We start from the raw sequence: 72,089 nt of genomic DNA on the forward strand, positions 1-72,089 counted from the left end.
GCAAAGGAAATATCTCAAGGCATGCTATCAGTGCAAGATACAAATAGTAGTTTTCAAAAAAAAAAAAAAAAAAAAGCAACAACCGTCTCTTTTCTCCTTGGCTTATCACTACTAAATATGAGTACTGATTATATTTCTCATCTGGAAGAAAAAATAAATAAATAAATTAAGATTTATATTCCTAATCTGAGTGTCTGAGTACACAGTTGAGATCCACAACTTAAATGACTTTCTGAGCTTTTAGAAACAACTTCTGCTAGACCTTACACTAATTTTAGCAACTATAATTTCATCCTACTTCAAATTATGGAAATATTTACGTCTGATGAAAACAAGTTTACATCCTCACTTTCAAAATTCATTTTCCAAGTATATTTGTGTTTGAGTGTGTAATGGGTTTTAGAGGTTTTGACCATATAAAATGTGGTAAACACATATGTATGCAATTCAGGTCTTTTTTTGGTAAAGGTCATAAATAAATGGCCCATTTTTACAGCAAAAACCTTGTGCTTCCTGAACTATCTTTCTCTCCACAAACTGATACAGGTACAATGTACTGTGCACTATGTAATATATATTGGACTACTATGGACCATGTGCTGAACAGGATTATATCCTAAAATAAGGCCCCATACATCCAGCATTCAGTGTCTCTGAGTCACCGAAGCTGCAGTGTTAACCAGGAGATGTGATTTTGTTCAGTATAGTAAGCCTGACTAACTGCAGTGAAGTGTCTCACCACTGTTTTTACAAACTGGATCAACCACGACAGCAGGGTGGGATGAGTCTCAGTTTTGGACTCCTCTCTCTTCAGTGAGAGACATGGCAGCACTTGGGTCTGTGATGGGTTATGCAGGCAGAAGAGGTGTGTCTTCAGACCTTTTATGCACCTCTCCTGTGACACCTGCAACTCTCAGCTCATTGCCAAGCCAAGAGATTTGGCTTTTAGGGTTAACATCTGCTTTCCAAGTACCTGTTACAATTTCATCCAGAAAACTAACAGCCCATCCTGTGGATGGACTGCAGCCTTGGAGTCATCTAGTGGGTCCCACTGAAAAATATCAGTCACCATTCATTGTCTCTGATGCCCAGCAAAAATTCTGTATTTTTCACAAATTAAGCAGTAGTGGCATTCTCCCCCTATCCTATCTCTCTTATTATGGGTTGAGTGCACAGAGGTGAAAGAACAGCATACAGATTTATGGGGCAAAGGAAGAAAATTGATACTTCTGTCAGAAGAAATTTTGAATCCAGCCTATGAGTACTGTGATCAGATGGACAATGATCTGTGTGAGAAGGAGGAAGGGAAGGAAAAAGTAAAATAAAAATAAAAATCTTACAGCATTCATGATCTCTGTAATGTTTATTACAAACAGTTACTCGTGAACAGTCTTGCATGGATAACATATGAGAGAGACAAGGGAAAAATCCAATAGTTCATGAAGGAATAAAAACACATTGCTATTTGAATCAGATATAGGTTTGTCTGTAGTTATTTTGAAAGCCACTCAACTCCATAGAACTGTCTACTGGGTCAGCTTCTCTTAAAACTGCTCTATCTCCTCTCCTGCAGTTCTCTGTATATACACAGGATTTATTTTCACACCAAGGATTATTTTAAAAGCTGCTTTGCAATGCTGGAATCACAGTCTGATTACCAGTATAATTCCTACTTCCCTAAGCTGATCTCACAGACACTCTATCAGCTCTTGTGCTGTTCTTCATATCTGTGTCAGGCAGCAAAAATCACATGTAATGTAATGTAATGCTTTGCACAGCCATACCTGGTGGGTTGTTTCAACTGGAGCAATTGAATTATAGGAGCAACTCCCAGCATGACTGGAATGAACTGATCTGATACTATTTTCATTTTCCCATCTGACCTATACTGAGCCCAATTCTTTTCTGCTTTGTGTTTGTGTTGTGGATGCATTCCCTCTGGAAAGGTGAGACATACATACAAGGCTGTAGCCAAGTATGATATATGCTCCTCTATATTGTCACAAGGAGCTCTTTCTATTTACATGTCAGTAAGTAGCGAGCATATTAACTGACCCATGACAAGACTGTCTTTCTACTCTTTTTTTTTTTTTTTTTGTAATCTAATATGTATATTAGAAGTTTGAGGACACAGTCAGCATGTACTGATCTAACCAGACTTTATACACATCCTTTATAAGGATGAGTGCTTCAGATTAAGTTCCCTAATTGAAACCCCATGGTTGTTTGGACAGAGAAAATGACATTTCTGCGGCTGGTGCCTGGCAAACTTTGTTCTGATGTATTTTGCAGTCTCAGAAAAAAGGATGGGAAAAGAAACAGAATGGAACTCAGGCAAGCATAAATAGCCTTTGCTTAAAGGTTTATTTCTTAACTTCAACTTGTTGTTGTTTGAAAAAATACCAGCAAACAACAAGCTAGCTAAACATCATGTGTTAAGTCCAAATGGTCTTACGGTAGACATAGGGTTGTCACAAAATTGAATTTTGACATATACTCATGCAATACACAAAAGAAACCTCTGAAAAAAATAGCTCAGTCCAGTAAGTACCCTTCAAGCTCTGGTGGTGAGGCCAGAAAACACTCAAGTAGCCATATTGCACAATAGTCCCCTATTTCCTGTTTTACAATATTTGCAAAGATTATGTTTGTTCTTGTTGTTGTTGTTGTTTGTTTGTTTGTTTGTTTTAATATTTTTTGCCCGTATTTGGAGTGCTGCCGACTGCTGACCATGTGAGGAGACACATCCAACTGTTCTCTTACCTAGCTGCTGAATGTGTATTGCTCTGAGTGCAGCACATTTGTGCTACCTCCATAGCACACTGTTAAAATACCTAAAAATACTTCAGCTGGCAAAAAGATGTACTCTTGTCCCCTTTTCAACTGGTTGTTTGTGACATTATTTAGAAACTTAAACTCGGAAGTTTATGCTTTTTGCATTTAATTTTTTTCCATGTTAGCTGTGTTGTTGCAGGACTGGTATCTCCTGCAGAACACTTAGGAGTCCTTTTCTTGCTCTTTTTCTGTATTTCTTCAACCTGATTTTGTTCCTGACTCTATCTGGAACAGAGCTTGCTTTCAGAAATTCCTCAGGAGACTTTGTTGCAGTAGTCTTTTCTTGCTCATACAGATTGTCTGCAGATGTTTTGACTGTCACTTCATAGTTACTGACTTGCCAGCAGACACATCCAGCCTATTGCTGATATTTCTTTGACAGGCAGGAGTAAAATTCTAAAAATAAAAGCAGCTTTTTTTTTTTTTTCCCTGTCTGTAGCAATTCTTTTTCGTTTAAAAACTGACTTTTGTTTTAGTTTTTCCTAAAAAAAAACACATCATCAATGGCATCACCAAAATGAAGAAAGAAGAGAAAGCCACCTAACTAATACTGAGGTTACAAGTGCTGACTGATTTTGTTTGTTTGTTTTTCTCTAGCAAATACATTTGCAATACATACAAGCTATGATACGTTTAGCTTGCTGGAAATATCCATCCACGCTTTGCTTGGCTGAACCAACCTATTTCCAGGACTTTCTGTCCTCAGGTACTCCTAGTATTCATCTCCTCGGAGTTCCATACTTAAATAAATTGTTCCATGTAACATAATGTACACATTCTTTTCTATGGTCACTTGTTTGATAAATAGAAAAGCAAACTTTCAATACATCCTTGAAAATTTCTCTGTGCCCCATTTATCTTCTTCTGCAGCTTCTAGATTTTGGGTTATATTCTAACTTGAGTTCCTAAGTCCAACACATACATTTTTGGATGCATTTCTTTAGATACATTTGAGAAAAGATTATAGTCTTTCCACAGAATCTTAAAGGCCTTATATATACATTCAGTTTGTATTTAGAGGTATTGATAAATTCAGTTTAAGTTAGACTCCTCTGAAATCCCAAGTCTTTGCAATCTTTCAAGAATAGAATATTAAAGGCAATTCATAAAATAGCCATCTGTGAAAATATAGTCATATATATATATTAATAAAAATAATATTTCATTTTATACTTGTAAAATAATGTTACACAGACATACATGCATTTCGTTTTGTTTGTCTGGAGTATTAGTAGGGAAAGGAAAAGAAAGACCCATTCGTGGTGAAAAAGTTTTTCTGGCTGCAGGGAACTGGAATAAAGAATATTATTTTGCCTAAAGACTGACATAGTTCTTGCTGTGTTGTGGTAGTTCTCAGAGTGGGTAAAATACTTTAATATAGATTTAAACTCTCTGTGCATGCCCATTTGCAGATGATCTGCTGTGTCCCAGATAGGTGCTGCACAGAATCACACCATGATGTCCAAGCGTCTGCGCTTAATCCGGTGGCAGTTGTGTGGAATCAGATAAAGAACAATCAGAAAAGCAAGTTGAACCTTAGCAGTCATTCAACTATCTATTCCCACAGCACATTGTGGTCTTTTCCTAACACCATGAAGTCCTGAAAGTACAGCAGTATTTTTAAGTATGTGTTTATGATCATTGCAAAGGAACAATATATATATATATATGTAAAAAAAAAAAAAAACAAAAGAGTGTAGATGAGAAGGCTTGTAACAAAAGAGGCTTCTTTCATCTAATAAGTAGCCACAGCTGGGCGAAAGGATGTTGTATGTGCTAAAATTGCATGAAGGTTCAGAAGGTGACTCAAACAAACAAATTCAAACAAGACAGCCAAGACCAAACCAAACCAACCAACCAACCAAACAAACAAACAAAAAACAGGCAGTGGGGGGAGAAAGGACTATTAAACCACCAAGATGTCACATAGGATTCAGGCAGTCTCAGCCACAAATCACCGGAGACAAGCAAAGCATACTGGGGAAATATCACTAGATGTTTACCCTGTTTCTCTTTCTTCCATGGGGTCCTTATTCTTGAAAAGCGTCATAAACAAAGTTGGCTAGGTGCACCTCTTCTCTAACCTACTAAGTTTTTAGAGAATTAAGGAAAAATAAGTATATGCCACAAATGGCAATTTGGACGGCAAACTGAGATTATTGTTTAATGAATAAAATCAAGAATGAGTTAATGAATGGAATTAGGGATGTGTAGTCACACTTTCTCTAACTGACGAAGTGCAGGTCTCAACCTTGTCTAATTCAGTCTGGTTCCCGGTTTCCAGGCAAAGCTTTGGTGTAAATGCTGCCATTTAGCTTTGAAACTGCAATCCATAATATAAACCTCTCTCTCTCTCTCTCTCTCTCTCTTTTTTTTTTTTTGGTTTGTTTACATCTTCAAAGAGGAGAAAGGAAGGACCACATTGCTTTAAGGTATCTTACATACCATAGTACAGGAAGAATAAAACACAGTTGCATTTTGATGGCAGACATATTTGGCAATAAGTATATCAGGTTCTTTTCAAAGAGAAGTCAGCATGTTTTGTAATTTTATTTCATTTTCTAAAGTTGAATACGTCAGCATTTTTTCCTCTGATATTTGTAAAACTTCTGTTTGCCTTGAATCAATGTAATACCTACCATAAGACAGAATTTGTAGACACCATCATGCAGTGCATAGTATTTTTCCAAATAGTTTTACGTTCACTCAAAGACATTGCTTAGTAGTTTAGAAACATTTTCCTCTTTGAAATACTGGTTTTTCTAACCGAAGCGACTCATTACAAGAGCAAATGTGGATTTAGCACTTCAGAAAACCTGAAGTAACGAACTAGATACTTACACCCCACAGTAATGCTTCTAAGAATCAGGATGATGGCATTTCCATCAGATGTGAGTGCAGCCATCTCCTCATTAGTGTCGCCCCCTGCCGCCTGCATATTCCATTCACACAATGCAGTAACAATCATACAGTTTCCCCAATCACATAGGACAATATAGGGAATCTGAAATTACATTAATAGTGCAGACTGTCCTTCTGATTTGGTACAGCTGCTAATTGAGTGCATAGCTATTGCCTGGAGGTAGTATTCTTGGAACTTAAAATAGTTCCAAGAATACAAATATCATATTTGAAGATATTCTAATATCTTCACAGGTTACAGTTGGGCATCCAGCCAAAACGTTTGTAATGAAAGGAGCAGATCCAATACCCTTAAGAACCTCATTCCTGAGGTAGGAGGATTAGACAAAGATCTACCAATATGTCCTTTATTTGCTCTTGCTATGAAAAATTTAGTGGAGTAGCTCTCAGGGCCAGAACTTGACTTTCCATCTTAGGAAGAATATATGCATAAAAGAACTGTTTTAATTTTTTTTTTATTTATTTATATATATTTTTTTAAGAGAGTAGGGTGATCTTAGCAGATAGTGAGTAGCTTTCTTCTGTCTACATTTGCACCTCTGCCTTCTGTTTATCAGGTGTCTCAGGTGATAAATAAAGTCATATAGAAATTATAAAAACTGAAAGCTCTGTCATGAGCTAACGTAGGTCTGATGGTTGTATTTGTTTGTTGTTTGTTGTTTTTTTTATCCCAAATTTTCCTCATAAGCAAACTTTCCTCTTTCATAATCTTGTCAACATTTTTTAGATCAGAAGAAATAACTCCTGCGCAGAAGGGTTAGTGCATGGGAGGTGAGCTGTGAGGGAAATGAAGGAGATGACCAAGATGCAGAGATACAATGGAAAAAGAGTAGTATGAAAAGATCCAGTGAGCATGGGAGATAGTGAATTAAATGTTGTTTTTGTTTGTTTGTTTGTTTTATCAAATGGGAGAAAATGAAAAGCAGGCTAGTGAAGAACCTCTCTTTAAACATGCTTTTTGTAACCAAAACTTACTTATTTACCTATACCTCACAATATATTTGGGCTTATTTCACTGATCAGTCATCAACATATGCACATTTATTTTCCTTTTCCATAAAAGCATCAATATGGACAAAAGGACTTTTCAAATAGCTAAAGCAACAGTGTAAAATTTCATAGGTATTTAACAAATCAGACTCATTGTAACCTCCAGCACATTAAAGGGAAAACAGCATTTTTTTTTCCCCCTATTCCGCCGCTAAGAAAAGAAAAAATACATTCATATATGCCAAGAACAAACAATTGTTTTCTACTGTCTTTTTTTGCTCTAGTTTGACATTTAATGCCAAAGCTGCCCAGGTCTACTGCGGAACCCCCGCCTGTATCTACTCATTCCTCTTATGATCTTATGTCTTCCACTTCTTGCTTGTATGGTCATGCAGTGAGTGGTACTGGGGAAAAAAAAAAAAAAAAAAAAACTATACTACCAGCAAAATAACTTCTATTTGCAGTAATATTTTTCAACTGTATGAATTACCTGAAATGTTCCATCATGTATGTAGTTGTCCTGACACAGGGAAGGAGTTGTTTGAACTAGCACTATAGAAGCATACATGGAACAAAAGTTTTAAGACCCTAATTGTTTCCTATTTATAGATCTAGTATGACTTTATGCAGTCAAAACACCTTTCCTTGTGCAGTCAATAATAGGGTCGCTGCAGACAACTTATATTAATAATGAAGCTGCCTGCTTCTGTTAGGTCTTGTTGGGTTATTTTCTTCCTTTTAGATCATATTTTATTTCTTATACGCTTATTCAGGTCACATTTCATTGCACTGCACTTTTAAATTTCATTTTGGATTGTAACTGGTATTTCTCTAAAATATTCTTTTTTACCCCATGAGAAACCTGTTTGCTTTAAAAATAATAATAATAATAATTCTATCATGGTTTTGCAAAGAATTAAATAGATATGTTTATTTATAAGGAATTTATTAATGTAGAAGAAAAATCCCTTGGAAACCAAAATTGCACGGAAAACACTGATTCAGAACTGAGCAACTCAAAGATTTGGGATAATATTTATTATAATAGGCAAACCACTAGATGGATAAAATTGCAATAAAAGAAAAAATTATGAAGTACAATTTATTCTTAATGATTATAGAACTTGTTTTACAACTGTGCAAACAATAGTTCATAGCTCAGTTACCCAAACATAGTGCCAGTGAAGATACGCGTGGGTATTTTATGGCCTCCAACAAACAACCTGTGCTCCACAAGAACATGGATCTCCTTGCTGGATCTTTCAGAGCCCCAGAGGATTTCTTAGATATCTATGAGTGGCAAAAAATGGCACTAGATGTCAGTGCTTGGGCAAGAGAATTGCTACCAATTGTTTTCATTAAGTATATCACAGATATGCTTTTCAAGCAGATGATAGCATCTAATCCTATTGACTGGATTTTCATTCTTCAGAAGAAGCAATGTACATGACAGCTGTGTATACAGCAAATAAATCCCTCATCACATCTGCCTTAAATATGCTACACATGCTCAGAAACTTCCCACATTTCAACACAGGGCTTATTTTTCAGAGTCTGACTATGGGCTCCTTGGGAAGCTCTACAGCACCAGCTGCAGAAGGAATGGGCAGGAGCATGGCACTATCAGTTGGCTGATCCTTTTCTGTCTGTGTCCTGCATTCCTGTCCTCACAGAAGTCAGCACCAGTAGTCACAAAGAGGTTTAAGAGGGAATATTATAACCAATTGGAGCAATGAATTGTGTAGATTTGGGGGGGGGGGGAGGGAGTAGCAAGTATCTGATGAGGCAAAATGAGAGAAGGCACCTGAAACAGAAGGACTTAATGGAGTTAGGAGCGTTAATGGGTTTTTAGTAAGGGAAAATCTAAGACAAATAAGGGAAAATCTGAGAAAAGAAAAAGGATTTAAGGTGCTAGTGATTTAGGGGCAAGTAGGATCACTTGAGAGTCAGAGGAGCTTAGTGTGAGATGTACTGGGGAGATATTCAAAGCAACTATATTAATGCCTAGCATAGTAACATGATACTCCTATCTACCTACTGTGTGTATTCATGAATAAATAATTACTCTATGCTTTAAATTGTTGTACATCCTGCTGGTTGAACCTCTTTCACACTATAAAAGACACCAGAACAAAAGTGACCCAGTGAGGGAGGGTTATTCTCCCTCTGTTTCCAGCATTAATATGACTTTCTTACAGGTTCCCATGCAGGCCAGCAGCCTTTTGGAGACTTTCCAGTTTGCACAGATCATTCTGTGTAAAGTTCTACCTCCTCCATATAGTTCCACCTGACAATCTGTGCAGACACCAGGACGGCACAAAGAATTCTTTTTAACAGAACAAAAGCCAGTATATGCCATAAACTACAAAGCTAGCAAGCAAATGTTTTCCATGATATTTGTTAAGGATTGGATGAATTTTTAGCTTTCTGTCATGGCAACTCTAACCTGAAGTGATTTCTTTCCACACCTGTGTGTATGCTTATATGCGTCCATGTTTATGCTATTGATCCAATAAAGCCTATTGCAAAAAGCTTGTGTAAAGTTCTCTGCACCATTAAGCTTTGTATATTGAGGGAAGGTTAATGGCTAAAGGCATCAAAAATGAATATTTACTTCCATAAAGAACTGTTGGTACCTTATTAATTTTTTTTCCTTTAGAGACCATTATTTTTGGAAACAGCTGTTCATTCAATATGATATTCTCTGTATGAGACATCGTCCCTGTTCATTGCTAAGTATGTGTGCATAAAAAGAGTTTATTTTTCTTGTGTTCATTTGCTTCTACTGCCTCATAATCATAACAATGCATAATCATAATAGAGGAAATACAATATATAAACAGCATAGTTAGTAGGTAAAATACATTTTAAAATCTCCCATATGGTTTCAGTTGCTTCTTGGTGTAAAGTGATGAATTTGGTAGGTGAAATACAGATGAAGATGCTTTTATTGATTGTAGAATAAGTATAGGAATGTTCATACTCACTTTGGTGTGCAGCTGCTGGTGATCTGCTTTTCTAAATTCAATCTCACACCACATGGCCCAACTCACCTAGCGGATTAATTTTCCACAGCAGACAAAGCAGTGACATGCGTGAGACCCCTCCTTAGTGTCTTGTCAGCTGTGCTTTCCCTGCCTCCCTGTTCTCCGTCCATTTTATAACATTCCTCATAGACTTTCAAGCTTTCCAAAACAAAAAAAGAGGTTGCCTCTTTCTGAGGCACAAAAAAAAGAGTAGCACAGAATCAGATCCAGGTATGCTGAGATGTTTTTTAGCAGATGTTGTTAGCTCACTGTTGCTGGATCTGATGGAATCATACTGCTGCTTCAAATGTGAGCAGATGAACAACACGTCTAGGGCAGCTCATCAAATATTTTTCCAGTCTACAGATCTGGACCAAGTTTTTTTTTTTTTTTTTTGTTTTTTTTTTCCCTGGAAGAGAGCCATGGTATCACTGGCAATCTGTAACCCCATCTGGGTCTCAAAGACAGCCTGCTTGTGAACCACAAAAGGTAGGGTCTTTAAGTCAAAACTCCGGTTTCTGGGCTGGCTTCGTCATTAGGACTCATGGACAAAAATGGGTTGAAATGGCCCTTTTGCAATATTGCTACATTGCTACTGAGTAATTTTCCAAAGCCAATTATCTCTTGCTAATACCATGCAAATACTTGCTTCCAGATAGAGGGCAGCTCTGTCAATGAATTACAGTGGTAATTACAGTTTTCCAAGCCTGGGAGCTGGAGTAAAAAATGAGGGTGGAGATATGGTCTATGGTGTGTGGACATATTGGGTGCTGTTCCAGCCTAAGACAAGCACCACAAGTAATTTTGGGAACCATTACAAAACATTTTGTCTTTTAGTAAGTATGAGTAAGGATTACCCACAGTTTTAATTTTATTCTAGCACTGAAATGGTAGTCTGGTCAATGGTTAAAATCCTGTTTCCAGTTCTTACAAAGTTTTAATTCTGACATTAATTACATAGTCTAGAAGAGAACTGGAGATTTACCTTATACCATGAGTATAAATAAGAAGATCTGAGAGTTGTGCATTTCTGTACCTGACTACTGCAACACCGGTTGGAGTAACCAAGCACTAAATCTGCAGCTGCTGGTATAGCTTATCACAAGCACACAGTCTATTCCCGAGCGTGCAGTAACTATCTACAAAGTGAGTTTTTGCCCATCTGAAAGCAAGAGTTTGGGCGTCTCATTAAGTGTAGGAAGAGTTCAATTCCCCTTTCCATTTAACTCTTTGCTCCATCCTTTCCATAAAAATATACCAGCAGCTGTATAAATTGTCCAATCTTCCTTAAAAAAGTAAGTACTTCTCAGGGAGTCTACCTTAAATATTAACTGCATGTCATCCACCATGCTTTTGCTTTTTGCAATAAACCTTTCATTGGCATTAGTTGCAGACTCAGTAGTTACACAGATACAACACTGGAGACTGAAAAGTTCACAACATTTTCCTCAAGTGATTTATGCTTGCTGATCATTTCAGTTTGCAAAGGTTGTTCATCTTGAAAGTGATAGGGAAGGAAAATGTCAGTCATTTTAATCAAGCAAACTGCCGAAAAGTGAAAAGAAAATTAACCTCTGTTTTTCTTGTCTGATCACGTGATAATCATAGACCATCACATTTCAAGTTATCCTATCACATTATTATTATCTTCTTGCATCAGATTGTTTGGGGACCCTTCTGAGTAACAGAAGTCAGTGGTTGCACTGTAATTTAACATGTTTTTCATTCAGGGGGTAGCTTGTGCTTGACTTGATTAAATCAAGCCCATTGTTTTTCAGCCTATATAAAATACAATAAACCACATGCCATTCGTGAAAATAAATAAATAAATAAATAAATCAAAGATTGTCTGCTAAAAGGATCAGTAAAGACTTTCATTGCAGATTGGATTAGATCAATCTAAAAATTTATTTTTATTTGTATATATTTTTCATGTTTGAAGTTGGGAAGGAGGACTTTTATTTGTGGTTGTTCTTTAGTTTTGTGGTTATTTGTTTTGTTTTTTTTTGGTAGTGGTGGTTTTGTTTTTCTTGAGGTAGCTCTATCAATGTCTTTAGACTGATTTAGAGACCTTTACAAGATGATAAACTGTAAGATAAGAAATTCTGTTGTAACAAGACAGCCTGGGGAAGAGAGGGCAAAATGCTGCCCTCCGCAAAGAGCAAAATTTCATACTGCATCCCAGGTAGGACCCCACACCAAAGCAGGTGGGTATTTGCTGAAGGACTGCAGCTTCTGGGAAGGACCCACAATGAAGAAGAGGAAAAGGGTGAAGAAGGAGCAACTGAAAGGAGCTGTTGTGGACTGACCCCAACACCCATCCCCCATCCACTGCGCTGCTCAGGGTGGGAACAGGAGGTAGCAGAGTCTGGAATGATGTTGAGCCTGGGAAGAAGGGAATGTTGAAGGGGTAGGTTTTTTTGTTTGTTTGTTTTGTTTTTGTTTGTTTGTTTGTTTGCTTCCCAACATTTCTATTTTTAATTGGCAATATTTTTTTTAATTATTTTTTTTTTCCCAGGTTGAGTCTTTTTCCATGATGGTAGTTAGTAAGTGATCTCCCTCTCTTTATCTCAAGCCATGAGATTTGCCATGTTATTTTCACACACACACATACACACACACACACACACACACACCCCTTCCTGTTGAGTAAGGAGCATGAAAGAGCATCTGAGTGGGCATCTTTCAGTCAACGAAGGTCAACCCGCTACCACGGATGAAGCATGCAGACCTCAAGAAAATGTTTAATAGAAAGTCATTGATCAAGTTTAGAAATAACGTATTTGATATGTGCTGGTTATTACAGGGGAAGATTGCTTTTTCCGTGGTTGGGATGTTAAAGGATTTTTCCTTGAAATGTATTACCAATTTCTACTAGAAAATTTTTATGGAAGCTCCTGTCACATTCATCTATTCATTGGTTGGTGCTTTTTTTCTCATCTCATATGATTTAGTAAGTTTTTTATGCTTAAAGTTTTGCTGCTTATATAGATCTAAGTAGGCCACTTAATGGCGGAAAGGTCTGTATTTAGGTGATAAAATCATAGGAGTTCTTTCTGTTAATCACAAGAGGTCAGCAAGTTAGCAAATACTGAGTTTATATCTTCTTTATTGTATTATTTTATTTCCTAATTAATAAAACATTTTAGAATAACTAGGCAATGTTTAAAGCCCCTCCTTCTATCCTGAATATTAAGATAGTAAGGTGAGAAGTTCATTCAATTCTGCCCAAAATGCAGGTGGTCTGTCATAGGGTAGTGAAAATCAGAAGCTGTTCACTGTGCAAAGCTGTAACATTTGGGCTGCAGCCTTGTGTATCTCTCCTGGGCTTACTGCTTGTGGCTGACTGTATAGCTAAAGCAAGACCACAGGGCTTCATTTCTCTTTGGAGGAGAACACCAGAGGAGACTGCTATGTATGCTGTTTGTCTCATTTAATAATCCTTCAAAGTAAAGCAGTGGTAATAGACTAGTTGGGCATTTAAATTGTCCTCATTAAGTAGCTGAATTAATCCACTGCTTTCTTGAAGCAAATTGCTTATACTGCTGTTCAGGTGTATTGCAGATTGCTGCATACTCTTTTTCAATGGCTTTCTTTGTAAATGTAAGAGCTCATGATGCTCTGTCCTTTTTTTGAGGAAACTCACAATGCGAATCGCAAGAGTACTTGTGAGAAAGAAGCTGGTACGTAAGCACCATATGATACTGAATTGTGCTTCTGTTCCAAAATTCTTTGCTTTACGTTAACAGCTGAATTTTTGTTTTAGTATTTTGATTAGTTTTGTGTATTCCTGAGAATTAAGTTGTTATATATCTTGCTTGCTAGTAAATTATTCTGACAGAAGAAATGCAAAGCATAAAGGAAGGCTAAGATTTAGTCAATTCCTATCAGTGTAACTTTTCCTGGGATTTTAAAAATTAAATGTGATGGCCATATTGAACATTTCATACACACAGGCTATGGTTAAACATATTCTATCCTTATCTATGTTCAAGAATATCTAAGTATTTGCATGTTTACTTTTCAGTTATCTGAATATATTTATTACCATAACATTTCTTATTTCTAAGCCCACCTAAGAATAGGTTTTGAAAAAAAAAAAAAAAAAGTGCGTTTTTTTTTTTTTAAATTTCCTACACCCTGTTTGCCTTTTTGTGCTTTCTAGGTGTTTGTTCTCAGGATTCTCCTGTAGGAGATAAATTTTAACAGTTGAATGTCTAAATAAAACATTTATATCTATATTTCAGTGAACAAAGTCCTATTTAATTAGCCATCTTTAGATTTAGCAAATCTAATTTACCTGAGGAAGTACAAAAAGTTATTTTGGTAACTCCTCCCCTAATTAGAAAAGCATGTTCCCCACTGAAACTTTCCTGATAATACATTTATCACTTTTTTATATTATCTTTTTTTTTTAATCACTTTTAAATTGCATGCAAATAATTATTTTTTGTTTTTGGAGAGTACATTTTGTATGTTCATTTTGCTGAGAAATCCTTTTAGAGCAGTGGAAATGGCAGTATGCTACAAAATTTTCATCTGATTGCGTTATATTCAGGTATGTAAAAGACTTTTTTGGTTTTAGAAGAAAATACAAAGCTTGATCAAAAATTAATTTCAGCAATTTTAGGTGTCTAACTTTGAAGGGTACAGTTTTGGCAGCATATCCAACTTTATGCTGAAAATTTGTGCACTTTGCTGAAGGTTTAATGTACATATGCAAACATTACTTTTCATCAGTGAAAACTGCAAGTAGGATTAGAAAAATGCTGATCAAACAGGAGTGCAACTGCAGGGAAAAAAAAAAAAGATTAAGAAATAAAGAGCAATATGCATATGTCATTATGTCTTCCAAGATCAGCTTTGGTGTTCCAAGATCAGATTCAATATAAGCTGTGGTGTTCCAAGATCAGATTCAGTTCTAGTAAGAACAATGCTTTTTTTTGTCTTTGTTCACAGAAAATCTCCATTATTTTAGTAACAGTTTCCCTTTATAAAATAAGAGTCAAAAACAATTATAGCACAAATAAGAATTGGTTTATTTGACCTGTTGTGAACTTAATGATGATCCTTACTGGGATTTGTGGTAACATTTACTAATTGCTTGTAATTTGCAGTTCATTTATTCACACAAACTCTGCTGTGGCATTGCAAATAGTGTCTCCTGCCCATATCAAAACGGTGAAAATGGAATTGACTCTATGGAAAAAAGTATCTCAGCGAGGTTTCCCTTGAAAAAACACCTCAACAATTTGTCAAAAAGAGACACAGAAGTAGATTATTTTTTCACTGTAGAGTAAATATGCCAACTTAAATTTGAAACCATGAGCTTATGTTCACACCATTCAAAATGTTGAGAAGATAAGATCTACTTAAAGACCACTTTTCATAGAACTATAGAATCATTTAGGTTGGAATAAAACTTGTTAATGCTTCTGAATTTCTGAACCTGTTTAACAACATGGAACTATATCTGAAGATCTCTAGTAAAATAATAATGTTAATACTAAGGAAAAATAATCATAGTATATATTGCCAGAGGTTTTATTACTGTTTATGAAAAACGAAGGGCAGAATTCTGTATTGAAGGGGTTATATTTTTTTTTATGAAATAGAATGCAGCAGGTTTTTTGTGTGTTTGTGGTTGCAAATGAGAAGTCCTCTGAAGAAAAAGCATTTTATGAACCTATAAATAATTAGAAAAAGAAAACAATCACATTTTAGTGACAGCCAGTGTAAACCAGTTTTCCCAAAATTTAGTTCACATATGCAAGTTTGCAACCAAGTTGCATTTCAACACCAGAGACAGAAAACCTTAAGAAAGGATTTTCAATGGTGACACCAGCCATATTTCTACTCTCTGCTGCATTCACATGATCAATATTTAAAGCTACAATTACTTTGAAAACTAAATAAAGCTGAATCACTGCTTGTAAATGTGCCAAAATTCCAACCCATACTCTCACATCTAAAGAGCGGTATCCTTCCGGAGCCAATGAACAGGACAGACCAGGGGGAGCAAGCTTGTGGCTCTTGCTCTACTTGCATTTCTTGAGTTTTGAGAGTGTCTGTTTTAACAGAGCATGTGCCAGAAACCTAAGGCTTTACTGTATTTTGTTATCCAAATCCTCAGCATGGCAAAAAAAGGAAATGAATGCTACTGTGAAGTATTGGAATCAGGCTGCTGCAATAAGTGCTGTAGCCCTTGAGTGTCTATCCCTTGTCTTTAATCTTCTCCCAGAGACATATTTTTTCTGGGTCCTTCTCCAGGACATAGTTTATGTTTTTCTTCAATTATCTGTTCTGTTTTGCTTGCACTAAATGGCTAAATAATGTTTCAATATATGATCTGTAGGCTGGCAACCTACAGAACGGAAGAAAACTTCTAGGAAGGGACATTTTAGGAAGTGAAATACCTTATTTAAGATTCTGAAGAAACTCAAAAGCAAAGAGAAAAATCTACACAGAACAAAATGGAAGTGCTGTTTGACTTTAAGCTCATCTAAACCCAATCTTTTCTTTACAGACACCAGTTCAGACTCTGCTTCACTGAACTTCTGACAAAGCAGCACAGTATAGGAAGGAGGCTGTTGTGAAGAGGCTGGTTACAGTTCCCCAGTTTTCAGGATGGATTTCCTGCTCCCTGAACCCTGGTAAAAAATAAGGCTGATGAAGGTGAAATATGTAGTTTATCTTAGCAGACTCAATATGATCAATAGAAGTAATGTCATAATAATGACAGCAATAATCAAGAAAAACACAGATAGCTTAAAAAACCCTACCACGTTAGTACAGAAGAGTAAAACCAAGTCTTCTATGAAATCTGATGTGTGTAGGATTTAAAACATTTAAACTCACGTATTTGAGGTGCTCAGCTAGTTAGTTTCACTACTTTAAAAAAAAAATCAGAACTTTTTCCTACTGTTATATTGATGTACTATTGCAATTTAGATTACCTAAATTACTCAGAAAAAATAAGAAATACGGCATATCAGAAACAGAATGTTTTGGAATTCACCTTTAAAAACAAGCTTTTCTCTCAACTGAAGTGGTTTCTGAACTACCTCTTGTTGTGGCTTAATGCCTTCCTGTGTAATAACTGACGAGTAGATGGTGATTAAAGGTGACTGAGAAATTTTTCAGTTCATTGTTTCCTCAGTGAAAGGTTATCAGAGATAACAGGTTCAGTCCCATGCTGACAGTCATGCCCAAGATGAAACAGATGATCATATCTAAAAATCAATAAAAGAAGAAATGTGGGCATTGACTAGAGAAATATTGCAGGCTTGGCTTGCATTTCCTTAGGTATTTCCAGTCGAATTATTACCAGGTAATGACACAGTATTCTCTGCAGTTTTCCTGAGCAATTTGGCCAAATCTCATAAATCAACCTGTCAATGCATTTTTAGATATTCTACATAGTTTTCATATTCTTGCCCTTCATAATATAATTGCTATAACATTCATTGTCTTCAATTAAAGTCTAAGGATGTCATTAGGATCACTTTTGAAATCCTTCAAGATATTTGCTTTCAGATAATGAGTATTAAATGCCAGCAGACATTCAACACATTAAAAAATAATAAAAAAATAAATAAAAAAAAATCTGGGCTGTGAAGAGAATGCAGATATGATAATAGATTTTAGAGAATGATTCCTCTGAGTACCATTCATTTTGTTAGATTCTAACGGAAGAACACAGAGATAGATGAAACTGTTTTCTGGGGATTTACATAGTTTGATTAAAGTCATATTGAAAAATATATTGATTATGTTTGAGTCAAAATAGTGGTTCTCTTTGAAACACTCACAGTAGGAAATCATATATTCCTTTTTTTTTTTTTTTTTTTTTTTTCTGAGCAAGTATGTATAATTAAAGTTTGAGCTAACTTTTGATTACATGCTCTATTTGTTTATGTCTTTTTTGAGGGGATGGTTGTATTAGTTTTGGCAATGTGCCAGACAAAGGTAATGACTTCTTGGCTGCAACTGATTCACTTTCAAACAAGCAGAAAGCTCATACCCACTGTTAACCAGTCTGCATAGCTGAGTCAATACTTCCAAGAAATAAGCTTTATATAAAACATCCTTTTCACAAATTAGGAAGTCTGGCCTGCAGCCCCAATGTTGTCACAGTGGAGTAGACACACTTCCACTTCTGCTCACACAAGTGTGGAAGCCATGGTTTCTTTTCAGAAATAGGTTCACAGTAATGCTGAGAAACACACAGCAAAATCATTTTTTTTTCATAAACATATATTTCAGCTTTAAAAGGCCCAGGAAGTCGAAGATTAAAAAACAAACAAACCAAAAAAAAAAAAAAAAAACCACAACTAAGAAAGTAGGAACATTCTATCCTGAAATTGATCTTATATTATTTTATGAGCCCTGGGATCTGTTTTCATTGGAATTAAATTCATCTCTATCTTCTGATTCTGGAAGTAAAATGCAAGCTGCAACTGCAGCTTTTTTTGCTTAAAATAATTTTTTAATTATTCATGCCTAGACACTATACAGTTTTTTGTTGTTGTTTGTTTTTGTTTTGTTTTGTTTTTGTTTTTGTTTTTAGATTTAAGCTTACCACTCTTCTTGTGTAACAGTTTTGAAAAAGACCCACTCAGGCAGCCCAGAGTACAAACTAACCCAGAGAGATGTTTTTCCTACTTAATAAATAGGTCATTCTGAGAGATGACCAAATCCCTGAAAGCAAAGCACATTTTTTTAGGGGAGATTGTCCTTACTAGGAACTGTCTGGCTACTATAATTCTTGAAGATTTCAAATAAGGAAATTGAAGCTGCAGTGTGAAAAGAACAGTCAAATCTAAATGTCACCAGCAATTCAGATTACAATTTAACAGGAGCTTCAAGGAAGATTACTGGGTGAACTAAGTAACCAAGTATATGTCTTACATCAAAAGAAGGACCCAGCTGAATACATTCCTAATGTGAGTCTTGGTATATCTAAGTGGCTTAGTGTGTATCAAAAAAAGTAGAGTGGAGTGGAATGGCCTCAGAGCATGTAACTGGATGAAACTATGGTGAATACTGCTGCACAGTGACATAACATGCTTGTGGTGTAACACAGTGACAATAGCATGCTTGTAGTGCCAATGGGCATTCGGTCCACAAAAAAGAAAGTCCAGTCTGAAGTACAACTTTGCAGAATATGCACAATGTGGACTCTGGACACATAGCACCATCTGCCTCACTCTAAAAAAACACAAACTTTCCTATGGCGCTATATGGTTTAAAATAGATACATTATTTATGCTCATGGAAATGCCTATTGATTGTTGATTACTTAACAGTAATCAGCACCATTTGTAAGAAAGAGTTCACTTTATTAATTCTACTTTCTACTTCTCAGGTATGTAGGATATATTGCTTATCTGAAGAGTAGAATGATTTTACAGAATTGCTCACGACATGGAGAATTAATGCTGAGATGCCTACTATTGCTGTCATGACAGTGACCATTTGGGTGTTTCAATTTTATCTTTGTTGGCTTCTGACATCTGGCCTAATCTAGTCTTTTTGAATTACTGAAATATGGCTTTCCTTGCTAAATAAAGACTCAGTGATTAAAAGGCTCTGGCATCTTACTGAAAAGTGAGATTAAATCAGTTTTCATTTCATCTTGAAATGTTTTTCTTTTATCGTAACCTTAAACACTCTGTATTTTAGAGGAGCTGCACGTTTTATGCAGTACCTAGGTGCATCTCACTGATAATTACCATTCTCTTTTTACTGAGACTATCTTTCCATTGAGAGAGAAGGACATGTTATAAAATTACATGAAACTTTACTGTCTTCAATAATGGCAACAGTCTGGCATGGCTTTGCCAGACTTTGAGCTGACAATTTTTTTCTTGGACACTGAAAACTACAAAGACTGTAGAATTACACTGAATATAAATTTATTTAAATATTCCTGCGTACTCAAGTACTGTCTTTATTAGATCTTTTATGTTCTGTTTGACTCAACAGAACTCGTTCATTGGTTGATCTAAAGTATATGGGTATGTGTTTTTCTGGATGGGGTCATTACATTGGTAGCAAAAGTACATACTACTTATGCCTTTTTCCAAAGAAAGTTACATGGTCAATATGCTGTTAAAGTTACAGTTGATGGGGGAAAATGGAAGAATATTCCATTGATGCAAAGTAGCATTTGTTTTCTACTTCAGAGGGAAAAACGCAGTATAAGAAGATCCTTTCATTATACCACATTCTCAAAAAAAAAAAAAACAAAAAACAAAACAAAAAAAAAAAAACAAAAAAAAACACTTTCTGAAGGATTAATTTAAAAATTACTGCAAAAAACAATGAACATAATGAAATCTCTGTGAAAGCACAGTGAATTTATGTGTTGCTAGAAGCTGAAGCTTGGCAACTGATTTTCTTAAAAAAGCAGGAAAATGTTTAATTCTGTCAGTTTTGTTTTGAAATTATTAATTATTTATTTTTCTAAGCAGAGTAAATCCAATTATACATGTATACCATAATCTCTTGATCTTTAGGGAAAATTTAGGTAACATATTAAAGAACGATGTTCCAAAATTTAGGATTTAAATGCTCCCTGTCCCAGAAAAGCCTGTATAATAAATGGAAACTTCAGTACCTTGCACAGTTGTATAAGCAAGCAAGTCAGTTTAATATTCAAGTGTTTTCACAAAATAAAATTAAAATACCAAACAGTTCAGTTCTCTGTTTATCAGATATAGTAAAGCAACAGATGGATTTTTCAGAGATGTTTTAATAAGTGCTACCTTTATCTCTTGGACTGGAGGTTGATATGGGAGTCTGTTACTGAGCAGAACTAGCTGACTCAAATGGAAATAATGGGTCTTCAGTACTTTTGAAAAACAGATCATGTCAAGAGAGTATATCTAAATAAGAGATATCAACACTTTGCAGATTTTCACAGCTTTTCCCTTCAAGTTCATATACATGAATTCTTATTATTTATGTAACAAATACAATATAATTTATTTGTACACAAAACTATTTGTACACACAACTATTACAAGATCAGCTCAAAACATAAATATTAAAAGTCATGGAGAAGTACAACCATCAGTAACGGGTTTAATTTAGCAAGCTAATTGCCTGTTAAATTCCTCTTCCAGGTTCTGAATGACAGAAAGGCCAGTATTGAATTTTAGGGGTTCATATGGTGACCTTATACACTACACAGGAATCTGAAAAATTTGATCTAAATCTTCTGGTGCTCAGTGAATTTATTTTCCACTCTCACATACACAAATCAGTTAGTTTAATGAACAGTATTTCATTAGAGGGAGAAAATCAGCAACATAGACTAACTGAGCAATACCCAATATCTACTGTTTTTTGTTTGTTTGTTTGTTTGTTTTCGCAAGTTTTACTGTTTACAGCCCTTTTCTGTGAGCTTTTTGGTGAAAAAACTGCTACACCAGTTAGTTGCTTCTGATTTCCTGTAACAACAGCCTCCATTTGGGGGATTCTGACCTACTGAGCCAACACTGAAGGTGATTCAATCTCTGTTTAGACAGAAAATACTATAAGATATACAGTCACTTTTATTTCTCAGAATCAAGGAACTAGAAAGGTCCTGAAGCAAGTTTTCTTGTAGAGTGAAACAGATCTCTTAGTTTCACTGTTATTTAATTATTTTTATATACATACCAATATTTTACTATTTAAAAAAAAAAAGCATAGGAAAAATGCATATGGAAAAAAAATGCATATGGAAAATGCATAGGTTTCTAAATTATATGTAAAATAAAACCTTAGTGGAAGGCCCAGCACAGTCTGTGAGCATAGACAACTATATCCAACAACTTTCTCAAGGTTAAAAACACTCACATTTACCACTGTGTTTTGTGAATCCCCAATCTATTTTTTGTGAACATCATATTAGTCCCCACTACAATTAATAAATGTAATATTTAATATCCTGTAATTTCAATTTTAGAACAAACTGCCTAAAAGATTTAGAAAGCTATAAAAACACCAAGGTTCCCTAATAAAAGCTGTGTTTATGTGCCTTGAAAGGTGCCAAAATTTGGCAAATTATTTAGACTCTGGATCTGTGTTTTAAAGACCATTGTAATTATTAGTTTATAGAATATTCTGTCTATCACTAAATTTTTAAAACAAATAGCTACCTGGGTACATGTAGGTTTACAGGACACATTGAAGATACAAACAATAGGTATCTCTTTCTGCAACCAGCCATCAACTCAGAGTAAAATCTGAGTTATGAGCATGTGTGTCTTCAGGAATCAGCATAATGGTAAGCACTGAAAACATTGATAGTGACAGTCATCACACATCAGGAAACTAAATAGCTCATTAAAGCAACGCAGCAGAGGAGTGACATCAGCAAGGAATGACGTGAGAGGAAAGAACTGCTGTGCTATGAAGAGTGCTAAACAAAATGCAACATGGTCCAGACACAGAAATGAGAACAGCTATTTTAAAGCAAGCAAAGGAGAAATCAGGAGTATCTGCCAAGCTTTCAAGTGATTATTGACAGGGGCAGGGAAAAATGGGATGCCAAAGATTCGCTGATGAGTGTATGAACATATACCTGTCAAGAGCCAGGAAACTGACAAGTCTTTTAAAGAACTAGTAGAAAAGATGTCAGGACTGAAAGCTGTCAGAACTCAAGGAAGCATTCAAAAGGCTATTCATTCTTCAGAGATCCTGTCTTTCTAAAGATAATCTCACTGCACAAGTAAATAAATAAATAAATAAATGAAATAAAAAAATGTGAAAGAGGCTTCTCTTTCCAAAGAACTTATTTGTCTCTTACAACACAGTGAGCCGAGATAGGAATTATTCACTATATTTGTATAAGACATTAGTATGTTTGGTTATAGGATTTCAGCTAATACAGAGCTGTCTCTTTTAAATCACTCTCTAGTTCCTTTTCAACTTGCCTGTAAGAGGAAAAACAAAAACAAAACAAAACAAATGTAGAATTTCTAATATAAGGTATTTGTAAAAATAGCAAACTTATTTTGAGACACAGCACAGAACAATATGTAGTTCACAGGTGATGTCAATATAGTGGGTCTATATGTTCTCAAATGTTTAGTGAGCAGGAGGGCTCTGTCTTGATCCTGCTATATTTGGTCTTATGTTATTCTTCCCCTCTGCTCTCGCTAAACTACACCTGGAGTACAGCATTCAGTTCTGAGTCTTCCAATGTAAGAAGAACGTGGACCTATTAGAGCAAGTCCAGAGTGTGGTGGTTTCACTTAACTGGGCAGCTGTGCTCCACCACAACCGCTCTCTCACTCCCCCTCCTCAAAGCAGAAGGGGGAGAAAATATGATGAAAAGGGCTCAAGGGTTGAGATAAAGACAGGGACATCACTCAACAATTGGCATCATGGGCAAAACAGACTCAGCACAGGGAGATACATGTAATTTGTTACTTGTTACTATCAAGTTAGAGCAGCAAGAAACTCAAAACAAACTAAAGGCACCTTCCCCCCATCTACTCTCTTCTACGTCCTCCCCCCAAGTGGTGCAGGGGAACGGCGAATGGGGGCTGCGGTCAGTCCCTGATACTTTGTCTCCGCTGCTCCTTCACGGTCACTCCCTGCCCCTGCTCCACGTGGGGTCCCTCCCACGGGATGCCGTCCTTCCTGAACTGATCCTGCAGGGGCTACCAAAAAGGCAGCAGCTCCTCAAGAACTGCTCCAATACTGGTATGTACTGCAAGGTGTCCCTCCTTCTGCACAAACCTTGGGGTCTGCAGGGCTGTTTCTCACTCCTCGCTTTCCCACCTGCTGTTGCCCAGCAGTTTTTTCCTCTTCCTTAGCTCTGCTCTCATAGAGACCCAACCAGTGTTGCTCCCTGGCTTGGCTCCCTTTTGGAGCCAGCTGGAGCTGACTGTGATCTGACACAGAGACCACCCCTGCAGGCCCCTCCTACCAAGTCCTTGCCACTTAAAGGGCTTTGGGCCTTGGGAGTGTTTAAGGCCGGGTTGGATGGGGTTTTGAGCAACCTGGTCTGGTGGGAGGTGTCCCTGCCCATGACAGGGGTATTGGAATTAGATGGGCTTTAAGGTCCCTTCCAACTCAAACCATTTTATGATTCTCTGATATGATTTTATGGGCTATCATTAACATTCAAATATTTCCATGAAAAATAAATAAATAAATAAATAAATAAATAATACTGTTTTCCGGGAATTTTTTAAACATTTATAGATACCTTTCAGAAGTGAATTTAAAGCTTACCAGTTGCAAGAGATAGATTTGGAAATGCTTACTAAGGCAGTCCAAGACTAAATAATGTTTGATCACCTCCAGTGATCACTCCATGAGATCTCCTTTGTGAATATTTAAACCTCCATTTTGTGTTTAGTGGAAGACTTCCAGCAGTTCTGCTTTCACTTAGTTCCACTAGGCTCTTGAACCCTGAAAGTGTAAAGAGGGATGATAAATTGTAGCTATCTCTTAAAGAGGTGTAGATTAGTGTTTCATCACTGAAGTAATGAGAGTTCTCCAGATTTCCATCATCTGAAAAGGTGGTGCAGTTTTCTCAGTTTGATCAGTAAGGAATTGAAGAGCTGGCACTAATCAAATACAAAACCTGAGGTATTCATTTACCCTTGATTTCTAGTTTCTGGCGTAAAATAAACACGCAAAGCACTGGACATAGCTGCTTGTAAAATAAAATGTCAAATGCTGCAAAACCATACTTATTAAGTCCTGAAAGTCTTGGAAAGTCTTGGAAATTGCTTCGGTACCGGAAAATCTTCTCATTAACTCTCTTCCCAGGGAAGTAAAATTCTTTTCACCATTGCTCTGAAAATACAGAACATTATTAATGGAAAATTGGCTGTTACAATAAATCCTTGTGTGGTTTTTCAATCCTGAAGTTAATTATGATCCTCAAGTAATATTTCACAAGTCATACCATGTTATTATGCATTCACCTGATACCATTTATGAAAAATATTGTGGAAAATTATACCTTTAGTTTACTTTTATGTGCTTAGATTTCTATAACAGATCCAGTAGGTTAATATACTTATCTTATACCTAGATGTCAGATTTTGAAAATACTCCTTACAGTTGTTGAGATTTTAAATTACAAGTAATCATATCTACTTAACTGCACTACTCATGGAGCAACGTTCATCATGTGTCAGATACCACTCTCTGAATCTAGTGTAATGAGACATTCATGACTCTAAAGCAGTATGCAGACTTCATCCTGAATTTGGTGCAGAAAGATTCTTTGCTCCTTCACATTTGTTAACAGAAGATTTTTTTTCTCCATATTTCTTTGTGACTCTTGTGTGAGAGACTTTATTTATCTATAGTAAAAATATCATGACATACCTCAGCCCCTATTGTACATTCTCTATTAGGCATTCTATAAAGTAAGATAACACAGTGTTCTAGGCAAGATGACATCAGAATGACATCATGACATTCAGAAAAGCTCTCAGACTTCACATGTACGCTTCCTCAGAATTACAGGCAACACAGAAGAATTATTGGTGATTGAAATGCTATCTGGCTATCTTTAGAAATCTCCAAAATGGGTATTCTTTATATGTGCATAGTGTTCCCTTCAAATTGACAGGTGGTATTTATGTTGAAAAGTTGAAAAATACTATTTGACTATATTATTTCAAATAAAAAGATAAGAAATCTGGGACTGGGAGCAGGGGGGAATGATCCCATTCTAGAGAGCTTAAAACCATTTTGATTTTAATTTATCTAGCTTTACACAACACCCTGTAACTGAGAGAAAGATTTGGTTCAAACGATTCAAAATTCACAAGTCAAAGTTAGACATTCTCCATAAACATGAACAAATAGCACAGTATTGAGAATCCCCAATATAATCTATGTGGTAAATCATAGATGATTGATGATGAATGAAAAGGGAAGTTTTCCACAACATGCTCTGCACACAGTAATCTTGTACTTAGAGCATCAAATAACATATTCCATGTTTCTTAATGCACTTATCAGAATAGCCAATGTCTTAGAGCATTGTTTCATGTGTATTTTAAGAAAAATAGGATTTTTTAAAAGCCAGTATACAGCCAGGTATTTAAAACTGATCTATACTTGCTTTAGATTGGGTGGGCAGGTATAGATCTTATTTTTCATTTTCTGATAGTTAAACTTCTGGTTCATATCTTATCTTTAGAGACAAATATATATATATATATATATTATCTACTTGGGTTATGTTTATTTAAACACTCAGAAGACACTTAGCGTGCAATATCAGAGCATTACAAACAACACTGTAAATTTATGCAAAATGTAAACCATGTGAGAAGACCAGTAAATTTCCAAACATTCTTTTTTTATGGCATTTTTTCTTTATTACTTGTTTTATTATTCATAAGCACCATCATAAGCCAAATTTAATTTAAAAAAGACAAAGCGGTAAACATGATTTTTAACCAACTGAGACATTGCAGAATGAATCATTTCATCATTTATCCAGCTCCTCATGCTTGGTCACTAAAAAGAAGATTCCCAGAGGTAATAGGTTCTTCATCTAATTGGGCTACTAGTAGGTTTTTACACCATCTTCATTACTCAGCTGTGATCCTTGTCCATATTTATTCACCAACTCTGTTCAACAATTGAAATGCATTTCTGTGGAGTTCAATAGAAGTTTACCAGGTTTGTTTAGGTTTCTATATAGTGTTTTAATTTTCTAGTCTGGGTTTTATATGGGATGTAAGCTATGCATCCTCCTCATATACAGCAATTTGAAATTATTCCTTAACTCTATTTTTTAAACTGAGTTCATGAGTGAAAGAGTCCAATCAGAGTCCAATGTTCTCTGACCAGGTTCTTTTAGACATTCCATGTGTGGAGAGTAATATTTTTAATATAAAATTTATTTATTAGGAGATGGTTGACATTACATGGAATATTGATTTAGAAAAGCAATACAGCAATGTACTGAAACTACTATACAAGCACACTATAGCAGTTGAATGATCACAGTACAAAAGTAATTCCCATTATCATTCTCTATATATTTACCATCAAGACACAGGGCATCCCCAACCATCTAGAAGGAATATACAGGTTAAAACCAGCTGAAGCATGTTGCTGTCCTTGAAATTGTTTAGCTAGTTGTTTTGTTTTTATTCTCTGTGTTGGGCTGAGCCACATAGTCACTCCCCTCCATGCTGGTTTGGCCAACTCAGGGATATATTAATACTCTTTTAATGAACTCTGGGAGAAACATTTATACCATGACTTGATCCATCCAATTGTTGATAGTTAGTTATCTAAAACAAAGGCCACACTCAGGGCCCCCTTTGTATTAAGATAAATTCAGCTTCTTTTCACTGCTGTGGTCACGTCACGTTCTGCATTATTTTATAGGTTCTTTTAACTGCTGTGGTCAAGTAACATCCTGCATTATTCTCTGAGCTTCATGGGCACATCACCATTGCCTATCTCCGCCAAGCCTTCTTCCATTGTAGGGGTTTATTGGTCAGTCACAAAAGATTAAGAGAAGACTAGGAAAAAGGCATAGGAGAAGGTATTCTGAATAGTTTCCAAAGCACTGGTGCCTTAACCCAGCCCTCCTGGAGTCCTTATTTATATTCAGATACGTTGGCTCCTAATAGGACCAATGATCTTTGTGATGGAGATGATAAAGAAGAATGACACTGGGAAATCTCCACAGTTCCCCTTGATCTAAAAACTCCATGAAGGACAACCCTATACCATAACTTCTAGCCATAGTTGTGAAATTCAGAATTTAGGAAGACACTGTTTGAGGAGTAGGTACCAGCCAGGCCTGTGTGAAGACCCAATCACAAATGCTCAAGTTACTCTCCTTTACCCTTTCCTGAGTGATCTTTCCTTAGCATATATGTACACGTGCATATACATGTGTGTGAGCTTACATATGTATATTACAGATGTTTATGAAAATACCCAAGGATTGCTCAAGTGATCCAGAACGTCTGCAGCACTCTGAAGGCAATTTAAAGGGTGAAACTAAATACCAAGATATTGGAGTTATAGGATTTTGTTTTGTTTTCTTTTGTTTTGTTTTTAATTTGACTGTTTAGACACCCATTTATATTTTATGGCATTTCAGTTCTAAGAGTGCCAAGTCAGTTCAAGTGTATTTGATGTTATTAGAATCAGGTAGAGAATTTTGACTCTATATATTTTGTAGGTGAATGGTAAAGTAGATGAAGGCTCTTGGAAATTTGGTATTGCCATTAGCAGATATTAAGAACCTGAAACATGCTATTTTACAGCAAAAAAAAAAAGGAAAGATAAAATCCTTGCTAAAATGCATCACTGTTATTGCATTGTACAATTTATTTAAGCTATTTTAACTACAGTTAAATGATTACAGTATAAATATGTCATCATATACACATAATAAAAAGAAAGGCTGTAAAAATGAGAATTTAAAACTGTTCAGTGTGAATTATGTTAAGTGCCATGCATTATTTTAGCAAGTTTTCTTCAAGAAATAATCTATAAAGTGTTTTTGAAATTGATTAAAATACATAAAGTGTATATGGTGGAGTAAATGGCCATAAATTGAGAATGGCTTTTTAAAATATATGTATTTTAGCTTTATAATCCATAGATCCAAGAGGAAATTAATAATAATAATAATAATAAACATAATTTAGTTGCATTTTATGAATAAACCTGTTACTTTTTATTACCCTAGTGGGATCTATATTTATTAAAATGCAAGCACATATCTATAATTATGATCTATGCAAATGAATAATAATATATTATTCAAACAAACCTGAGCTTTCACTGTTTTTTCACTCAAATACCTTTGCATTTGCTGCAGCTGTAAGTAGCTATATTTAATGCTCAAAAAGAAAACTTGTATTTGTTGTATGCTATTCATGACTTTGTTTTATATCTTACTTTATATACAATAAATGTCCAATAAACTTATGTGAAATGTAGTCCCAGTAGGAATACTAAATGTAAAACTAAAGCAGATTATTAATCTTATTTAATTTTGTCAAGTACTTAATTCGGTAACTTTCTGAATTATTTTATATTTGTTTTAGTCAACCTCATTAAAACTGAAATTGAGTCCAATATTTGTTTGATCTGAAGTAAATAGAAGTTCTTTCAATTTGCTGAAAAAGCATACAGAAATTGGTTGTCGAGAGGTTTGATTGCTATATGAATAACCTCATTTGATTCACCATAACAAAGAGCAAATACACTGAGAAATAATGAGGTGTATTCAGCCTTTGAAGAATATACTAAATTTGACTTTCCTAATCTGTTATTATTCCAACTTTGTGACATTTTATAACCATCAAATCACTACATTAGGCTGTTTCACGATAATTGTAATTATGCAAATCATTTAAATGGCCAAAAATAAAATAAAAAGCAGACGGAAATATCAGAAATTAAAAACAGCATTGGTATTTCTATTCCTCTGAACAGAATCAGAAGTTCTGAAGTTCAAAGATGATTAGATTTCCCTTTTAAAGTTTGTCTATAGACATCACAATCTTTGTCTGCTTCAATATCTATTTCTTTAATGAATCTTAATTCTTTAATTTGATAAAGCTTCCTATACTAAAAAGAAGCTCCACCAACTGTTTTCCATTACATAAATGTCACATTTAAAGACAGCCATTTTAGAGTTTCTTGTGTACACGGAAGCCTTGGGTATGACTGAGTCAAGGTTACTAAGTAAACATGACATACAAACTTATGCTGAGCATAGTGACACGGAGACAAAGATAATGGAAACTGAAGGTTTAGCAAAACTGAATATTAAATTACAATGAGATCACAATTTAAAGGCTTTCTCTTGCTCCCTTTTGACAGTATAAATATTCCTTCTGCTTGGTTTTCTTTAAGATTGCTTAATGTACCAGTTTCATAGAAGTGTAATGCTGTAAGTTTTGCTGCAATCATTTCTTGTCCTTTGTTCGTGAAAATTGAAGGTCCAGTCTTGTAAAACGTTTACAATCTCTGACTGCTGCCTGAGTAATACCTGTTTGTTTGGTTGGTTGTTTTTTTTTTGAGTGCATCCCAAGTTGCACTCTGCTTTGCAGAGGCTGTGGATAACACTGTTGTTCAGATGGGGTTATAGGCCTGGGAATATAAGAATAAAAAAATTAAATAAATAACCTTTCAGAAACCAAATAATTTTGTCATTTTTCATTAATTCAGAGAATTATAAGGTGGGTGTGATGCAGCAGTTAGTCTGTTTTCAAAGATCTCTGCATATTAAGAGAATGAAAATGAGACCTGTGAGTGTAAGGGATCAAGGGCTGGTGATTGCCTGGACTCTGAATGCATGCAGAAGGGCTGTGTCTGTCCCATGTATTTTTTCTCACCTTTCCCAAGTCCTGCTTGCAGTGCTGGAATTCAGTTCCATGTGCTGCAACTGTCTGAGTGAAACAAGTACCAAACCCTTGCAAGCAGTGTAAAAATAAACACAATGTGTTGTTTCCTTAGTAAAAAAATAAAAAAATAAAAATTAAAAAAAAGTGAAGCTAGAAAGAACAATTCAAATGCAAACCTATTTACAAGAAATTATCTCTGCTTTACTGTTAATGAAAATATTGATTCTACTTTCTGCTTTTAAGGGTAACTAATTTCTGATAACATCTGGGAAGCAAAGAGACATGACAGTAAAATACTTACAGATACCTTAATTCCACAGAGCAGGGCATTTTTTATTTTCATTTTTGTCTTTTATGGAAATGTATTTTTTGTTTCCCTATACATTTTTCAGTAAAATCATAGTTTCCTAGCTCCCTGAACTGTCCAGAAAGGATAATAAAATGCAACATCTGAAGCAAATCTGCTAGTTCTAGATGAAGAGGCATTATCAGTTTCTGTAACTCTTTTAGTTGTCTAAAAATCAAGTTATTTTCCACATCTCCCAGGTACATGTTGGTACACTACACAATAAATTTTCTATTCAATATCTTCCTGTTTACAAAGAATTATTGAACAAATCTATATATACACAATCTTGATATTTTATTTATCAATTCATCTTACAGAAAAACAGAACAACCCAACTGAGGCAGCCCAAGTTTGCCACTTAGCTTCTTTCAAACATTTCCACCATGGTTACACCTCACCTGAATGTTCAATAGTAATACATTATTTCTAATATCTTCCAAACTAATTTATTTCTGAATTCATTATGTGGTTTCAAGATAGTAGAAGAATATTTTCCTCCATATTATTCTGGCACCTGTGAATTTTAGTAAACTTCTCTGCATATGCAGGTACACAAGGACTACTGTTTGTGTAATGCTCACAGGAATATAACATCTTTTATTTCTGTGCACATTCATGGGGGAAAAGAATTTCTGCTTGTTTTTGAAAACAAACAACAGTGATGACACGTTTTGTCTACAGATTTTCCAGTCATGTATTTGAATATCAAATAATTACCGTGTCTCCTCAAACTGTAAGCGAGCAGCAATGAGTCATTTATGCAATCTGTACCATGTCATGAATTGCTGAGTGGTTTTTAACTGTCTCCTAAAGAATCTGTGTTTCTCCTTTTTTTTTACAGATGTGTATATTCTGAATAATGACAGAGACATGTCACTTTGCAGACAGAAGTCATTAAGCTCCTGCCAGTAAAAATCAGATATTTTATCAAGTGCTATAAATCTTTACAAACCAGAAGACCCTGGTCTGTTACTTCTGAAAAATTTTTATTTACTTCGTGTCCTTAAGAAGCAGCCTGATTTTAAGTCAGGTTACTGTATGGAGTGAATAGTTCCACAGAAGAGTTACATGAATTTTGCTTTGATGGGATTGATGTTGTTTCCAATAAATTGCATTCCTAACCTTGGAGAAGGTATGCTTCTCTGTTCACAGAGGATGATTAAAGCAGGGAAGCTTTCCAATGCTCTGAAGGCATTTCATTTCTAGTGAAGTCACACTGAAGAGAAAAAGATAGCCAGCAGCTGTGGGGGTTGGCCTTCAGGAAGACGTTGTCTTGATTATTTTGTTCCTGTTGTCATTATTGTTATTACTGCAGAAAGCTAGTCCATACTTTCATAAAGAGCATTTCATCTTTTTTTTTCCAGTTATTTGGAGAGCTTGTTGAGCTTCTTGGACTTTAATGATCCAAGAAATTAATTTTAGGACAGAGGTTGAAATTGGAGCTCAATGAACAGTTTAAAAAAAAAAAAAAAAAAAAAAAGTGAGCTGATCTGAATAAACCACAATTAATTCAGCTGAACCAAACCAAGGTATCACGAATTTAAGTGTTGTGGTTCATAATCCTGCATTATTTACGTCAATTGCAACCTAAAAGACAGTCAGCCCTAGGTCTCAGCTACACAGTCACACCGCAGGCTGCAGAATGGGTGGAATGGCTACTCCTCAGCTGCCACAGCTGACAGTTCAGCATATTAATGTAGTATAAAAACAGAGCAAGATCAATCCATTATTCTAGATTGTGATTTGTGTTTTCTCAAGGTGGATGTTTTGCCTCTTTCACTAACATGGACAGCAGTGTGTTGCAGAGAGTGGGCATGTGGGGAAACACACTGCTTAGAAAGCACTCTCAGGGATTGCCTGAAATTGAGATCAAAAGCCCTTAGTGAACTACTGTGTTGACATCTGCGTTATCATATCACAAGGGCACCCAAGAAAGTTTTATTGTCCTAACAAGCAGCCTGTTCATTTAGGGAGGAAAACAGCCTAGTAAAGTCAGCACAGGCAGGAACAGTGTTTCTGCCTTTGCTGAGCAAGCAACAGGTCTTCTCTGTACGTAGGTCAGTCTCCATTTACAGCAAAAATTTGAAGATAACATAATGTTTTCTAATATTTATTGACTTATAAAATGTACTGTAATCCCACTGAACCAAAATAGAAGTGATCAATAAATATTCAAAGATAACGATGTTAATAAGTAAGCTTAAAGCAAGCTAAGTGTCAAGAATTAAAAGTATTTTATAGATGAGTACCACTTTCATTCTTGTTCCTCTCTCTGCATAGGTTATGCAGCATGATACAAACAAAGCCCACTTAACTTCCCACTAGTGATTTAAAATGTGTTAATCAATCACAGAAACTTAAAAAAAAGTTTCCATTTTAACTGCTATTTTTTCAATTACATTCAGACATTTTGAAGTGTACAGTGGGAAAAATATTTGCAGTCTGACAGAAGATAACATAGAAGATATCTGGAATGTATGTTGTATAGTGACAAGAAAAAAGTTCAAATGAGCTCATTGGGAGATTTCCTTGTAAAATATGTTAATTTAAAATTCAATTTAAAATTTAAGTTTTAAATGTGCTTATATTTGCCTGAGATAAACTGGATTCAGCCTTGAAAAGTCCACTAGTACAAGTACTAACCAGCAAAAAGTGAGCCATGCACAAGAATCCTACCTGGTTTTCAAAACATGTTAAGTTATAATATGATGGAATGGTTTGGGTTGGAAGGGACCTTAAGGATCATCTAGTTCCCGCACCCCTGTCATGGACAGGGACACCTCCCACTAGACCAGGTTTCTCAAAGCCCTGTCTGACTGGTTCCATGCTTCTAGAAACATGTTTACTGAGATGAATTCATATTCATTCTCATGATTTTATTCTGCTCAAATTATCTTTAGTTATAGATTCATAACTGAAAACAATGCATTAAAATTTGCATATTTTAAAAGAAATTCATGTACATTAATATTTCTATTGCATGCAGCTTCATATAGCACGCACATATAAATACAGAGAGATGTTTATATATAAAACATAATTGGCCTCTTGACAGGCTGTAAGTATAGATTTAATGTTACTGCATTCCTAGTTTTATTTCTCATTCCAAACTGTGTCAGCGTGGCCTGTAAATGAACAATGGGCTTTGGCCTTTGCAAAAGGTTTTTCTGTGTCTGTTGAAGCTCTAAGACATGCAGTTCATCAGCAGCTGCTGGGAAAAATGTTGTTATGCTTTGTTCATACTTTCTTGCCTGAGGAGCACAGAGGCCTCCCAGCCTGCTGTCAACAGAATGGCTTTCAAGTTAATTGAAAACTATAATCAATCTGTTAGGGATTTCTATCACTCAGAGCAAAGGAAAGAATTGTATTTAACTAAGCTTTTGTAGTGTTTATGTAGTGTTCTAAGTGCCTTGTCAGGCACTAGATGACAAGTAAGCAGAAGAGTAAACAGAAAGGATTTCCTTAGAAACACTGCAAAATAATATATAAATAAATAAAAAGCTGTTACAAGAAACATTACCTGCCATACTTTGTCAATATATTGCTGGGATACAACCTTTTAGGACTCCACCCAGTTCAGCAAATTCACAAGTCAGCTGACCTTGATGAAATTATTATCTTTGGGTATGTCCCTAGGTTACCAGTGAAGTCACTCATATGGTTCAAAAACATTATTGATCTCCATCAGTCTGAAGAAGTCATCCATCTTTAGCTTTCTAGGGAGCTTGGGGTCTGCTGCTGTATGATTTCTGAGTTCTGTTTTCCATGTGCAACAGATATTCTGAATGGCAATGAGGAGGTCACCCAGTCTATATAACTCTGGAGGTAGAGCGTACCTATCTCTAAAGTTGTCTTATGAGTAAATATCACGTTATATCTATGTCAGGATCACATCCTGCAGGTAGATTTCCAAAAATACTTTGGTAAATGCTACCTAGAATGCAAAACCTCTTAACGAATTTCTGAGGATGTATCTTCTTTTAGCCTTTTTCTCTCCTACTTTACTTAATCAAGATGATGTGTGATATAAGATATTGTAATTAGAAATACTTATTTTAAAGTTTTCTGATTTTAAAGTTATTCTTTTTCTTCTACTAAAGTATGAACTCCAAAAAATAGCTTTAATAGATCATAATTTAATTTTCTCAACTGTAATCAAAACAACTTCTCTAGATATAGAAAGTAAAGAAAGTATATATTTTCCATTTAATTCGTGTGATTCTTTTATAAGCAATAATTTGCCTTTTTTAAACTTCCTTGAGCTTTTTATGGATGCACACAGTCAGAGCTCACATCAGTAATGTTCCAGCTTTGTGACATAGCCCACTAAATCAAATTCTATCAAGTGACAACTTGAACACTGTTTGTGACAACAATCAGTGTAGCTACTGTTTTACAGGGGGGTTGTGCGAGGCATACATGTAAATAATTTTGCTTTTTCCTTTACTTTCATCAAAAAAGGTATTTATTACATAAATCTTGAAATACCAGCTGCATAACTGACTTGCATTATTCCTCCCATCCTGGTGCAGTGAATCCATTGAATCCTAAGTGAAAAATAATGTTAGTCTAAGTCATTGCATAAATAAGCTTGCTATCTTCTAGGACTATTTAAACAGCTGGATGTATGGATATGTAGTTATGGACACCATAGTGTGACACTTTACAATTTTGTATTTGTCAACACATAGGAACGTTAGAAAAAATAAATAAATAAATCTAAACTACAAACATAATTGTGATGACTGCAGGTGCAACTATATTACCACAAGTAAAATTATGCATGTGGATCACATCTACGATAGCAGGAATAGGCATGTACAATAGCAAATGAAAAATTGGCATGTACATATGTCCCTGGATAGTTTTAAAATCTTGCAGATTGCCATGGAAAGCATAGATGGTTAAAAAGGATTTGCTATCTCCTCCCAAAACATGGTAGGTGACATCTACTATCCACATTTTATTTGAACTTCTGACAGTTGCAATACAAAGTCTGGATCACTGTTGTTATCTTTCTAAGGGAAAAAAAAAAAAAAGATTGCCTTCTGGCTGGCTTATACACTATATTCAAGGCAACAAGCAATGTGCTATGACACAGATTGATAGAGAACATTTTATTGCACTCAGCAATTGTCCTACAGTGCAGAAAGCTTTGTGCAACACAGAAGGATTTACATAACAGTGGGCTTTGAGATACTGTTTTTGTTGTATCTGTAGATACTGTTATTAAAAAAAAAAAAAAGTAATAAAATTATTTTTTAAAAACTGAACCTTCAAGTAGAGGTGATATTTCTTATTTTGTGTGGTAATTCACAGCACCTAAGGCAATTAAAGGTGCACTTTCTTGCTTTTATCAATTTGAGAAGTGGTAGTGTCAAGGAAAAAACATATATCATCCTCTCTACCACCAGTTTTACAGGTGCCTTGTTAACAAGTAGCTTTTACAGGTTTTGTTAGCAATGCAGTCTCCTTAGAATGCTGTTCAGTCTGTGAGGAAGAAATGTAGAAAAAAGCTTTACAGACTATTGTAAGGCTTTTTCCATGTGCACAAACAAACCTAAACAAAAGGCGAGAAGAAGACCTGTAATGCAAGAGTTTAGAGGTATTTGATTGTAAACTCATAAAACAAAACAAGCATATATACTGTATTTAGCTGAATGTTGAACAGTGGTAATGTCATTGGGACTGCATAGAGAATATGATGCATTGAATTCAAATGAAACTTACTGGATCTGCAAGTAGCACTTCATGATACCTCTTTTCAAAATCTTATTTACAAGATCCAAACAAAGGATACTTGTGCCAGACATACAGTGATTATATCAGGTATGTTATGTAAGAAGCGTAAGAGACTTGATAGATGGCAGTACTTATGTATTGGTGGTAGTTAGCTAAAGTCTAGCATGTCACTCTTTAATCAGCAAGCATAGATTTATTCAGTCTCTGAATAAATGAAGCCTAAATGGAATCCTAATATTGACCTTCTTAAAAAAGGTTATATGGGCACCACCATCCTTTGTATATTTACGGAAGTTCAAATTACTGAACAGGATTGACTGCCTGATGCCAATGGGAAATGACAAGCAAGGCCAACATCAAACTATCTATGCAAACTGTCACATTCAAACAGAGGAGAAACAATAATAAGAATATATGAAGATTTTAAATCTGCATTAAACCATTTCATGTTAGGAGACATTTAAAATTTAAAGAGAATTTTAAAATATATTGAAAAGCTAGGCAAAGACAATTTTACATGTGGGTTTCTGTAGCATGTTAGAAACTTTGTCAAAATTGAGATTATGAGAAAAAAAAAGTGACAGTTTCTAAATTATTTAATATAGCGAGGAAATTTTTAGAAGGTAATTTCTGACAAGAAAAATACAGATGAAGAAAAAATATTTTATGTTTTAGAATCTAGAGGTTCTCCATATGTAAGATACTGATAAGGCAGACAGGAATATAGTCTTTTTTATTATTTTAGCAATGAAATCAAGATTTTCAAATTGGGAAGAAGAGACCTCCACTTACATGCATGTGCATGAGAGTGTGTATTATTCCCCTGCTCTCTCTTTTAGGCTTCCAGTCGGTCAATTTCAGTAATATTTGTTGGAAATAGAGATCTCAAAGACTACTAAATTTCTAAAAATTCCCTGAAAATTGATCTGAAAATAAAGAAAATACTCATCTTTTGTAATGTCACTTGATGGGGAGGTAACAGGATGGATGTATTCCTTGTTAGCTACTAGATAATACTTTCTGGAACAGGAACAGAAGAAACTGAATTTGTAGAGGAAAGAACAGGGAATGTTTATTTGATTCACATCAGTTCCAAGACACTGAATTCCATAAACAACGAGCTGCACATCTATTTATGTGAAGCTATCTCTACTTATGTCATTGATCATGGATCCGGTTGTTCCTGACATACTTTTTCTTTCCACATACTTTGAGTTATGTCTTTAACATAGGTTGTCCTGGGTCTACAGAGGAAGATGTGGTTTGTGCTTAAGTCAAATTTGTTGAGATAGTTATGTACTGTATATAGGATTTGAAATCCAGGGCCTCATATGAGAGAGAGAAAATCACATGAACTTATTAGGGAAGGATGAGCATTCTCAGCCTTGAAAAAAATTGGGGAGACATTAAGGACAGCAGTGAAGTTCACTCAGAAACTGTGAGTTCAGCACAATGTTGTATCACAGAAAGGCTATAGGATTACGCAAATAGTAATTAAGGTTCTCAGTCTGCACAACTATTATTCACACAGTGGCAAGACTGAAAAATATTCATTTGGGGAATGAGAGCTTTCTAAAAAATATACAGTTAATCAAAGCAAATCTTTCATTTTCAGCTCTTCTGGGCTTTAAATCTTCATGAAATTTTTTTACAGATAGTTCTCCAAGGTGGTGACTGAATCACCCTGGCTGGCATTAAGGTAAACGTCTAAACTTTCTTTAAACATAGTGCAGTTTTACTATTGAAATGCATGAATCTAGATCTTAATAACTGAAAGCAATCAGTAGCTTTAGCACTTTGCTGTTAAATTTCATGTGATTTCCTACTAATTCTACTACTACAACAACAACAAAATAGGCTTTATGGCTTTAATTCAGTTTCTTTCTGTGGAAAACAAAAATATTTCCTTGTTTACAAAATTCATCTTCAATATGTTTTTTTTACATTCTTTCTCACAGCTACAAACTTCTTGCCCTACTCCTGTTACAGCATTTCTTATACTCTCTCCAAAACTCCAGTGTTTGAGTGCAATAGGAAATAATTTTTAAATAACTGACTGATATACATATAATGAAATCTTGGAATAGCATTCAGTCTTTGTCAGTATATTGTGTCTTTTCTATACCCTTCAGAATAAAAGTTACAGAGAAGAAAATTCCTCATCCTAAAGAAGCAGTTCAACAGTCCTTTGGCTATGCTGAAAAGGACATTTCAGAAAGATGTATTTTCTCAAATATCCCTTGTGACTTTTGAAGCATGTTTTATAACAGATGGCAGTAAAATTTCACATATAGGTGCTTTAAAAGCTCTCAAGCAATTCAATGTTACAAGAAATTTAGAGACTAGACCATATGATCTCTCTCCAAAAGGATGTGTCCATTTCAAGATGGCTTCAGTAAACTGACTTTGTCTCATACATCCCAGTGTTTTGCTTTAGGACTAGAGTTGAGACAGTAGAAGAGAAAAGCTCCATTGATTGTCTTGCATTTAGAAACCATAACTAGATCCATCACAGGTAATGATGACAGTTCCGATAGTGTTTGGTAAAACTTGTTAATGTTTTGCAAGAGCTACTACCTATGCCTATGTTTGTTTGTTTGTTTGTTTGTTTTTTCCCTGAAGAATGTCATGCTAATATTAATGTCAGAAAGAAGTCTCCAGGTAGTTGCTTGCATCTTATCTAAGAATCATTTAATTCAATAAAATATATTAGGAAGATTGTAAAGACTTCTTTACTATTGATGTGTGCTTACTATTAAACACATTTCACTTAAATACAAGAACTGCTGATTTTGTAGTCATTATCCAACCACCATTTGTCCTTTGGCTGTATAAAGTAACTGAGAAGGTTCCTCTGAACAAATTGAGTGAAACTGGTAAAAGGTTAGCATTTTGAACTGTAAAATTATCTACATTAAGAGATATTTTCTCTGTAATTTTACTCCTGATGAAAAAGAAAACATTAAAATTAGCAATATTAAGAACCAAGCTCCAAAATCTTTAGAGTATTTCTTAGATCTTTGTCCCACTGGAAACATAGGGTAATAGAAACATCGAAGGAGACAGGCATATGTTTGTACTGGTGTCAGAAGTTACAATTATTCTCACAAATACACCTGTTTATTTTGTGAAGATGAAAATATTTTCTTGAGAAAATACACATTAATAACTGTAGAACATGTTTTTGAGAATTGTGCATTTTGGAGAATCATGCACACTGACTGTGATGAGAGAGGAAGCCATTCAGTAGCATATCAGTGTTGCTCAGGTCTATGTAGCTTCACCTGGCTGCTTTTCCATGGGCAAAGCAACATCAGTATCTCTGCAGTATACCTGTTGCATAACCATATTCATGAGATATGTCTGAATGCAATGAGATATGTCTGAGTGCAATGCTCATTGTGAACTTCTAAAATATGTTTACAAGGCAGTCCTAGCTGGAGTTTGGAAATTACAACAAAAAAGGAGAAAGTCAAAGACTTTATAAAATTTTAATTGTATGTTTAGATGTTTTTGCCAAAGTAAAGTCAAATAGCAATATCTATTAAAAAGGAGAATGGTAGCTAACATGGTCTCCTGAGATCTGGGAAATGCACATACAAGCATCTGTACATGTGTACTTATAAAGGTAACAGAACTGATACTGTCCTCAGGTTCCTTCCCCTGTTTCTGCTTTCCTAGCTGTAACTCAAACCTCTGTGACTTCTCATCACCTCCTCCAGCACAAGGAAGATATGATAATCAACAGTAACAGGTATATATAGAATGGATAGGTATGTGTGGTTTTCTCTGTCTTACAGACTGTCCAGACATGATATGGAGTTGTATTTGTTGGGGGAGAACTAACAAAGATCATCAAGTCAGCATCCAGCTCAACTTTGTTTGCCCTCATCTCACATCAAGTGCTTCAGTCAGCAGACTAACCTTAGCTGAGTTTATTGGCAGTCCTTATGTGAGCTTCTCTTGTTTTACCTGTAGCTTTATTTTGTATTAAATATTCATGACCAGCTTTTACTGTGGTAGAAAAATGCATGTAAACACCAAAGGAAATGAGTAGAGGATCTCTACAAGACTTGTGTGTCTGTGGCTCCTGAAAAAAGGCCCTGTTCATCAACTAGTTCCAGAGATATGTCTGAAACTTATTTTTCTGTTGTGCTGTACTCTAAAAAATGCTCCCATGATAACTGAGTTTCTTAAAAGCTTTTGATTTGTTTTTGGTTTTCTTGTATATTTTATTTAGCATTGTGCCTTACTCAGCGAGCTTTATACTTCATTTCATTTATTTGCTTAGTTTTGGTATTTTTTACTTGTTGTTTTCTTTTGTTGAAGACAAAACAAAGTGGTTTTTTTTGTTTTGTTTTGTTTTTTTTAATTCTCCCCATTCTCATGCTGTGCTGTTCCTGCTGCTGCTGAGCTGGAAGCCGAAGGAGAGCAAAAGCAGCTATCACTGATGATTTCATTACTGAAGAAATATTGGTAATGTAGTTCAATCCTTTTCTAATTGGGGTTGAGTTTTCCATGGTCATTCAAAGAGTGAATCTCCTTGAACACTGCCACAAGCCACCACCCAGCACTTCCTTCTTAATATCAAACAGGTCCACTGATATTTTTAGAAAAATAGTTTGAAGCTACAATTTTGACTTTTTCTGCCTTTTTCAGAAGGAAAAAGGCTCTGGGACAATCCAGGCCTAGCCCAGACTGCAGCAAATCTAAATTAAGTGTAAGTTTTTCCCCAGTAAGGTGGTTAACAATCAAGTCTAACTAGTTTAGTTACAAGACAGTACAAATGCAAGATGATGGAGAAAAATATACTTTGTCTGCAGCTCAGAAGCATGAGATAGCTGCTACTGCAGCTGAATGTAAGGACAGCTGACTCGTACAGATGCACATGAGTGGGAACTGCTGCCTTTTGTTGTTGCTGTTCCTCCTAAACGTTTAGACCATCATATAACCTACATCATCTACTAATATTTCCCTTGTCAGATGAATTCTGTCTTGCTGCCTCAGGTGTTATGCAGTCTTCAGGGAACACTCACAACCAGCTAAGGACAGTAACTTTATATTTGGAAAAAGGCTGAAGTACAAAACAACCTTGAAGAGAACTGTAAAATAAAAGACAGTGAAGGAAGAATTCTTTCTGATTTATATGGCAAATGAACCAATGAAATGAAACTGAATGAAGAGGAAGTAGAAAATACAAACAGGCCCTGAATAGACATTAGCTAGTTATAATTTTTAATTGATGATTCTTGTTAATCTTGATGTTTTTTGATGATTCTTTAACTGATGATTCTTGATGACTTGAACCATCTACACTTATTCATCATTGTCATTGTTTCTATTGAAGAATAAATTGGAATTACTGGTGTTCTTAAAAACCCATAAGGTTTTGTAGATCTTCACTAAATCATCAACAAGACTTCACCAGATGAAGAATCTAAGCTACTAATATTTTTCCATCTCCTGCCCTGAAATAAAATTTGTAATTACACTGTTAGTTCTAACATTCCCATATTGACTCCCGATTTTTATGCCCTTGTTTCCTAATATGAAAAATGAAAATATCTTAAAGGGCTGAGACACTTCATTAAAGTTCGTTAGGAAATCCACAATTATTATCATAAATCAATTGAAGGAGTATAAAATTTGAATTCCATATCTGTTGTGTTTTTTTGTTTGTTTGTTTGTTTTTTAATTCTTTAAAATAAATATATATACGCTTCCCATTCAGAGGTGCTCTAAAACTTAATCAGCAGATCATATGGAAATTATGATAAAATATTGTTTCTGAAAAAGTTCAGCTCTTATTTTTCATTCTTCCTATCTAACTCTTCCTATCTAACACTATATTCAAAGAGCAAAAAGGAAGTGAGTAATGGTAGAGGCAAATTCAGGGATGAAATGGAGGCAGTAGGTAAGATGTTTAAACTTGTTGGTAAAACAAAACAAAACAAACAAACAAACAAACAAAAAAACATTTCTAGATTTTACAAAGTTGGTCCCAACTTCTCTCACACAGTCTTTACACACTTTTAACCAATTCAAGGGAGCAAGATAAGCATTTGTCTTCAGTATGCTCTCCTTTAGTCTACATGGAGAGAAGAAGAGATTTTAAGGCAAATCCCTTAAAAATAAATAAATAAATAAATAAATAAATAAATTTATAATCTTGTGTTATTTATATGTTCTTTTAAGAGCAGGCTACCTCTTTCTGATTTTATCCTATACTACTCTCCTAGACAGGTAGGAAGAAATATTTTCTTTTTAAGATATAGAATCATAGAATTATAGAATGGTTTGAGTTGGAAGGGACCTTAAAGATCATCTAATTCCAACCCCCCTGCCATGGGCAGGGACACCTCCCACCAGACCAGGTTGCCCAAGGTCCCATCCAACCTGGCCTTGAACACCTCCAGGGATGGGGCATCCACAGCTTCTCTGAGCAACCTATGTCAGTGCCTCACCACTCTCTGAAGAATTTCTTCCTCATATCTTAACTAAACCTACATTCTTTTAGCTTAAAGCCATTACCCCATGTCCTATCACTATATTCCCTTACAAAGAGACTCTCCCCAGCTTTTCTATAGGTCCTCTTTAGGTACTGGAAGACTGCTATAAGGTCTCCCCAGAGCCTTCTCTTCTCCAGGATGAATAACCTATAATCCCTCAGCCTATCTTCATAGGAGAGGTGCTCCAGCCTCTTGATCATCTTTGTGGCCCTCCTCTGGACTCGTTCTAATACTTCCATGTCTTTCTTGTGCTGGGGGCCCCAGAGCTAAAAACAGGGCTCCAGGTGGGTTCTCATGAGAGCAGGGAAGAGGGGTAGAATCACGTCCCTCAACCTGCTGCCCATGCTTCTTTTGATGCAGCCCAGGATACGGTTGGCTTTATGAGCTGCAAGCACACATTTCTAGCTCATCAACCAACACCCTGAGGTCCTTGTCCTCAGGGCTGCTCTCAATCCATTTTCCACACAGCCTGTATTTGTGTTTCAGATTGCCACAGCCCATATGCAGGACCTTGTACTTGGCCCTGTTAAACCTCATTAGGTTCGCACAGGCCCACCTCTCATACTTTTCCAGGTCACTCTGGATGGCATCCCTTCCATCCAGTGTGTTGACCACACCACACAGCTTGGTGTCATCAGCAAACATGTCGAGGATGCACTCAATTTTACTGTCTATATCACCGACAAAGATTTTAAACAGTGCTGGTCCGAATACTGACCTCTGAAGAACACCACTCATTACTGATCTCCACCTGGACGTTGAGCCATTGACTGCAACTCTTTGAGCGCAACCATCCAGCCAATTCCTTACCCACCGAGTGGTCCATCCATCAAATCCATGTCTCTCCAGTTTAGAGACAAGATCTCATGGGGGACAGTGTCAAATGCTTTGCACAAGATGATGTCAGTTGTCCTTCCTCTATCCACCAATACTGTAACCCAGTAATAGAAGGCCAATAGATTTGTCAGGCATGATCTGCCCTTAGTGAAACCATGTTGGCTGTCACCAATCACCTCCTTGTTTTCCATGTGCCTTAGCATAGTTTCCAGGAGGATCTGCTCCATGATCTTTCCAGGCACAGGGGTGAGACTGACTGGTCTGTAGTTCCCCAGGTCTTGTTTTCTTCCCTTTTTTAAAATGGGGGTTATGTTTCCCCTCTTCCTGTCAATGGGAACTTCACCTGACTGCCACAACTTCTAAAATATGATGGACAGTGGCTTAGCAACTTCATCCACCAGTTCCTTCAGGACCCGCATATGTATCTCATCAGGTCCCATAGACTTGTGCACCTTCAGGTTCCTTAGATGTTCTCAAACCTGATCTTCTCCTACACTGAGCAGATCATAACTCTTCCAGTCCTTGTCTTTGCCTTCTGGGGCCTGGGCCATGTGGATGGAGCTCTTATCGGTGAAGATTGAGGCAATATAGCCTCTAAACATTGAACCATAAACCATATGAAACATTGGATTTTCTCAATTATTGTTTACTGTATCTCCACCTTTCGGTAACTGTTTCTTCTATCTGGAACGATCTTCCCTTGTCATGGAGACAAGAATTTTATCTTCACTACATCCCATATTAAACTTGTAATTTTATTTTTTTCTCATAAAAAGTGCTTAGGGTACTGCATATTAAGAACAGCATATTAAATGGGATTTTAAAACATCATGTGAGGAGGAGCAATGTCAATCTTTAATGCTAGTTTCCACACAAATAAATTTATGTTGAGCAACTCCTTGTAGCAAACAACCTGTAAAGTATGAGCAACAGAAATTGACAGTTTCATGTCTTAACATTAAATCAAAATGCAAGTAAAAGGCAGAGTACACAGTCAAGAGATTTACATTTGAAAAACAAACAAACAAACAAACAAACAATGAAAACAACTAGCATACTGCAAAACATTTCAGTAGGAAAAAAAATAAAAATCTGTTTTCAATTTTCAGGCAGGCAATGGTTGATGTAATTGCAATACATTATTGACACACATGTAAACAATAAGCTTGAGGTCCATGCCAAAACAGTAATTCTTATCATATACTCACAAAATATATTTTCTTTTAAGAACTTAAAAACATCAAAACCAATAAAAAGAAGGTTTGTGTGAGATGAGTAGTATATATACTCCTGCATTCATGCTGTACTAAAAGCTGTAACTTTGTAGAAACTCCAAAGTTACTTTAAAACAATAAGGATCCAGACCAATATCCTTAAACTCTCTGAAAATTGAGACCTTCATCTTTCATTGCACTGGATTTTATTGCAGTATTGCCTTGAAGGAAAAAGTATTGTTTGCCTGTGGATTCATGAAGAAGTCAAAATATTAAAAGTGTCAAATCTTCTGCTTCCAGTAAGATTTGTTGTTATCGGTACAAAGTCAGAGGCATCATTAACTTCAGCTATTCACAAGGGTACCACCAATACCCCACTTAACTACTTCCCATTTAACTAATCTATTAACTTTCCCAGAAATCGATTGACATTAAGATAACCTTGTTTGTTCATGAACATGTTAATGTGTACTTATTCCTTTATATACTTGAAATATTGCCATGTAGATCAAGATTATTAATCCTCAAGAATATAAAGAAATTATAATGCTCTATTATTGACATCATCCAAATATATATATATATATATATATATATATATATATATATTCTTTTAGCTCTGAAAAGTGCTAAAGGGGTAAAAGATGCATTACAATATAAGGTCACAATCCTGCAAACTCTTTCAGATATAGGGTAAATCATCACTGAAGTACATGGCAGATCTCTTTCTTTTATTTAAATGGAGCAGAAATTCTTCAGTGATGTTTATTTTAATGACCAAATCCTGAAATTTTCCATTTACAAAAGCCCACATTACAAATTTTATAATTAAGGAATAAATAAATGAATGAATAAATAAACAGAGAGAACGAGAAAGCTGCATAAAACTATATATATATAAAAATAATAAAAATAATAACAAAATAAAAATAATAATTAAAAAAAAAAAAAGGATGTCTACACAGCAAACAACTGTCAACTGTCACTATATACATCTTGGAAAAATACTCTCATCATATAAGTTGTGGATCACTAATGCAAAATTTGTCAGACTGCTCTTTACTCAAAATGACTAAAGAATATCGCACATAGTTCAATGTAGATAGGATATCTGCAATGCAGATCACTGGAAGGAAATTCTGCCTGTATTTATTATATATAAGCTGATGCATGTTTACGTATTACTTACATGCTTACTTGCACAGAGAAAGTCTGCCACATAAATACAGAATTTTTTTTCTTTTATCTACGCTTAAAAAATAAATAAGTATGGTTATTACTCTGACATATGCCCAACAATATGAAATCTCTACTAATATATTTCTTTTTCATAGTTTCCCCTGTTCACTAGTTATTTTGATGATAGCTAATTCTATTTCTCTGCCTGTCCCTTTATCCATCCATGCTAGCTCTCATATATGCAGTGGTAGTATATTCAAAATTATTATCTGCTGCCTTACTACTACAAGGATTCAAAGCAAAAGTGTTAGCCAGTTTAGCCAGCTATTTAAGTTCTTTGACTACAGCTATGTGAAATGAATGGCAACAAGTAGCAGATTAGGTTTTGGCTTCAGGGTGAATCAAGGTCTGAGCATGGTTTGGATTCAATTTCAATAGTTCTCATTAAAACAATGTTCTGAAAAAAAAAATAAAAATAAGACATGCACATTTCATAAGCTTATCTTTATGTCCTCTTACAGCAAATTAAGGAAGAAATAGTTCTTCCTCAAACATTAGAACCACTCAAAAAAAAAAAGAAAAACAAGCAAACAAATGAAAACTTTTAGTTTGGATTGCACCCAAAGTAAAAACTGGAGCACAGGGTAAGCAATCTTTCAAGGTTGCTGTGCCAGGCTGTGTTTTTTCATTCTCAGATTGAATACTGAATGCACTGGCAGCTTGAAGATGCTGCGTCTCAAAAGAAAAGTAATCTAAATATTTTAATTGCAGCATTTTGTCCCTGGGTGAGGCAACAGCTCTATTTTTTTTTTTTTTTTTTTTTTTCTCTTAGTTTGGAACTCAGTGGATATCAGGAAATGCAAACTATTTATCACAGATACCACTCTCAAGATATTATGCTTCAGTGATGGACCTCCTTGTCCTTTAAAAATCTTCCTCAGCCAAATCCCCTTGTGCTGTCTTTGACACCCACACTTCCTGCCAGCAGGGCCTACAATGTGAGCTGCTTGAAATTTTTCTCACTCTTACATTCAAAAGCATTGAACTATGAACTTTGCATTAGCACCTCTCTCTTGTCATTGCTATATTCTCATTTGCAGATACTATTTTTATGATATGGTTACTAAAGGGTAGTTGCATGAAAAACAGAATCATTACATTCTTTTTTTTTTTTTCTTTTAATGGAATAGTGTTATATATTCCCTAATCATTCATTTCTCCTAGTGTCCCCAATCCCTGTGATGCGTCTAAAACTCCCTATCGTCTCCCTTGCACAAAGCTCCCTCTCATTCTCTCATTTCTTCATACATTCAAAGGAAAAAAAAAAAAAAAAAAAAAAAAAGCAGTGCTTAGTACAGAGCTGCAAATATACTGATTAGATAGCTGTTTGCTTCTTGCTGGAAGAAATACAGGTCTGAATTAGAATAACAGAATCATAGAATATCCTGAGTTGGAAGGGGCCAAAAGGATGATCAAATGGATGATCAAATTCAGCTCCCAACTCCACAGAGGACACCCTAAAAACATCCCCGGGGAACCTGTTCCAGTCCTTGAACACCCTCTCAGTGAAGAATCTTTTCCTGAAACCCAACCTGAACTTCCCCTGTCACAGCTTCATGCCATTCCCTCAGGTCCTAGCAATTGCAACTGCTTTTCCCTCACTAGTGTTTCTATAGTCAGTTACCAATTTTAACTGGTTTAATAGTAGTAGGATGCCATTGGCAACTTCTCTTAGCCAAATTTAATTGAAATGATCAACAGGTTCTAAAGCTATTGGGAGACACTTACAGGCATATACAGATGGAGAGACTCTGAATGCATACATCTGATTTCTTCAAGAAACTGGGCTGAAAATTCATCAAGACAGTTTAACATCACAGGTAGTTTACCAACCTTTGCTCCAAACCCCACTCGTGGTGTTGTCTGGCAAAAATTTTACTGAAAATAGTGGATCAGAGCAACAATTACGTCAATGACATCTAAAATGTATAAATCCATAATGATCTATGAACTCACAACTCCCTATTTGAGAAGTTGGTCTTGGTCCCTTCTTTTTGATGACATTAAAACTCTCCATGAAGGGATAAAAGGATCAAATATTTTCTTTATGGTTTGTGAAAAGGATTTTCTTACTTTTCTAGCTAGGTTCACTTATACTGTATGCTTTATTGTTTCTCCCTTAGGGGAAAAGTCATCTTACATGAAAAAAATAGAGGCATTTATAAGAGCTATGAAGGAATGAGAAAGCTCAAAGGAGTTTCAACATTGGGGAATAACTGAAGAATAAAAGACCATAAAGTGAAACTCTGAAGTTCTGTACCAGAAGTGGTAGCACTGTGTATCTTGCTATAGTCTTGGACGCACAAAATAAGTAAAGCTATGAACTAATTTATATGTAATATCACTCTTTGAAAAAACGTTAGTTGTGGTGTGAGCTAATATAGATGTGAATCACTGGAGCTGATTGACTAATTCATGCAGACTTTTCTCTTGTCGGGTTTCCTGTGGGGAATATTCCCACGACAGGTCTCTGAGGGCGTCCTGAATAAAACAGATAAAATCTGGTGTACATCCATAGGCTGGTTTGTTTGTTTGTTTAAACAGAAGAGAATTAAATTAATATGCTGTGTGCAGTAGGATTGGATTCCTCGTAACCTGCAAGTGTTCAAAGGATCAGGACTACTAGTAAACATGTTTACAAGTGGGATGCAAAACATATTTTAAATGCATTTATAGTCAAAATGTTTCTTTTTCTCAATATGTATTATTCAGTATTCACTGTTTATTTTGTACTAGATTCAAATGTGCAGAAAGTAATATAACTTGTATCCTCCCCACAGATCCTTAAAGGAATGGAGGAAACTTCTAGCTTCATGGCGAAGTGTTTTGCTAAAAATAATAACAACAGAAGTTTACATTTTATCACTGTTCTAAGGCAGCAACTAGGTTTAGACCATGGGAAATGTAGCAAAGGAAATGTTAATTGTCATATAACAGAGAATTAGCTCCAAAAGTCTGTTTCATGTGACCCAGCCAAAGCAGTCAAACACTGCTCTATGACTGTGGTTGGAATGCTGTATACAGGATAGTTGGCCAAAGCTCTCTTCAGATAGAAAAAAAAATTAAAAAATCATGAAATCAGAGAGCTGCACAAGCTGCAGGAGAGGATATGGTGGGAAATCTGTTCTTTTTGCAGATTTATGTACAATTGTTTAGAGATGTCTGCTCTTCAAAAATCTGACTGGCCCGCCCTGGCTATACACTGCATATATGTTAATAACTTAAGCAGTAATACGGATTTGTCTCAAGTAAAGAAAAACTTTTTTTTTCCTTCTTCTTTTTTTTTTTCCTTCTTCTTTTTTTTTCTTTTTTTTTCTATGTTATCAAATGGCATTATTGTGATATATTTTCTTGTACCCTTGCAGTGAAATTTCCAAGTGTGCTTGAGGTATTAGCACAAGCCAGAAATCATTAGTAAAAGGCAACATGTTTGCAGCCACTCTGTTTAAAGGAAAGGAGAATTTAATAGTATAGATGTGAGCCATTCTGTGACAACTGGTCTCATGTTGTGCTTATTTAACAGAGTTGATTTTGACTAAATAACCAACTAACAAGGAAGCCAGCTTTTACTTGTTGAAATATATTAAGTTCTAAGAAAGTTCTAAGTCGTTTCAAAATTAGACTCTGCAGAGATCACCTGTCTCCTTGTTACCTTCTGCATATATTTTTGTTTATGGAGCAACATGTGGTAATTACTTGAAAGCTACAGAAAAATAGAAGGTAGCTTCTCAGTTGCATATTAGGGATGTGAATATATTAAATTGGATGGTCCTTAATATGCTGTTATTTTGTAGCCATCTAGGTGTAGATCAAAATGTTATTTTGACCCCCTACAGTTGTACATGTTCTTGAGCTAACCATGTCAGGAGCAGTCTCTTTCCCACCACCATTCACTCACCCCCAGTTCAGGACGGCAGAAACAATCAACTTTGAACAAATAGGAAGAAGCAGCAACTATGGTTTCTTTTGCAATCATGTGTGTCCCTTCATTCAAAATAGCTCAAATCTGACTCTGTTAGGTGATACTGTAAATCTGTTTCATCTAATAATTTAAAAAAAGGGAAGAAATTAGAAGTATAATTATCAAGCATTAAAGCTTTAAACGTGTATTGATAACAATTTCAGAAACAAATTCTCACTATAACAGCAATATCGATATGCACCAGTGATATACAAACAATATATACCGCAGTTTTTCTAGATTCCAATAGATTTTGCTGCAGCAGTCCCTTTTAATAAAGAAAAATACATTCCTAGTACAGAAAGTCACACAGACCTAGGCACAGTACTAAAAATGGAACATAAATGATATACTGGCCTTCCACAGTAGAGCAGATTTCATGTGCAAAGGGGTTAAAGACAATCAATAACATGTTACTGAAATCAAATAAAAGACATTGAAGTGAATGAAAGGTTGTGAGTAGATAGCTATGTCTAAGTTGGTCTTCCTTCATTGTTAAAGACAAAACAGAATTACTTTGGTTTTGACATGGAAAACACTATAGTTGTTTGTTGTAACTCAAAGGAATAAACAGCAATTACACAAAGGAGTTTTATTTGTATTTGAGTAAGTGACTGGTCAGTTTAACAACCTTTAAATGGAGGATCTGAGATTCAAGAAACCTAAAAAAGCTAATCATTAGACTTATTCAGTTGGCTGTTTACACAAATTTTCAACTCGAATTTCCATACAGAATGTGTGTTTGTCTGCCAGATCTATCCTAATATGTTTTGAACTCAATATCCTATTACAGTAGTAGGTAATAAAGAGGTAGAAGTCTTTGAGAGATTATCCCTCTACAACTCAAATGAAAATTGACACCACTGCAAAACAGAGAAACCCTAGCAACGTTCTTTTGTAGGAACAGCTAAAGTGTGAGTTCATCTGTAATCCTCATTCATTTGTCAGCCAGTACTTAGGCAACGAAAATATATTTGCCAGGCCAGGCAGTTGGAATGTAGTTTTACACCAGCAATTCCAAAGGCTGGCACTTATGTGTCCAGAAGTGCAAAGAAGGATAAAGAGTGGAGAAACAGCTGTGGTATGGTAGCTGGACGTGTGGAAGGGACCTCTGTTTGTTGTGACATGTTTAGGGGCCACAGGAAAGTACATTTCATACAGAGAGTGGGGAGTAAAGAGCAGTCTAATGACAATGACATAGTGCAGTGAGAGTACTTATGTCTGTAGGGAACAAAGCTTCATTAGATCTGATGTTTGGGAAGCAATTTGAATTTGTTATTTTTATGAACAGGGCTCAGTCATAAAATTGAAGTATAGCTTTGAAAAAATAGTTAGTTTGTTAATCCTCATTATAATCATTTGGACACTGAAACACAGTCTGAGAGCACCATCCTCCCTTCTCAGGGATTTGGGTGAGTTACTGTTCTCATTGTTATGCTGGGTGCTTGTATGTCTGTGGCAAACACTAGGAGAAATATTGCATTGTAATTGCTTTATCTGGTGTGTAAAGTATGTAGAAAATATATATTAACTAAAAAAATGGACTGACTAGATTAATGTTTCCACTATACAAAGGTGAAAATCCTCTTTCATACTTTACATGGAGTGTATGTGTTAAAAACAGTCCCTTTATGGACTCTTGGGAAAAAAAAAAAAAAAAAAGAGTATTTTTGTTTTTAAATATACGGTATATAAGATTCTAAGTTGCTTCTTGGGTACTTCTGTATTTATCACAACATTTGAATGTGAAATGTCAACCAAGCAATTTCAATCGTATTAGCCAGATGCTTCCACATTGTCTAACTCCTCTTGTTGAAGTCATGGGGACTCTGTATACAGTCTTGTCCTGGTTTCAGGTAGGACAGAGTTAATTTTCCTCCTAGTAGCTGGCAGGGTGTTATGTTTTGGATTAGGATGAGAAGAGCGCTGATAACATGCTGATGTTTTAATTGTTGTAGAGCAATGCTTACACCAAGCCAAGGACTTTTCAGCTTCTCGCTCTGTCCTGCTAGCGAGCAGGCTGGGGGTGCAGCAGGAGCTGGGAGGGGACAGACCCAGGACAGCTGACCCAAACTGGCCAAAGGGGTATTCCATACCATCTGACGTCATGCTGAACAATATATAGGGGTGGCTAGCCGGGGTGGGGGGGCCGGCTGCTCGGGGATAGGCTGGGCATCGGTCAACGGGTGGTGAGCAATTGCATTGTGCATCACTTATTTTGTACACATTATTACTATTATTATTATTATTATTATTATTATTGTTATTAATTTTCCTGTCTTAATAAACTGTCGTTATCTCAACTCACAGGCTTCACTTTCCCGTTTCTCTCCCCCATCCCGGAGAGGGAGGGGGGAGGGTGAGCGAACGGCTGTGTGGTGTTTGGCTGCCAGCCAGGCTAAACCACAACAAGTCTCCATATACACAACCTCTCTCCCTAAAAATTTTTATGTTAATAATGATTAACTTTAGCTCTCACTTGATCAGCGGACTCTCTCCAGGCATCAGAAACCTGTGCCACATAACAGTTTTCAGGATCAGACCCCAGTATTTCTGTTAGTATAATGTACTATTACTGTTATGATAAATTATATAAATATGAAATCACAATGGACATTGAAATATGCCATTGATGTCAATGTGAGATTTCTCACTGAATGATTGGCTGAGTGTTAGATCTCATGATCTTGCCTAGTTACTACACTGATTGCAATCGTAAAATTAAATTGAAGTCTTAAATTAAATCCTAAAGCTAAATTGAAATCCTGGAAACTGATTCATCATGCTCCAGCTGCATAAAAAGAATCTATTACAGGTGGCTTAAATGTCTCAAAGAAAGTTGCACAGATTTAGTTTTCAGTTCGTATCACAAGATTTTGATCTTTCATTTTAAAAGTGATCGCTCACTTTTTTTTTTTGAGGGAGAACATTTGTTGTAAAAGGCTACCTTATGAGATTTAAGCTCTGAAAGCTTTTAGTAATGATTCTAGTTTCTAGAAGCTTTTAACAAATGCACAGATATAGAAAACAAATTAATAAGTATATAACAGAAGTAAATACTGAATGATTAACATATTTTTTCTTCCAGAATTACATCATCCTAACAACACTGAATGCAAGTCATTTAATTAGCTTTAAATTGAAACAAAACATAGCTTTGTGTCTATTAAATATTGATGCATGCCACTTATTTCTATTTGTTTGTTTGATGACTTTATAAAGGCAACTATTAATTTGGCATCTGTTAATGTGGCATATAGGAACCTCACACACAGTTTGCAAACCCATCTTACTACTGATGATACATCTTGTGCATTTGGATGTTTGTAATCTAGTCGAATAGAACAGGTTTCTTTTCCACTGCAGGGCTGGTGTGGGAGAGGGAAGGGAAGGGAAGGGAAGGGAAGGGAAGGGAAGGGAAGGGAAGGGAAGGGAAGGGAAGGGAAGGGAAGGGAAGGGAAGGGAAGGGAAGGGAAGGGAAGGGAAGGGAAGGGAAGGGAAGGGAAGGGAAGGGAAGGGAAGGGAAGGGAAGGGAAGGGAAGGGAAGGGAAGGGAAGGGAAGGGAAGGGAAGGGAAGGGAAGGGAAGGGAAGTCATAAAACAGTTTGTCTTAAATCCATTTACTGAAAATAGGCACTATGACTAAGAGAGACAATATCCTGCAACAAGAAAATAATTATTCATCCTGATCTTGTATTTCAGTGCAATGAAGAATCTGCTGCAATTTGACTGCTTTTGCCTTATCCAAAAAGTAAATATACATCTAAATACAGATTTTTGCAATGCACTCTGAATTATATCATTTCAGTTTACTTAGCCAGTCAGGCAAAGTATGCTCTACAGAACAGGTGTTTTACGGATGAATACTAGATGGATGTTATCAGCCACTTCTTGTAATTCAGCCATTAATTAATGCAGTTAATTGCTAGATAAGTTACTTCATGAACACTCTGATCTTAGAACAAACTTGGTAAGAGCTTACCCTTGTTCTAGCTAATCTCCTGGAAAAAAAAATATATATATATATATACATATATATATATATATATATTTGAAACAGGTGAAACCTACTGGGTCTTATTTTTCATTGCCCAGCATTTTCTATAACATTTTCACAAAGTGAGAGTAGTTGCCAAGTGAAAATAGAAAAACCAGCTATCATCCAGTTTGGTAGCTTTTCAGTGGTAAAATAATAATAATAATAATAATAATAATAATAATAATAATAATAATTGCTTGACAGCAGGAGTGTTGTTCAGCATTTCTAGAAAAGTCATTTCCAGAATCTGATGACAGTAATGCCAACTGTCTCTAAAATGTAGGCTATCACATAGTTTACAAAGGAATATGGAAGTCTAATCACCGTTCATCGTGATACAGAAGAGAGAAACCATGTCATGGAAAGAGTGAAAAAACATGGAGGACATCATTGGTGGGAAACTTTTCTTGGCTGGTCATTAATAGCAATAGGAATTTTTAGTGTCATGCTTCACCCAGTTGTAATTCTACTACCTCTAAAATCAATGTCTATTGCTGAGAATAATATTGTATATAAAGGCTTTGTACTTGATAAAACAAATAAAAACAACCTCAACCACCAAAACATACAAATTAATACATAACAAATAGAAGCACTTTCCTTACAATGGATTTGTAAGTGTATAAATTATCAATATACTATTTATTGCACAAAGGCAAGAGGTGACCATACAGCCACTGTGAAAAATAAGATGAATTGACTATTGTCATGGGGTGGAGTGTGAAAATATACTTCACCACTCACTCTCCCAGATGGACCTTTCACTCACAGCCCTGCTGAACTGATGGATCTCAGTGTCAGTTGTGATCGATGTGCCCAGTCTTGATGGCTGCATCCAGCTCAGGATAGACTCTGGTGAGACAGATAAAAACACAATAGCCAAGGACTAATTGAGCATACACCATCCAAATATGACTGGTATGCAAATATGACTGAGTCAATCATCTTACCCCATAAACAGGGGACAGTATAGAGCCAACTGAGAACTCCTGCATGTCAGCAGTCTGCCTGCCAGAATCTCCCCTTGAGTAGGGGTGCCTCTCAGGGTTACTCCTCAAGGTCAAAAGATTCCTTGGCAACGACAGGTCCTCTGTGAGTGACTAATAGCTAGCTTGTTGAAACTTTGTAATACTTGCTAAACTGTATTTTGGATTGATTGTGTACATAATCCTTTGGACATAAACCATTGACACTCAACAGGAGGGTCTCCTCAACCTTTAGACATAAACTGTTGATCAAGTCTGGGACTAAGTTTGGATGCAGCCACACCTATGCTTCCCTCGGGAGTCTGGAAAGCAAGGGGGTCTACTCTGAACCTTATGACTGAACAGAAGAGTCTCCTGGACAAGTGTGTTGGATCCCATCCTCTATGCAGTAAATATCCAAGTGTACCTTGTCATCGAATCTTGTTAAACCACTGTTTTGTTTACTATTAAACTTTGTTGAATCACTATTTTATATCGATAAACATAGTGCTGCTTCCCTCTTGCAAGTGAACTCTATCACTCTTCTTTGGCAGGAAGTGACCAGGAATGTAAGCAATTCACCAGGTAAACAGCCAAATTTTTGCAAGGAATATTGGATCACAATGACTATAAACAATCTCCTAAGACTTCCCACCAGCAAAATCAAAAAGTGGTAATGTACACACCAGCGGTGCAGCAAATCTACTGCAAAAGATGAAAAATAAATTAACAATGTGTATTAAAAAAAAAAAAAAACACAACACTATAAAAACTATGTACTGTATATATGTTGGTATCTGTAAGCAGCAATTAAAACACAAAAAGAGCTGCTCCACATTTTCCAGTTTCACACCAGCAGCATGCTTTTCACTGGCAATTAACAGCAAGAAATGATACATCAAAAAGTGTCAAAGGGAAACAGAGACTTTGATGAAGCACAAGCTGTTTCTAAAGAAGTTTGACACTATTCAAAAAAGTCTATATTTTTTTCTCCCCATTTTCAATACTATTATATTTTAACACCTTTCTAGCGTGCAACGGTGTCCTGTCACCTTCAGTGAGCTCAATAAATCTGTTATATATTAGGTACCACCATTTCAAGCTAAAATATTTTTAAGAACAGAAATTAGTTATTGCATTACCCAAACACCAGGAGTTTGAGAAAGAAAGTTAACTCTTTCCTAAATGTCACCTAGATCCAGAAAATCTTAGCTCTTCTCCCTAAATTTCAGTAACAGGTCATTTAACAATGAACAACTTTTCAAAATCAGCCCAAAGAAATTTGCTCACTATGATCATTTGTCATGAACATCTTCCAGACTCTAAGATCCGGGCTTGTTTTTTCAGTTCTTTTTCTGCCAAACAGTTCTATCTGCATGTGGAAATAGCAACTAATATAAGAATTAGAATCATAAATAAGCTTCATTTTCTACTTAATCCTTGCACCACCATAACCAGTACTTACTCCAATAGTACCCTGTATAAGATCAGGACCATCTAATTTTAGACAACTAATTGTGCAGATCCCATGGACAGAGGACATCATAATTCTCTTCAAAAACATAGACCTGCTTTATCTATTCACTGATGACTTTGTAACTACAGACTCCTTTTTACTTCATTGTCCAGTAAAACAAAGTTGAACCTTTATGTACGTCCAGGGACAGGATATGACAGGTAATAATTGAAAGGAAGGGAAATAAATTCAAAGAAAAAGGCAAAGCAAGGCAAGAGTCTTAAATGACATATGCAGTCCCACCATACAGTAGGTAGCAGCACTAATTAGCATAAGAGCAATATTTCTTGTCACATGCAGCGCTGGAATCACAGGACTTCAGGAGGAAAGGATTGTGATATACCAGAATAGTGTGTCCAGCTTTCCACCCCATCTGGAGGATCACGAGTTAATAACCATCAAGAATAATCACCACCTAGCTGAAATCCTCTAGAAGTATTCAGTCTTCAGGCCACAAATAGGGCATCCTACCACATAAAATAAAAGAGTGATTTAATATTTGTCAGGCTGTACACTGGTCATTGTTGAGAGTGTATCTCAGGACTGACTGTAACATTGGAAGGGCTAAAAAATTGTGTAGTTCAAAAAAAAAAAAGCCATAAAATTTTCATTTAGTCTGCTTCTTAATTTGATTACAACCCATGGGGATTTTTTTTTCCTTTTTCTCTACGCAGAAGGATAAGAAATTAAGTCAAAGTATTCCTACATAAGTAGTTTTGTAATCTCACAACATGAAAAATCATTAGACCATGAAAACATTTTCTAATTTTACAGACAGTGGATTTGTGAGATATGTTTTCTAATTTTTAACTCTGAAGAAAGCTGTCTTATACATAAGTCTTGATATGTTTCAGATAAAAATTTTCCCGCATGCATGAAGTAAGGATATCCCATATTTCATTTGTGCTTCATGCAAAGCATGATTAACAAGGGTTCCTCCCATGCAGACTACCCATATACCCAAGACATTTAGAAGCCTTTTTTTTTCCTTGGCTAATGTGCCCCACACTTTTTTCTCCCAGGAGGTGCTGAGAGTTCCCTCTGCAACAATTCTTTAGCATCTTCTGTGACTTGTTTTCTCCCTCCACTGCATATCAAGACGTCATGGAGAAATGGTGTGTACACATGACCAAGGATGGAAATTCGCATTCTTCTAGGCCTCCAGTTTGCTTCTGTACCCTTTTCCCACAGACGAGCCATAGCTTACAGTTAGTAGAAAAAGTTAAATGTTTGACTCTTCTCACCTTCTCTTTTCCTCCTGCCTGCTGCTCTGGAGCATGGTAATATGACAAAGAGCTTCCCCATCTTCTACATCTTCTTTTATCTTTAACAAAATTGTCAGCTTCTCCTTCCCAAAGTACTTTTAAATGCAGCCTGTACCTTTCAGAGTACCTCCAAAGAAGCAGGATGCTGTGATTATATATACTTTTCTGTACATAACTGTTGACTTTCAAGTGATACAGACACCAACACACCAGAAGGTCCAGTTAATTTGTCCCTTAGAAGTGACTGGGTTCTAAAGTCTGTAGCCTTGTGATGTCAGTGCAAGAAATAGCTGGAAAACCTGATGGGAATGCTTTTGTCTTGCAATGAACAAAAGCTACAGTAGCTTTTAAATAACTTCATATCTTAAGATCCTGGAATGTACCTGCAGTGTTGACAATTATAATGATTTTATGTTGCATGTTTAATGAGTCTTAGTTTCCTCCTACATGGATACGTGATTAATGGCTAGGTCTGTGAGAATTTTCCCTTATTCAAAATCATTTTTATATTCCATTAATATCAATGGGATTGGAGCTACCTGGATAAATGACATTTCAAACATCTTGTGGAAGTGCAGTTGCTAATAACAAAGATGCTGTGCCTTCTTAGGCCATCACCATGCTTTCAGGTAAAACAATTGTCAGTTTACAGTGCAAGGAGATGGATAGAAAATAACTTCTGACAGGAGCATGAGTGCTGTATGGCAGACTGAGGAGATGCAGGAAAACAAGGGCAGGGAGGAATGTAGGGTGTATAATGAATTATAGGCCAGAAGGTGTCAGATGGAGAACTAACATATAAGAGGCATCTTTTCTTCAAGCAGCCTGGGAAACATCTAATTTTTTTCAAACCTGAGCTTGGTTTGCTTCATCCATTTTGGGGTGAATAGCTTGAGCTTCAGAAATCCTGAAGTAAAAATAAGATTTTACACATTCACTTAGATTTTAAAAGAGTTTACAGAAAATCCTGGAGTTTTTGGAAATCCAGTTTGAGACTCTGGAATGTGTTGTGTTCATGCTCTCCTGCTGACAGAATGCAAGAAAATACCATAATTTAATGTAAAACAGGTTCTACCATTTCTCTAACTGAAAGACTGAAATCGCCTCCCAACTTTTTTTTTTTTTCTCAGAATACTTTTGTAGTATCTAACCCCACTTTTAATCTTCTCTAGCAAAAGTAGATATTCTCTGTTCTTTCCACTGAGTTCTATAAATAAACACAAAGGGAATAGGAGACAACAAAAAAAAATGTGCTTCTTATGAAAAACCAAAGTGTGAATGTGGTAATTATTACCTGATAGAGAGATGGCAGCTTTGTGACAGCTTGAGTTGTGTCAGCGTGAAAATTAATTAAACTGATAATTTCCAGAAACAAAGAAAGTGTCAGTAATATATAACCTTTGTCATAGGAAATGCTTCCTCATTCCCCTTTATCCTTGTATTCAGATACATCAGTAACAACCAAATCGCTTTTTATCAAACTTTTTAAGTATTTCACCTCCGAATTGAGCACAAGTCTGGGAGAAGAAAAAAAAAAAAAAAAAAAAAAAAGTCCTTCCAGGAGTTAATGGTTTGGAAAGTTATAAGCAGAAGAAATTAAACACTTAAAATGGAAAGAACGTTCTAATCATGACTATTAAGCTTGTCCTGTGTCACCTCAAGCTGTGAGTTCAGATCTCAAAAGATACCTGGAATCAGGCTGACTCAGTGCTCAGATGAGAGCCCTCTAGGGAACACTCAGGTAGAAATTCAGCAGATAGAAGCATTGCCACTGAACTGCTAATAAAGTAGTACCCATGCCAGATGTCGGAGGCTATCAAAGATAAGATAGAATTATTGTCTTATCTAAGGAATGGTATAGCTACTCTGACAGGATAGAGGTGAACACTAGTGTCCTGACTGACGGCCAATTTATATAGTTTCTTTCTGTCTTCCCTCAAATTCATTTGGGTATGCAATTCTCTACTGTGTATTCTAAAAGTGTCACGATTTAACTGCAATAATGGTGTGTCATCAGGAGTGAGACATTCAGCAGTCTTCACCATCCTTTTGTGATTATGCAGTGCAAGATTACTAACTACATCTGTACTGCTCACACCTTTTCTGTGTCCCTGGACATGCCATACCATGTAAAGTTTTTAGCCTGGTTGAAGCTAGGCTTTTAAATAAGGAATTTTGTCCTTATCACCCAATCTCTTTGAGCAGAAAGGTAGTTCTCTCTCCTTTTGCAACTCATTTGTTGCAAATTTAAGTACCAACAAATACATGGCCATGCTGGCATTTGGTCTACCTGTCTAATGTACTTCATTTAATTGATAGGATGACAAAACAATAATGTTTTCTAGTCTCAGATGAATATAGTGATTTAATACCTGTACACACCTTTGAAGGTGTCAGGCTGTCAAAATTGTTATATATGTTGCATACGTACATAGTTGGCAAAGCTCGGAAAAAAATCTTAGGATCTATTTGGAGTCTTTTCAATGAGAACTTGTCATTCTAAAAAAATAACAAGCAAACAGAATTGTTTACATAGTTTCTGATTTCCCTAATACACAGTTTCATGTGAAGTTAGTAGGAACTGCTAGTGATTTCTCCCTCCAAAAATTTAAGCTTGAGAACTTTCACTTTCTTCTACTGTTCCTAAACAGGCATTAATAATTCAGTGTAAGTTCAGGTGGGAGCCCTCTTATGCAGCCTTTGTGCTCTTCTCACATCTTGTCATTTGTTCCAGGACAGGGCGTGTTTTCATTTTTCTGTAACCGTTTCTTTCCTGTGTTCCCTGGGTGGCACTAGTTCAAAATAACATCTCATAGAAATAAATTTAATGTCCCTTGTCATGGGGTTTGTTCTGCAGACACAGGTGCTGTCTTAACATGAACTAATGCTGGTCCTCCTACTAAAACCTTTGGTAAATATGTCTCTTAAACAAGTATCTGCAGACTTTCTTTTACTTGATTTTTTCTGAAGAAATGAATTTCTTGTGCATTTGCATGGTTTATCCATCTATCTATCTGTCAGACCCATCTCTGTTGCCTACTCTTTGTTTAATTTATTGGCCAGATTCAACCAAATTTGTCAGGGAAAGACATCATTCAAAATATAAATAGAACCCTGAGATTGCAAACCTTAGTCAGGGAGTAGAGCTGCAGTTACTGCAGTGAGAGATGAAGTCATTGTTTTCCACTTCTGCTAGAGAGAACAATGAATGCAATTTATGCACCCCACAAGGATGTGCATATCCCACCTTCATCTTCCATAGGTCCAGCAGTTGAAAAGAGATGGTGTTCATCAGGTCAATAGCAATATGTTTTTGATCGAAAGCCACATGTACTAATTTGAATCTATCCTTCCTGCAGCATTTTCTCTTTTATTCCAAGTTCAGTTCTAGGTCATGGGGTTAATCAAAAGCTTTTTTTTTTGCCATCTAGAATTCAGAAAAGTGTTTTGTTTTGTTTTGTTTTGTTTTGTTTTTCATATGACATATGTTAATGAAATCTGTGGAATGAAGATTTCTTGTTTTACATCTTTATTTGTATCTCAGACCACATATACATAGCGAATAAAACATTAGTAGAAACAGATACTGCTCAGGTTATAGTATGTGTGCCAAGAGCAGAATGTTCTCAAAGAGCAGGTTTAGGTGCAACTACCTTAGTAAATAAATAAACAAACACAAATAAATAAGAGAAGAATTTTAAGCATCTGAACATAAAATTGGATGTGCCACCTGGTGTCATGATCATAAAACACTCCTTGGCATATTGTTTTTATAAGCTAAGAAAGAGTCTTAGGAACCGGAACGTATTTGCTATAGGATTCAATATATTATGAAACACACATCCAGACACTGTTTTAAAAGTCTCTGAATACAACAAGCAAATCAGATGAGTAGGGACGTTTTGCATACTTGCCAGCTGGAAACATGCCTATTGATTTAATATTGTTATACAATTGTAATGATGCAGTCATAAAACAATAATGTAATGAATTATTATCTTGCAAGTATACTGAAAATGTTGCTGTTATTTTCATGGTATATGAAGTCATTCACATACCATTGCAGTAAATAATAACAGTAACAATAATAATAATAACAATAATAATAATAATAATAAAGGTAGAGCTAAGGGTATTTGGATTATCTTAGTTTTTGAATGTCTTGATTTAGAAACAGAATTGTATTATAATCATTTTAACAGTGTCATTGAGACAAATATTTAGTATAAACATCTTAATTTATTCATTGAGATTATGTTTATTTAATATTTATATGTATAATTTCTTTTTCCTCTATGCCAAATATAAAAAAATATAAATAAATAAAGTTCAGTTCCAGAATGGAATTTTATTAGTACTGAACATATGGATGAAAAAAATATTCTTTTTCTCAGCAACGTTAGAGTAATACATTATTAATGGAGTAGAAGGAAAAATATTGCTATGCAGTAACTTTCAGCAATATTTTTGCTCACCAGATTCCTACTTCATAGTCTTGAAATGTTTATATATACATGTAATAGGAACCAAATCATCAGAGGTGTAATTCAAAACATTTTTACTGAAAATAAATCTGCATTGTCTCCGAGGCTGAGCAAACTTGTGCAACTACAAAGGAAAATTATTCAAATTTCACTGAGAAGCCCCCATTCTGGATGGAGGCATGGAGGAGGATCTTCCTCTTGGTATAATACAATGATCCTCTGAAATTCTCCCATGGTCCCGCTTTAAGGTATGGTTCTATAACCCAAAGAGTCCAGAATAAATGTATGTAGGTAAGAGACTGAACCTGAACTAGTATTCTTGATTCAAAGAGTAAAAGTTTGCAGAAATGTGTAATAAGACTCTAGCCTCTAAATTTCACAAACTAGAGACTCTGAGTTGCTGGGAAGTGACTCTAAAGAGCCATACATTTATTACTAACTCCTGACAGAAAGATCTTATTCTTCTCTGCTCTGACTGTTTTGCTCGACATCATCATTACATTGTTTCTCCTAAACAGGTCCTCTTCTGTCGGACAGAACGGCACAGTGCTAAATGCTATGCTGGGACCAAGGTGGCCTTTTACCCTGTGTACATAGAAACTGTACAAGGAAACATATAGATAAACTTTAATGTCCCGGGGCTATACTCCAGTGGATCTTAATGGGGTAACAGTTTGAAACCAATGCTGACAAGTCCTCTTCTATAACGTATGGGAAATCCAAGGAATAATATTTTGATGTAACTTGGTATATGTGTGCCACTAAAACAAGGACAGGGTGTAGGAAATCTAAACTGCCAAAAAGTAGAACAGCACCTACAGCTCAGATTCAAGGTCTCACTTCCCCTTCCAGGAAAGCTACTAAGGCAATATAGGTATTTGTTCATTTTCATGGCAGGCTGTACAACCACATCTAAATGACTGAAGCCATAACCAGTCACTTCATATAAAAATACTGAAAAAAATCCTACCAGAGAAGTTCAGAAAGGTAATCATCACCAAAGATTTGAAAAAGCACTGTGGTGTACAGCCTGTAAGTCAGAGCCATAATGACTTATTTTTGTCTTTTTCGGAAAAAAAAAAAAAAAAAGTGTAGGATTCAAACTGCAGAGCTGTTGTTAGCAGGATTTTAACTCACCAAGTGGATTCAGCATTTCAATTCCATCTTACAAAACCTAAAGAGCAATTTGATCAAATGCCAAATTGATTTTAAAATTGCTTTTATGACTTATGAAAGCATTGCTCAACTTGGGATCCTCTGCTTATATTTGTCTTGAGTTGTATCTCTGCACTCAAATACTGCATTGCTATTTGAAAATACTTGGCTGTTCTAAATTAAAAGAGCGCACACTTATCTTTGCCATGTGTACTGACAAAAGCAGTGATTTCTGGCTTTAGTCTGAAATGCTCACTCAAACACATCATAAAACTAAAATTATTTTACATTTTGATGTTATGATGTTAGCTATTTTGTAAATATAGCAGGATTTTGTTTTATTTTTTTATTTATTTATTTCTGAAACCCTGTGATGTTGCTAAATGGTAGATGCTGAGGAACACTATTTTATTATGAAGGTGCAAAAATACATTTATATAATAAAAAAATAGAAAGAAAAGAAGGAAACAAAGGATGAAGAAAAGAAGGAAAGGAGAAAATGAGGAAAGAAAGAGAGAAGGAAAGGCAAAGATTTTCCCCAGCTTCTTTGTAGCCCTAGTCTGCTCCCAATGAAGTCAATGAAACTGGTGGAGTACAAGGAAAATTATGACAATATGGAGTCCTTGTGAAAATGTCACCTAAATATAGTCCCAAGACTATCCCAACTAGTACTAGCAAACTTTCAGGTAGAAGCATCCCAAGTTACCCAAAAAATATGAAATTATATTCACACCAGACTGGTTTGCACTGGACTGGTAACTCTGGACTAACACAGACTGGTAACTCTGGACTGTGCACAGTTCTTTTGCATACTGACAGAGTGGCCTGTGATAATTAGAATTTACTCTTGAAATCTCAGCACTTTCTGAACATCATCCTGTACATCAGCCTATACATCAATAAAATTAATTTATTAGAGTTCCATAAAGATTAAACAAAAACCTTAGTCTGTATCCCAAATTATTTTTTCTTGCTGCTATATGAGTCAAATAAGTGAAATTCAAGGTATACACAGGAGAATCGATAATATAAATTGAAAGCTTTTGGAAATAGCTACATGGGTACCAAAAGATACAATTACTGTCAGTGAAATTTGATTTATAAAATGCTAAAACATTTAACAAAAAGAATAAAAAATAAATAAATCTCAACAACAAAAACATATTGTCTTAGATAAACAAAAGACAGGGATTTGCACACATCCTCAGACAAAAGTGAATGATGGGATCTAACAGCATCAAAACTGATAAATTTGCACAATAAATCTTAGTGGTTGTAGTCTAATAAGCAACTTGGCATGGATTCAGTCATGAAATATAAAAGTAGCTAAATGCTGTAGGAATTGCCCAAAATGAACACCAAAATGATTGTATGTTTCTGAGATGACTTATAATGTGAATAATTTGAAAAGCAATTTTGACACTATGTTCCAACATAAATAATACCAGCTTAATTAAAGCAAATATGCTAGCTGTCTCCAAAGCAATTGTGGAGATGTTCAAGTTAGACACACATTTCTACTAATCATATAGACAAATACATAGGTGATAATAGAAACATTAATGGATCCTGCGTGCAGGTTCATTCCAGTTACTTACTGCATTCCAGTTCTGATTCTCTTCAGAAGTGACACCTCAAAAAAAAAAAAAAAAACAACACTATTTTTTTGAAATTTACTTATGAATTAAATATGCACATGTATCTGTAACATTGATGTTGTTGTGTTACTGAAAAAAATCTACATCAAAATATCGTATGATTTTTACTTCAATTACAGCACAAATTTTGAAAGAGGAAATACTTTTCAATTTAATTTATAGTAATTCCACAGAAGTCACTATCAGAAGAAATTTTAAAAGCCATACTCTTATCAGAGATCATCAATAAGAATCAGAAACCTATGGAAAATACTCATAGAGCTACTAGAAATAATGAAAATCAAGAAGTATTTGTTAAAAAAAAAAAAAAAAAACTACAGTGTGAATCCCAGAAAACTGGGATTTAATAGAAATTTCTTCATATCAGGTTATTCTGTAACTGTCAGAATATAAAAAGGATATCACAGTCTCTAAAATAATTCAGTACTATTCATGTCAAAATAAGATTAGACAGATTAACCAATCAGACCACTGTGACTAACTCTTTTAAAATAAGAAAAATATGCCCAGGATGTAATATGCAAGGGGAGTTTCACAGGGGCACTCAATACTGAAGTGCAAACAAATGTACTTGAAATTGGAACAACACAGGAAAAAAAGAGATTTCTGAAAAATGAAGCCAAGGTTTTGAAGCTGAGGTAAAGCACCTAAATTAAGTAACACTTGCAGAAGTGTGCCTCACCTTATGCCTCACTTCCTTCTCTGCAGAATGGGGATAATTCCACCAGACATTCTGTTAAGTTCATCACCAATAATGTTTGTGATGTACTTTACTACTTGAGATAGAGTATATTAAAATTGCTAAAGAAGAGGTTAATTATGTTGTATTTTGTTGATGATAAGCAAACACTTGGGACAGCACAATGAATAAGAAAGATGAAAGAAATATTGAATTCATTAATGCAATAAGGCAAAGAGGCATAATCATACCCATGCATGGAGCATGAGTTAAAATGACACAGGCAGACTCTATCATCTTAAACTGTGTTGCCTGGAAAGATTATAGGATATACTTCATTCAGGTTTTCTAAGAACATTTCATGAAGACCACATATCAGCCATCACCCTCAATAATGTTACAGACAGACAGGTAGCAAAAGGGTGATATTTTCTTGTCTGCTCAGATTCTTACAGAATCACACAGAATCACAGAATCATCTAGGTTGGAAGAGACCTCCAAGATCACCTAGTCCAACCTCTGTCCTAACACTAACAAATCCTCCACTAAACCATATCACTAAGCTCTACTTCTAAACACCTTTTAAAGACCTCCAGGGATGGTGACTCAACCACCTCCCCGGGCAGCCCACTCCAATGCCTTAACAACCCTTTCAGTAAAGAAGTTCTTCCTACTATCCAACCTAAACCTCCCCTGGTGCAACTTCAGCCCGTTCCCCCTCATCCAGTCACCAGGCAAGTGGGAGAATAGACCAATCCCCACCCTGATACAGCCTTCTTTAAGGTACCTATAGAGTGCAATACGGTCGCCCTTGAGTCTCCTCTTCTCCAGGCTGAACAAGCCCAGCTCCCTCAGATGTTCCTCATAAGACTTGTTCTCCAGACCCCTCACCAGCTTCGTTGCCCTTCTCTGGATTCGCTCGAGCACCTCCATGTCCTTCTTGTAGCGAGGGGCCCAAAACTGAACACAGTACTCGAGGTGCCGCCTCACCAGAGCCGAGTACAAGGGGACAATCACTTCCCTAGCCCGTCTGGCCACACTGTTTCTGATACAAGCCAGGATGCTGTTGGCCTTCTTGGCCACCTGAGCACACTGCTGGCTCATATTCAGCTGACTATCAACCAATACTCCCAGGTCCTTTTCTGCCAGGCAGCTTTCTAACCACTCATCTCCCAGCCTGTAGCTCTGTTTGAGGTTGTTGTGCCCCAGGTGCAGGACCCGGCACTTGGCCTTGTTAAACCTCATACAGTCGGCCTCAGCCCATTGGTCCAGCCTATCCAGATCCTCCTGCAGAACCTTCCTACCCTTGAGCAGATCGACACATGCACCTAACTTGGTGTTGTCTGCAAACTTACTGAGGGTGAACTCGATCCCCTCATCTAGATCATCAATAAAGATATTAAAGAGAACTGGCCCTCGTACCGAGCCCTGGGGGACTCCACTAGTGACCGGCCTCCAACTGGATTTGACTCCATTAACCATGACTCTTTGGGCCCAGCCAGTTTATAACCCAACGAAGCGTATGCCAGTCCAAGCCAAGAGCAGCCAGTTTCTTGAGGAGAATGCTGTGGGAAACGGTGTCAAAAGCCTTACTGAAGTCAAGGTAGACCACATCCACATCCTTTCCCTCATCCACTAAGCGCGTCACTTTGTCATAGAAGGAGATCAGGCTCGTCAAGCAGGACCTGCCTTTCATAAACCCATGCTGACTGGGCCTGATGGCTTGGTTGCCCTGCAAGTGCCACGTGATGACACTCAAGATAATCTGCTCCATGAGCTTCCCTGCCACTGAGGTCAAACTAACAGGCCTATAGTTTCCCAGGTCTACCCTCTGGCCCTTCTTGTAGATGGGCGTCATGCTTGCTAGCCGCCAGTCAACTGGGACCTCCCCTGATAGCAAGGACTGCCGATAAATGATGGAAAGCGGCTTGGCCAGCTCTTCCGCCAGTTCTCTCAGCACCCTCGGGTGGATCCCATCCGGCCCCATCGACTTGCATACATCTAAGTGCTGTAGCAGGTTGCCAACCATTTCCTCGTGGATTATGAGGGCCACATTCTGCTCCCCATCCCCTTCCATCAGCTCAGGGTACCGGGTATCTAGAGAACAACTGGTCTTGCTGCTAAAGGCTGAGGCAAAGAAGGCATTAAGCACCTCAGCCTTTTCCTCATCTCTCGTCACTAAGTTTCCCCCTGCATCCAGTAAAGGATGGAGATTCTCCTTTGTCCTCCTTTTTGTGTTTATGTATTTATAAAAACATTTTCTGTTATCTTTAACAGCAGTAGCCAGACTGAGCTCCAGATGACCTTTGGCCTTTCCAATTTTGTCCCTGCACAGCCTCGCAACATCCTTGTAATCCTTCTGAGTGGCCCACCCTTTTTTCCAAAGGTCATAAACCCTCTTTTTTTTTTTTCCCTAAGCTCTAGCCACAACTCTCTGTTCGGCCAGGCCAGTCTTCTTCCGTGCCGGCTTGTCTTTGGGCATGTGGGGACAGACCACTCCTGAGCCTTTAAGATTTCCTTCTTGAGGAGTGCCCAGCCTTCGTGGATTCCTCTGCCTTTCAGAACTGCCTCCCAAGGGACTCTGCCAACCAGTGTCCTGAACAGCTCAAAGTCTGCCTTCCGGAAGTCCAAGACAGCAGTTTTACTATCCCCCTCCTGACTTCGCCAAGAATAGAGAACTCTACCATTTCGTGGTCACTCTGCCCAAGACAGCTCCTGACCACCCCATCTCCCACCAGTCCTTCCCTGTTTGTGAACCGAAGGTCTAGCAGGGCATCTCCCCTGGTAGGCTCACTAACCATCAGCTTAGCAGTGTCCTGTCTAAAGAAAAGGAACATTTTGCAGATATCTTTCTAGAAATAGAAACATAACCTCCTTTTCTCATGAGCAACATACATAGAGTAGGAGGAGAGACATTTGTTGCATTGCATCTGCCGAGTCCCTAAAAGGCTGAGAAGACATCAAAGAACAGCAATCAAAAGAAGTATTAATACAGCCTGGTGGATATTCATTCCAGTCTTCTTGGAGACCAAGGTGAATAAATATATTTAATCACTTTACATAGCTCTACTAAGTTTAGTTAAGTTGTGGAGGACTCTGAAGGTTCCACAAGACTTTTTTTTCCCCTTCTATTTACTATTTCAAAATTAAGGCAACAAAATATGCATCAGTTCTTGTCCCTAACGCTTACTGCTTACTTCTGAAATTATATGGACTGGAAGATGACAGCAGGTGTTAAAGGAGCTACAGTTTTCTGTCTTTTACAACGAGTGTCCATATAATGCAGTGTGCTTCTTATACTTGAACTCTTACTCAGGAGCTTTCATTGTAACTAACTTATCTTATATTGTGACACCTATCTCCAAAAAGATATCATACATGTCTCTTTTCTAAGTACATTCAAGGAGGAACTATGAAAAATAAGTCAGAAATAGAAACAAAGTGTGATCATGTGGCGTGTTAAAGCAACAGGGGGTTATTACTGAAGTGGTTTAATTCGAGCAATAATACACGCTTTCAATTTATTTTTAACACTGTATGATGGTATTTAATGCATTTAAATATAGGTGTATATTATATTCAACATTAAGAAAGCAATACAGATTAAGATAATGCAGAATCTAGTATATTAAAGCAACTGGTTAGTGTATTATATTAGTCTCATTAAGGCACTTATAAGCCCACGAAATTCTCAGGCTTTCTCTAGCACCTGAAGATCTGTCATGACTTGGAAAGGATTTGCATAAAGGTTTCAAAATACTGGTTTCAGGTTCCAGAAGTTCAACTATTTCCTATGACACCAACATTAGTGTTAAGAAATTTTATTTCAGAGGAAGAGAATATTGGATGAGCTTTAAATAACAAGAATTTTCATGATCTCTTACATCTAAGCATAGATTAGTGTTGTTAATTACACTCCAAGTTAGTATATACAATATTCAGATTTTGTTTTGCTCTTTTGATGTAAGCTTGATGATTTATAGAGGGTAGCTTAAGGAGGCTTTTTGTGTTGGTCACCCGCTTTTCCTTAGTTAAATATCATTACCCAAATGTGACGTATTTTTATTCTTCTGTGAAAGTATCTGGAGGAGAGAAGTTCTGTCTTATTAAGGTTTGTCTTTTTTGTCTGTAAGTTCTGTCTTATTTACAAAAAAATATTGAGGACTCCTTCAATATTAGTTCTTTGAATTTTTGTAAAGTATATTATATGTCGTTTCATGTCTCAGGGTAGTCCTATTGACAAAAATAGGGATAATAAAAATTCATAATTTTATCTGCAATACCAGCTCCATTGTTGGTGGGAGCAGGAAGGGGAGGGAAAGGGAGAAAGAGGAGCTGTGTAACTGCATCATTTTACTTTCATAATTGTATGCAGTTATAGTGGGGAAAGAAAGATTGCCATTGCTTCCTTAATAATGTTCATACAACCCTTCACTTTCACTTCCAGTATCTCGAGCTTACTAAGTTACATAAAACATAATAAGTGCTAGGCTTTTTTACACAAGCAGAAAGGTGATTGTCTGAGTGAATTTACTTCTCACTGGTTATTTCCAGTGAAGCTAAAACAAAATTGATACCAAAATAAAAGCTAGGAAAATAGAAGGAAGGAAGGAAGGAAGGGAAACAAGAATATCAAGCAGAATATATTTGGAAAGCCCAGAAGCTAGGTGGGTAGAGAAAAAGGAAATTGGAAAAGAATGAAATAATCGATATGTAAAGAATAGTTATGATACTCTCCCTAATGGCAACAAATGAGACAAATCTGTTTGCATCTCAGAATTTGTTCTAAGAAGAGTGGAGGCTGGAGAGCTGCTGTGGAGGCAAAGAAGCAGTGTCCTCTATTGTATCTTCTGCTCTTTGTAAATATTGCTCTAAGGCTTCCCCTAGTTGGTGCTTTTTCCAACACCATGTGGACAAGTTACCTACCCCCATAGCATCTGGGTGCTTTGCAGTCTTATATGTATCCATTTTGACATGGCTTTCTCAACATCTTGCAGGTAGGAAACAAAGTGCAACAGAGGTGCTGATTATAGCATCTAAATATTAGAGGAATTGTATTCTTGAGAGTGGCTGCCCCCATCACTTAGGGTCAGACGAACTCCCAGACATATGCCCAAGTACCAGAGTTGAGAGAGTGTGGTGGGAGAGACAGCAGACACCTGACCTTGGAGAAAGAAGGTGTTGGCAGCAACTCAGCTCTTTCTGTTAGCTATACACCTAAGGCCCACATGGGATGACATGAGTCTCTTGTGCCAAGTTGCAGCCTGGACTTTGGCACTATTATTTAAACTGATCAAAGGCATACCTTTCTTTTCAATTCAGGGGGAAACAATTGTGAAGTGCATAGCTCTCTTGCAGCAGTATTCCGGAAGGTCCTTGAATTTCCATCAATGACAATTTCTGAGAACAAGTTGGAGTGGCAATTTTGGGAGTGAGGGAAAGTCACTCCTGTTGGGGGCAGACTAAGTAAATAATACTCCTGTGAGGTATATTTCACTCCATTTTTATGATTTAGCCTAGAAAAAAAAATACATTTATATAAATTATAAAGCTTGGAAAAGCCAGAAAAAAACAAATGATCTCTCTAAAATTCTTCGCTCTTTTCTTTACGAACTGCTATTGTGCTAGGAAGAGATACCATGCAATAAGCCACAAAGCAATAACAGTTTCATTTCCCTCTTCCAAATTATTCTCTCTTTGTCAAAGGAAGTTATTTCTGAACAACAAAATCTGCTCTGTGATCTTAATAACATATGATTCTACGCCAGCATGATATTACGAAAATGACTTAAAGTTTCTGTAGGAGCAGAAAGCATGCAACACCTCTGAAAATCCATCTGTTTTTGAACCTTGAAAAAGAGAAACGAATTGCCCACTGCTGAGCTATAGTAAGTCAAATATATACCAGTCAATTAATTAAAAATCTGTCTACTTTGAAATACAACACTAGTGACTCTATGTGCTATAAAAATCCAATCAATTTCACTTAATTTTCACTATGCAAAATCAGTGGCATGAGCTAAACACTCTACCATGGATAGGGTTCTCATTCGGAACAGATAGCACCCCTTTCTCCTATACTAGTCACAGAGAGGAAGAAAATGGTGAACACTTGTCTGAGAGAGAAGGCAAAGGCTAAGGTGGCATACATAATTTGGGTGGAGAAGAGGTATTGACTATGCTGTCACCTTTAGAATATGACTCAAATATGAAGTTTATGACCTGCCTTTTAAAAGTTCTCAGTGGAAATAGATGTTTCTGGGGAAGATTCAGAGCACCCACCTTAGAACTTCATCCCTTCTCCCCTCATCCTGCAACCTCATCAAGTCTCCAAGGAGAAAATTA

Source organism: Cygnus atratus, chromosome 2, assembly GCF_013377495.2.
Source record: "Cygnus atratus isolate AKBS03 ecotype Queensland, Australia chromosome 2, CAtr_DNAZoo_HiC_assembly, whole genome shotgun sequence".
Taxonomy (NCBI): Eukaryota; Metazoa; Chordata; class Aves; order Anseriformes; family Anatidae; genus Cygnus; species Cygnus atratus.